Source organism: Musca domestica, unplaced genomic scaffold (genome assembly GCF_030504385.1).
Source record: "Musca domestica strain aabys unplaced genomic scaffold, Musca_domestica.polishedcontigs.V.1.1 1, whole genome shotgun sequence".
Lineage (NCBI taxonomy): Eukaryota > Metazoa > Arthropoda > Insecta > Diptera > Muscidae > Musca > Musca domestica.
In genome coordinates this window covers 41421812-41493900 of record NW_026712114.1, presented here as the reverse complement: position 1 = coordinate 41493900, position 72089 = coordinate 41421812, and the positions used below count along the sequence as shown (strand labels likewise).

The window sequence follows — 72089 nt, the reverse complement described above, 5'->3', positions numbered from 1 at the left end:
CTCGTGAGCTGAACATGTCTCAATATTCCATTCGGCAAATATTGAAAAACGAGCTAGGGGTAAAGCCAATGAAATTCCAAAAAGTGTAAGAACTTATACCGCAACAGAAAGAAAATAGACTCAAAAGAGCTAAAGAGTTGCTTCGCTTGCCCGAAAGTGGTGAACTGCCGAATTTGGTTTTCTCCGATGAGAAAACATTCGTTGTCCAGCAGTTTGTTAATAAAGAAAATTATCGTATTTACGTGCCAAAAAGGTCAACTGAAATGTGCACCTTCGGTTGGCCACCAAAACTCAAGCGTCGACCATGGTGATGGTGTGGGCCGCCTCAAGTAAGCGCTTCGCCGGGAATGAGCCAAAATACCGCAAAGCAACATTTGGGCAGCGTGTGCCGGTTTCGTGCCAAAGGTGACCAATTCGAACAAATCTAAACTTATTCTAAAATGTGATGCTATTTCTGACATTGTTTGGCTTCATTTAATAAAATTTAAAAAAAAATGTAAAAATTATGGCGTTTGACTTTGTTGCAGTTTTTTATCTCACCCTGTATATACCTTCATCAAATATTAGATCCCTCTGATTACAATAATATCTACCCTAATATCATAATACACATAAAAAATAGATGGTATATCACATCACATAAATTCCAAATATACACATTTATGTTACGGGTAGCTTTACTAAATTTACATAGTGGAGTAAGAGTGGAGTAAGGTTGTCCCAATTAGAATGTAATGTTTAAAGTTTAAATAAAACAATATAATAAACCAGTAAAGAAAGTCTTAAAGTTGGGCGGGGCCGACTTTATGATACCCTACACCACTTTGCTAATTTAGTAGAGCTCGACATAACAATCAAAAGTTTTTAAGCACAATTAATTTGGAATCGGATAAAGATATATATGGGAGCTATATCCAAATCTGAGCCGATCTCGATAAAATTTGGCAAAGATATTTCTGAGCTGTATTTGATATATTTCCCTGAATATCGTTGTTACAGAGTGCATATTACGGCCGTGGGTAAGAAATCGGATAAACAATATATATGGGAGCTATAGCTATATCTGAACCGATCTTCACCAAATTTGACATACTAGCTTCTAGACTCAATTTGGTCATAAGTGAGAAATCCCATCCCATTTGGAGAAATATTAGACATTTGGTGCACAATAAAAGGTAAATCGGACGAAATTATATGTGGGAGCTATATCCAAATCGGAACCGATCTCGATAAAATTTAGCAAAGGTATTTCTGAGGTGTATTTGATATATTTCCCCAAATATTGTTGTTACAGAGTATGTATATGGGAGCTATAGCTATATCTGAACCGATTTCGATAAAATTTGGCATACTTATTTGCAGGCCTAATTTGGTTGGATATGCAAAATTCCATACTATTCACACTGATATTACACGTTTGGTGCACACTAAAAGGCAAATCGGGATATGGGACCTATATCTAAATTTTTAACGATTATCTCCAATTTCAATAGGGTTCGTCCTTGGGCCAAACAAATCATTTGTGCAAAATTTCATCTAGATCGGGTAATAAATGCGAACTGAACTTTGTTTACAAAAATACATGGACAGACGGACGGACAGACAGACAGACGGACGTAGGTTTTGTATACAATCTAAAGGAGTTAAAACGCGCCATCTAGCCGTTCATTTCTGGCCTCCAAAGCGCTCCAATAACAACCAGTAAAGAAAGTCTTAAAGTCGGGCGGGCCGACTTTATGATACCCTACACCACTTTGCTAATTTAGTAGAGCTCCACATAACAATTAAAAGTTTTTATGGGGGAATTCAATCATACACGCTATAATTATCACTATAATTTAAAGTTCAAAGGACTACACATGCCGAAGCATTTGTATCTTTTAAATTCGGACTTGTATTGACCATTTGGTGCACAATTAATTTGAAATCGGATAATGGAGCTATATCCAAATCTGAACCGATCTCGATAAAATTTTGCAAAGATATTTCTGAGCTGTATTTGATATATTTCCCTGAATATCGTTGTTACGGAGTGCATATTACGGTTGTGGGTAACAAATATAACAAATCGGATGAATAATATATATGGAAGCTATAGCTATATCTAAACCGATCTTCACCAAATTTGACATACTAGCTTCTAGATTCAATTCGGTCGTATGTGCCAAATTCCATTCCATTTGGACAAATATTAAACGTTTGGTGCACAATAAATGGTAAATCGGACGAAGTTATATATGGGAGCTATATCCAAATCTGAACCGATCTCGATAAAATTTAGCAAAGGTATTTCTGAGCTGCATTTGATATATTTCCCCAAATATAGTTGTTGCAGAGTGCATATTACGGCGGCGGTGGACAAAAATAACAAATCGGATGAACAATATATATGAGAGCTATAGCTATATCTGAACCGATTTCGATCAAATTTGGCATACATATTTTCAGGCCTAATTTGGTTGTATGTGCAAAATTCCATACAATTCGGGCTGATATTACACGTTTGGTGGCCAATAAAAGGCAAATCGGCGAAGATATATATGGGAGCTATATCTAAATTTTGACCGATCATCTCCAATTTCAATAGGGTTCGTCCTTGGGCCAAACAAATGATCTGTGCAAAATTTCATCTGGATCGGGCAATAAATGCGACCTGTACTTTGTTTACAAAAATACATGGACAGACGGACAGACGGACGGACGGACATGCATAAATCGACTCAGAATGTGATTCTATGCAGATCATCAAAAGGAACTATGGGTCTATCTCGTTTCCTTTTGCCTGTTACAAACAAATGCACAAAGACATAATACCCTGACCACCTTGTGGTGTAGGGTATAACTATCCAAATGTCAAACAATGACACTTCGAATGGAGCCAAATTTAACAAGTTAAAAAGCAGTAAGTTCGGCCGGGCCGAACTTTGAATACCCTCCACTTTTTGCAACGAATTTAAAAATTTTCAAAAAATAAAATTCTTAAAAAATTCTGTTAAAATTTTAAAAACACCAAATATAGCCGTCTATTGGGGTCTATACTACGTGGACCTACATAGGCATTGTTTGTCATAAGCCATTACCATATTCAAACTCGAAACTTGAAATAAACAGTGAATAATGTACCTAAAATCGTCAAAATACCGAATATAGGAAGGTACTGATATATGGGGCCTATACGAATACCTGGACCTACATAGACAATTTTCTGTCACAGATTGTAGTTCTCATAACGAACTCCAAATACGTAATTTGAAACAACCCTGGTGAATAATGACGCTAAAATCATCAAAATACCGAATATAGGGAGGTACCGTTATATGGGGGCTATACGAAGACGTGGACCTGCACAGACATTTTTCTGTCTTAGGGTGTAGTATCCATTTCGAACTTCAAATACCAAATTTGAAACAATTCCGGTGAATAATGTCGCTAAAATCATCAAAATAGCGAATATCGGGAGGTACCGTCATATGGGGGCTATATGAAAACGTGGACCTACATGGCCCATTTACGAACTTAACCTGCCTACTGGAAAAATAAACATGTGTGGAAAATTTTAGCCCTCTATCTCAATTCATTCGAAAGATAGCGTGATTACAACAGACAGACGGACAGACAGACAGACGGAAATCGCTAAATCGACTTAAAATTTGACGCTGATCAAGAATATATATACTTTGTTGGGTCTGACATGAGTATTTCGAGGAGTTACAAACGGAATGACAAAGTTAATATACCCTCCATAGTATGGTGGAGGGTATAAAAATTGCTTTCTAGGTGGTACCCTATTGTAAATTTTCTTCGATTTAAATTTACTTTCCGATTATTGCTATTGTATAATTATTATTGAAGCACATTCCGTCTACATAAATATGAAAAACATCTTATTCATGTCACATATGTAAGCCACCCTAATATAAAGTTCCTATACGATTCCCAATAAAATAGAGCACATTTTTATCAGTGTAGATTTAAAAAAAAATGTCATTGACTTTTTCGGAAATCGTAATTGTTTTTGTAATTTTGCCATAAACAAAAGTCCAAAAAACATCAATGCCGGAAGAACAATTAAAAAAGAAACAGCTATCATTTGACAAAAAACCATCTCGTCATCCCGGCCATCAAGTGTAATTAACCAGAAAATAATTATATATTTTATACATATGATTTTTTAATCATATGAATCTCGAAAGTGACTTCTTTTTTTTTTAGAAAAAAATTCAAATTGAAAAAATTCCCCCCAAAACATTAAAGCTTCCAGCAACACTGCTTGTGGAACGTCACAAAAAGATTATACGCCAATTATCGCGGCATAGACGACTTTAATTAATTAATATGTGGATATTCCCCCTGTTCGCTAGCAAATGATGAATTGTTGAATGAATCGGAATCGCAAATAAAGAAATTACAATTCTCACGTGTATTTCTGTGTGTATGTGAAAGCGGAATGGTTTTTTTTCGCTTTAATTATCACCGTGCAATTGAACCTTTCAACGCGAGTCACAAGCCATTGAGCCACAAACGCTGTTCCCTTTTGCCAACCCAAAGCTAAACAAATCAGACATCATCCCCATTGTTGCGATTTCATTATTTTCCCTCAACTCAACTTGAACGAGTGTCAGTAACATTCACCGGTCGATTCAAACACAAACACATCGCGCATCGAAATTTACTTGCCGTTTTAGAATTTGCATCATCCACGGAATAAATGGAATTGATTTTTTCTTTGAAATCAGATTAATCCGTTTCCTTTTTCGTCGGATCATTGGCCGTTTTATGTCAACTATTCTCGTTACCTAAGAAACCAAGGATTATAATCATTATTCCATTGCAGCAGAACTACAATTTCCTGAAATCAACATCGATCATTTACGATTAAAGGATTACTTGGAATTTGGAAGAAGCAAAGCAAATTAAACGTGAATGTTAAACCATATTATTGGGTAAGCTGCAGAATAATATACCAGTTTCTGAGGAATATGTATGTCGGGCAGGTTGTAGTGGATTTCTAACGTCACGCACAGCTAGATTTTGGCGGAGAAGAAGGAAATAATTTTCGATGAGATGTGACATTTTGAGATCTTAGCAGATCAAATCACTCATTGTAAATAAATACAATATATGTACGTCCCTAAATTGCTATGGGCCTTACATAACAGTACTTCCTCATTTTCGACATTTTTAAGATATCGGCCACAGTTTTCTCCAAAATGGATACAATGTTGCATTTTAAGATCTCAGAGAATTAAGATAATTTTTGAAACGGTTTAGCCATGCTAATGGGAATTACTGCAGTTTAATATTATCTACATTTTTTATACCTTCAGCCTTATGGCTATTGGGGGTATTTATAATTTAATGTGTCGCGAATATATGTCTCTCTGTCAGTGCACTTGATAATTCTCGAAAGGATCATACGATTTGGTTCAAACTTGGTTCATCGTAATATTTTCGTAAAACTTAGATCGATTTTTGAAATGGGTCGGTATTACCAGAAGGAGTGGATGCCTTCTGGTACCTCAATTACAAAAGTTCAAAATGTAGTGAAACAAGTTAAAAAGTACCGGTCGGTATTGCCGGCAGATCTATCAGCCAATGTTCGATTATTTAAATATATTTTGACCTCTGTTATGATTATTAAAAGCGTTAAACCTCTATGGAGTAGGTTCCGAAGGAATGGCCCAATATTGTCCATTTCGTATCGGTCCTAACTAAATAAGATATAAATATTGCGACGTGACAGGTTTAGACTATATGATTAATTCCTTCACTTTATGAGAGATATGTGATGAGGTTCCAGATATAGTCGACCGAAGTATTCCATTTGCATGCTTCATCTAATACAGATAAAAAGTAATGGTATGGGCAAAATTACAAAAAAAAAAACGAACATTTACATCCAATTTCTTGCGAAATAATAAATTCCATTTCAGATTTCTGGTTGAAAGAAATATTTAGAAATAGCAAGTTGTATAGAATCGCTCACTTGTTTCTTAAGTTATGACAGGTAAAAGTATTCAAAATTGTGTGTGTGAAATTTAAAGAGAGTTTACTTCGATTTCTATAATCATTTGTTTTTTTTTTTTCAAATTTTGACCCTTTGTGGGGGAGGTACCAGAAGGAGTGGACTGATATATCCCATCTTCACAAAAGAAATAATGGGATGTTTAAAATACAGGGTTGCCCATATTCGACGGACCCATGTTTTTTTTTCAATAGACGAGGCTTGTCCGCAGGCAACATTCTTTGCGTCAATTGAATTTTGTACGGGAACAAATGTAAGTCAATGCAAATAATCCGTTGTAAAGTGGACCGAGCCATGCCCAACTGCTGAGAACGGCGTTTTTGGGATGTTCTTGGGGGCCTCTCAACACTGGCTCGTACAGCAGCGATATTCTCGACCGATGGCCTTGGTCGACTTTTATATGGCCTCTTCGGATTAGAAAGAGTCTTCTCAATTCTCACATTTTTTAATGTTTTAAAAGCACGTTGAGTTTTCACAATTGACTTCTTCTGTTGAATGTAAATTTCAACTATTTCAAAGAGCTCGCGTGGCGTGTATTGGTTTATGGTAGAAATCTGCTTGGATTGACGCTTCAAACGCGGTATGTCATTAAGCGATGTGACATCTCTGTCAAAAGTTATGGCGTTGCCAGATGGGTCCGTCGAATATGGGCAACCCTGTATGAAAAGAACCGTACACTTTTTTCGGATTTTATAATCATTTCAGTTATTCAACCTGACCTAGGACTGATGCAGATATTTGGTTTTGCAAAGTTGGAGAAAAATCTGATTATCATTTCTCCTTCTGTTCAGTAAAATATATACATATATATAAAATATGTATATGTATATATATGTGTATATATATATATATATATATATATATATATATATATATATATATATATATATATATATATATATATATATATATATATATATATATATATATATATATATATATATATATATATATTTCCTGTTTTTAATTTCGACCTTTTGTGGGGAGGTGTTGCAGTTTCCTCTGACATTCTTATGAATTACTAAAATTTTATATCAAAACCAGTAAGGGAAGGTCAAAAGTCGGGCGGGGCCGACTATATGGTACCCTGCACCATTATGCGTATTTAGTAGAGCTAACGTAACGAAAAAATTATATTGGGAATTTATGTGGAGTAGATCATACAAATTATGAATCTTATATGAATGCATATCGTTGCTTTAGAGTAGTCATAATTTGGGAACTATATCCAACTTTCAATCGATTTTCAACAAATTTGACGGAGGCTTTTGTACCTCTAGTACCAAACAACAAATAAGGATTCTATTATGCAGGGTGAGATAAAAAAACCAAACCAACTTTAGACTGCTGTCATTTCTAAGCCACTCGTCCGACAGCTGTTATAATAATTTTAATTTGGTGAGAATTCTGGTGGCCAGTTCACCACTTTCGGCCAAACGAAGCAACTCTATAGCTTTTTAGAGTCTATTTTCTTTCGGTTACGGTGTAAGTTCTTGTACTTTTTGGAATTTCAATGGCTTTACCCCGAGCTCATTTTTCAATATTTGCCGAATGGAATATTGCGATATGTTCAGCTCACTGCTCGGGCACTGCGACGCGGGTTTCGATCAAGTATCTTTACTTTTCGAACCATTTCTGCTGATGTTGCTGTTTTCCTCCGTTCACTTCCTCGAGATTGGGCTACGCTACCAGTATCACGGTAACGAGCGATGGTACGAGATACAAAAGATTTATTCACAATTATATGCTGGGGTGCTCTAACGATAGCCACTTGTGGTTTTCCAGCCAAATATAAAGAAATCACACTATTACGCTTGAATTCCATCACGAATAACTCTTTTTCCGGAAAATTCTCACCAAAATGCTTTTATACGCTTGTAAACATTATAATTAGCTGTCGCTGGAATAATTTAACAGCTGTCGGACGAGTGGCTTAGAAATGACAGCAGTCTGAAGTTGGTTGTAGTTTTTTCATCTCACCCTGTATGGGAGCTATATCTAAATCTGAACCGATCTTGACAAAATTTTAGGTACAAAGACCATTAAACCCCAAATCGAATGAAACATATGGAGGTATTTCTGGACCGCTGTTCACCAAATTCGATGTACTTGCTTCTAGGCTGAATTCTGTCGGGTGTGTCAATCGAAATCGGATGAAGATATATATGGGAGCTATATTTAAATTTGAGCCGATTCTCGCCGATTTCACTGGGGTTCGTTCTTGGGCCAAACAAATATTGTATGGAAAATTTCATCTCAATCTGATAATAAATTTTCTTCACAAAAATTCATGGAGAAACAGACGGCCGGACTAACATGCATAAATCGACTCAGCAAGTGATTCTATGAAGATCCTCAATAGTGACTATGGGTCTATCTGGCTTCCTTCTCACTCCCATGTTACGAGCGAATGCACAAAGACATAATGCCGTTACCACTAGTAGGGTATAAATAGTATTTAATACCCCTATATTTGATTCTCCATGCCTGGTATGAGCTAGGTAGTATTCAATCTGCGTATACGGTATATTAAGCAAATGATACACATACGCACCACCGTCCTGAGTAGACGGGTCAAAACGAGTTAAAATAAGAAGCTAAAATTTTGGCCTGCAAGAGAATTATCTATATAGGGACGGGATATCGTATAGCTCCCATTATTATTTTAGCCACATTTTCCAAAGGAATTATTTAAAATTCCATACAAGGAGTTCATTGTGAGTACTTTACCCCCTTGAAGAGAATTATCTATTTAGGTCCACGATATCGTATAGCCCCCATATAACGGTACCTCCCTATATTCGATATTTCAATTATTTAAGCCACATTTTTCAACGGAATTGTTTGAAATTCTGCACAAGGTGTTCTTTGTGAGTACTTTACCCCCTGAAATAGATTTGTCTATATAGGTCCACAATATCGTATATCCCCCATATATCGGCGCCTTCCGATATTCGGTTTTTGTAAGATTTTCACAGAATGGATTTTATTTTTTTTGAAAATTTCCTAATTCGTTCCAAATGGTGGAGGATATTCAAAGTTCGGCCCGGCCGAAATTACTGCTTTTTTAGTATTTGACATTTATACATTTTTACTGATTAAATAGATTATAGAGAAAAAAGTAATACCTTTTTTGGATTTTAGAGATCAATTTCTTTCTACAAGGTAGAATATAGTTAGATCCATATCACTAAAGAACCTGCCTTCTTCATTCAAATCTACACATTACTTACGGCGTCATTGCATTCAAGTATAGAATTACTGCCTTAATTCATTCAAACAATTTATTTCGTTACGTATTCCACACTTCGCAATAATTCATTAACATACGTCATGTATATATTTCAAAACCCTTATCACAATCGATGGCCAGAGGCCTGGCCCCTTTTGTTAATAGTTTATATTGTTATTATAAATCGTTTTCGATTTGCTTACTAATTAATTACAATACAAATTTAATTGGAAAGCAACAAAAAAATGTTTAGATTAAAAAAAAAACACTTTTGATCTTAACAACATCGACAACAACAAACATTTAGTGGGAAATTCTAATAATCATACAGAAAAGTAAACAAACAACCATCCAGTAATACTGCTACTGCGTATAAATCAATTAAAATGCAGATAAGGGGTAAAAGTTAGCAGAGAAAGCAACTCAACATCTCTGCATCCCCGAACAAGCAAGGCGGCAAACTGTGGTACTCTCTCTCTCCCGCTCTCTCCCACTGTAGTTCCACTCAAGTTGACGACTAACTGACTGCCTGAATTCAAATTAGTCTCATATAAATTGTTTTTCGTGTCACTGCCACTTGAATTGGATGACCACTTTGTCTGTCCAACCGGGCATTTCATCCTACATTGAGCAGATAGATGTTATAAATGTGATGACATGCGGCCCACATACGTCGCAACAAAACAAAACTCAGGTTTAAGAGTTTTACAGATCTGAAGAATTATTTTCCTTTAAGGGCCTTTGAAATTGAAACATTTGTTTGCGACTATATTTTTATTAGAAATATTAAGTGACAACGGATTTTTGGAATATATATTTCGCCGACCCATCTGAATTATAACCAAGATTTTTATATGTCAAATGTGTAAGGTATTTTTTCAAGATTTATTATGAATTTTTAAGATTAATTTTAAACAATAATCCGTAGCTATTAATAACATGTATGAGAACGCATCCCTGGATTATTTAAATATTGGAATTGTGAAATTTTAAAATATTAAAATCGAGAATATTTTAATAAGTGGATTTTTTTAAAAATTCTAATAGGCTTTTATAATGATTTTTTAAAAATATTTGTAACCTATTATTTTTAATTTATTTTGAGGACCTTAGTGGGGAGTTTTAGTTTAAGAACCTTAATATGGCTTGTAAAACATTTTTGTGTCATATGTTTGACAATACGGAAATACATATTGAGAATACAGGATGAGATAAAAAACTGCAACAAAGTCAAACGCCATAATTTTTACATTTTTTTTAATTTTATTGAATGAAAGCAAAAAATGTCGGAAATAGCATCAAATTTTAGATTAAGTTTAGATATGTTCGAATTGGTCACTTTGGCAGGAATTATGGCCTTCAAATGGCCAATGAAACCGTCACACGCTGCCCCAAGCGCATGTATTTTTAGAGCCCCCCCTTGATCTCCAAAATACTCCAGAACCCCAATAGTCCAACGGATTGGTATCCAGAGATTTTGGAGGCCATTGGGCGCTGGAAATGAAGCGAACCATTCTTGGGTGGCGCGTGCTGAGTCTTGTTGGAATGTACAAGATCTGCGGCCAAAATGTTTGCGTGCCCAAGGCTTTAATACACCCTCCAGAATATTTTCGCGATAATATTCGGCATTTATTCTGATGCCACCATCGCGAATAAATTCATTGATTTTTTTTATTCCCCCACCATAGTATGGAGGGTAAGTTTGTCATTCCGTTTGTAACACGTCGAAATATACATTTTAGACCCCGCATACATTTTAGTCCGTCTATCCGTCTGTAGAAATCACTCTAGGTTCCGAACGAAATGAAGTAGGTTGATAAAATTTTACTCAAAGGTATATTATGTCAGCAGGACTTCTGGTATTGAAAATGGGCCATGTAGGTCCACGTTTTGGTATAGCCATCCATATTTTCGGTATTTCGGTATTTTGGTGATTTAAACGACCTTATTCACCGGAAATGTTTCAAATTTGGTATTTGAAGTTCGTAATGGAGACTACAGCCTAAGACAGAAAATTGTCTATTCAGGTCCATGTCTTCGTTCAACCCCCATATAATCGTACCTTCCGATATTCGGTATTTTGATGATTTTAGCTACATTATTCATCTATTTTTTTAAGCTTCGCATTTGAATATTGTAATGGCTTATGACAAAAGTTGCCTATGTCCACGTCGTCGTGGTGGATTTTAACAGAATTTTTAAGGGATTTTATTTTTTTGAAAAATGCCAAATTAGTATAATTTTTTCAATATCTGTTCTCGAGGCCTTTCCATATATTTTTATACCTTCAACCATTTTAGGTATGATTCCGTTTGTAACACCTCGAAAAACTCATGTTAGGCCCTACAAAGTATATATATTCTGCATCAGCGTAAAATTCTAATTCGATTTAGCGATATCCGAATGTTTGTGCTTCTGTTTGTTGAAATCGCGCTATCTGTCGAACGAATTATTATAGAAGGATAAAATTCTTCACACGTGTGTATTTTGCCAGTAGTCATGTTACGTTTTACCAGGAGGCATCTTACGGTCCACATTTTCGTGTAGCCCCCGGTACCTTCCGATATTGGGTATTTAGATGATTTTAGCTATTTTATTCTTCGAGCTTGTTTGAAATTTCGTATTTGAAGGATGACAAAAAAATTGGGTATGTATGTTCAAGTCTCCATATAACGATACCTCCCGATATTCGGTGCTTTGATGATTTTAGCAAAAATTATCACTTCAAACTTCGTATTTGAAGTTTGGAATCGATACTACAGCATATGGCAGAAAATTACTTATGTAAATTCACATCTTCGTATAACTTCCATGTAACGATTTTATTTTTGCGGTATTTTTCGGCGGATTTTTTTTTTTTTTTTGAAATTTGCAAGTTCTTTCCAACAGCTTTTTTACTTGCTTAGAATAGTTTTGGATATTTTTAGACCTTAATTGAGAATTATTAATAATTTATTAAGGGGACTTAACAATATTTTTTTGTAGATTTTTTAGAATGAATGAATGACGAATATAGGAAAATTTTTGAAGGTCCATCTGAGGATATTTATGTATGTATATAGCTTTTCTTCAAGAACCCCACCTAAAATTTTCTGAGAAACATTTTTATAGAGAATTTAATGCTTATCTTTCGGCTCAAAAAAAATGAACAACATAGGAATAATCCTCATTCGAGTTGACCAATGAAATGTAATCACATCATAAGGTACACAACTTGAAAACATATATATAAGGCGATTGCACGGTGCACTTCGACGTCACAATCACAAACTTAATTACACCATATCTAAGAAGTTCAACCTACTGCGTCCTGTCCTTTGCTCAAAAAAACTTTCATCGCCATACGAAATTTTGAAGCGATCGGAAGAACAGATATTTTGTGAACATTTCTTTTCAATCGGATAAAACATTTTCCTTTTCAATACTATTTTCTTTACAGGAATGTTTAGACAGACGGACGAACAGGCATACATCGACTTAGAATGTAATTTTATGAAGGTTATTTCAGAAGCAATTAGTGGTCTATGTCGTTTTCTTCTGCGTTTTACAAACAAAAGCTCAAAGACATAATACCCTGTATAACAAAAGAAGATTTTATAAGCTCTCCCTGCAGAAAATGCTCCATTTTGGTATTACTTCCAATGTTACTATTGCATTTCCAGCCGAAATAGTAAAATATATTCTTTATTTAACGCTTTTTTCACTTGTTCAACTATGTATTGTCGAAGACCTTGCATCACTTTCACAAGGCCTCTGTTAAATATGTCATGGCCTAGCATTTCGCACATGCATTTGATTCTATTTTATTTAAATTTAATCTTTCAACCAAAAACAACAGCAATGAACCTGTGCTTGTAATAATGTCAGTGATCATCACCATCAGCATCAACGGCAGCGGCGACATTGTTATTGCCATCATTTCAGTTTCTACACAAAAATTGTCATCACCGCCGCCATCACATTGCTATGCACGAGCGGCACAGACAGTATCACGACATGAAAACAAAAAAAAAACACAACAATGACAACAAATAAATAAATATCAACAATAAAATAAATTTCCCTTATCCGCCATAGAAATAAAATCAGAATCGGAATAATTTGATTGATGAATAATTTATTCTCTTTCCCATAGAAACCAGTAATTCAAAACGGGGAGCCCATCTTCGGAATCGTGGGGGTATTTAGCGTGTAATATATAGTAATACAGGTGCAGGAAAAAATTGGATCTGAGAATGTGAAATTTATTTTTGTAATGGATAACATTTTTAGATTCGTGGAAAACTTCAATATGGGTCCAAGGCCAATTGTAAGAAGGATCCTTACAATGTTGTGGCAGCAACTACGTGTTGGCTTTCTATTGTAAATATCTTGGACAATTGGTTGCAAAAAAAGTGTCACTATATGCCCACCTTTTAAGAAAGGCTTCTTATAACAATAAAGTCACATTTTCCGTATTTTCATTGTTGATTTTCTAGTATAATATCACAACTCGACCCACCTTAGTTTCCTTGGATGTATGGTACTATCTTTTTTATGTTGCGAATTGTTTTTATTGCCTGGGAACTTTTTTTGCTGGCTGTATGTAAATACTCGTTCGATGCCTTGCTTGATTTATTTATTTTTATATTTTTGTCTTTCTCTGCTCGTCCCGCATTTGTTGTTGTTGTTTTTTCTTCAATTGCGTCTATAACCTTAAACTATTTACATAATTGAATTATGACCGAAATTGATTTTGATTTCAATTTGTATTTGCCTTTTTGTTGTTTTTGCGGCATTGGTGGATTTTTGCGATGTTTTTTTTTTTTTTTTTTTTTTTTTTTTGTTAAAAAAAACCTGGTATGGGTTAAATTTAAAGTATAAACTTGCTAAAATTATGAGGATATCTTTAGAAGCTAAAAATAGTAACTGGGAAATTTAGCGTTAATTCAAATGACAATTGTGAATAATGGTAGAGGGATCACTGGGAATGCGTATAGTTTAGATATAGTATTAGTATAGTTTAGATAAGGAGGTTGATTTGGAAATTCGTATTCTAAACTTTAGAAAAAGTAATAAGTGTTATGAACAGGGTGAGATAAAAACCAGTAATCAAAGTCGGGCGGGGCCGACTATTTGATACCCTACACCATTATGCTCTCGTAAAAGAAAGGTTTATATTGGGCATTTCTAAGCTCTGTGAGATATCTGGTACAAAATATGATTAAGGTAGAGGGCATATTCCGAAAGTTGGAGATTTAAGCACCAAATCGGATGAAACATATATATGGAGCTAGATCTATATCTGAACCGATATTCACCAAGTTTTAAATGTTAACTTCTAGATTGAATTCGCTCGGAAGTGCTACTTTTCATTCATTTTGGGTTGAAATTAGTCATTTGGTGCACAAGAAACCTAAAATCGGACGAAGATATGTAGGGAAGCTATATCCAAATCTGATCCGGTCTTGGTAAAATTTGAATCATGTATTGCTAAGCTGAATCTAATACCTGGTAACAAATATCATTTTTATGGGGTGTATATTACGAACGTAAGGGACTTAAACACCAAAATCGGATGAAACATATATATGGGAGCTAAAGCTATATCTGAAGCGATTTTCACCAAATTTTGTCATGTATTGCTGGGGTGAATCTAATATCTGGTACTAAATATAATTTTTTCTGGGGTGTATATTATGAATGAGAGGGACATAAACACCAAAATCAGGTGAAACGTATATATGGGAGCTATAGCTATATCTGAACCCATTTTCACCTAATTTGGAGCACATGCTTGTAGGCTGAATTCGGTCGGATGTAGCAAAATTCACACCATTTGGACTGATATTATCCATTTGGTGCACAAGAAACCTAAAATCGGATGAAGATATATATGGGAGCTATATCTAAATTTGGATTGATATTCACCAATTTCAATAGAGTTCGTCCTTGAGACAAACAAATGTTATTTAGAACATTTCATCTCAATCGAATAATAAATGCAGGTCGCATTTTTTTACAAAAATACGTGGACAGACGGATGGACATGCATAAATCGACTCAAAATGTGATTCTATGCTGATCACCAAAAGGAACTATGGGTCTATCTCGTTTTCTTCTCCATGTTACAAACAAATGCACAAAGACATAATACCCTTACCACTATGTGGTGTAGGGTATAAAAACTGCAACAAAGTCAAGCGCCATAATTTTTACATTTTTTTTATTTTTTTTTTTTTAAATTTCATTGAATGAAAGCAAAAAATGTCGGAAATAGCAACAAATTTAAGAATACATTTAGATTTGTTCGAATTGGTCACCTTTGTCACGAATTATGGCCTCCAAACAACCAATGAAACCGTCACACGCTGCCCGAGTGTTGCTCTGCGGTATTTTGGCCCATTCACGGCGAAGCGCTTGCTTGAGGTAATCGACACTTTGGTATTTTTTAATGCCAACCTTGCTTTCCAAAATACACCCGACACCATGGTCCAACGGATTGGTATCCGGAGATTTTGGTGGCCATTGTGCACTGGAAATGAAGCGAAGAAGCTCATTTTGTAAGCATTCTTGGGTGGCGCGTGCTGAGTCCTGTTGGAATGTCCAAGGTCTGCGGCCAAAATGATTGCGTGCCCAAAGCTTTAATACACCCTCCAGAATATTTTCGCGATAATGTTCGGCATTTATTCTGATGCCATGGTCGATTAATATGAGTGGAAAGCGAGCATCGGCTGTTATGGCGGCCCACACCGTCACCATGTTCGGCGCTTGAGTTCTGGTGGCCAACCGAAGATGTACATTTTCAGCTGACATCTGACCTACAAACTGCTGGACAACAAATGTTTTCTCATCGGAGAAAACCAAATTCGAAAGTTCACCACTTTCGGCCAAGCGAAGGAACTGATTAGCTCTTTTGAGTCTTTTTTCTTTCTGTTGCGGTGTAAGTTCTTGCACTTTTTGGAATTTTAATGACTTTACCCCGAGCTCATTTTTCAATATTTGCCGAATGGAATTTTGCAATATGTTAAACTCACGAGCCATTTTTCGACCACTGCGACGCAGGTTTCCATCCAGTCGTTTCTTTACTTTTCGAACTATTTCTGCTTGACGTCGGGCTACGCTACCAGTATCACGGTAACGAGCGATGGTACGAGACACAAAAGATTTATTCACATTTAAATACTGGAGTGCTCTAACGATAGCCACTTGAGATTTTCCAGCCAAATATAAAGAAATCACGCTTGAATTCCATCACGAATAACTTTTTTCCGGGAAATTCTCACTAAAATCCTTTTGTACGCTTGTAAATAATATAATAAGTTGTCTCTGGAATAATTTTACAGTAGTCTGAAGTTGGTTGCAGTTTTTTCATCTCACCCTGTATATTTATTTTTAAACTAACGTATGTGGGGGTAGTACCAGAAAGGAATATTAAGGCTTATAGATTTAGAAAAAGATCGATGACTATTTCCACGTTTTATTACAGTTCGTATTATACTAAACAAATTAGGGGTATTATAAGTTTGATTGGGCAAAAAATTACGTAACACCTCGAAATATTGGTTTCCCACATAGGAAAGTATATACCTCACCGAGCTGAGTCAATCTAGCTATATATGTCCGTCCGTCCGTCTGTCCATGTTAATTTGTAATCAACCTACAGGTCGCAATTATAGCCCGATCATCACCATTCAACGCGGAAATTTACATAGAGATAGAGTTTAAGACTGAGCAGAAGCCTATAATCGGACAATACTAAGCGGGTAAAATAGACCCTAACCTTTATAAGAAAAAGAAAATTTCCATTTAACCGCGAATATTTTTAATCCCTGCCAAATCACAAATGCATTGAAAGGTCACTTCTGACCATTACAGTGATGCTTATAGCCCAGAAATCGGATATATAGCAGAATAGGTACAATATATATGTAAAAGAAGAGATCTTATTTATTCTGCTTATAAGCCAAGAACCGCTGGGCCGATTTTCACAATCCTCATCAATTCAGAATGGTCTCTTTACAGAAAAGGATAAAATCTAAGAAAATCGCGGAAAAATATAGCAATAAAAAAGTGATTTTTTTTTTGTTTCTGACTCCGGACAAATTGTAGTGTTGTAGGGTATTACATGGTCGCCCCCGCACGACTATAGCCTTTGCTTACTTGTTTAAACTTGACCTTAGTCTGATGGAAATTGCACTATGTTTTTGGAAATATTAATGTGTCACGTTAAGAGGAAAGTTGAGACTTTTTCAAATTTTAAGTCTTTGTGAAGTTAATGCTTCGAGGAGCTTACCTATGCTTTCCATTTCCACAATTCGCATACAAATTCGCATACAAATTACGGATGATCTCTTCTCTTCGTAGTGGGCCAATAATCGGACATTAATAAATATTCGAGAGTGGGCCCTCTATTGGCTGTATTCTGTAGAATGATTTGAATAAATTTCTCTCCCGAAAAGTCTTGCTTCAAAATATAATAAATCAAGACGTTTAGATTATGCCACAATTTTATCTCTCTTTTTCTCTGAGAGCATCACTCCAATTTCATAAAGAGATCAGAGACCATCACCTCTTTGAGCATCATTTCAATTTCATAAAGAGAATTTATTGTCCCATCCGACTCATCTACTTTTGTCTGCTCTGCCGTTCAAAGAGTGTGCGTGTGTGTGCGCCAAGCTACAATCAACGCTTTTCATTTTTAATTAAAAAATGAGAAGATTTTCATTTCAGACCATCACCGAAATTCGCAGACACAGTCTGTAAAATGTCACTCGAGCTCAAGTCAGTCAGTTAGTGAACGTGAGGCAATTCAAACGGTCGTCCAGCCGCTTGCAAACTGAACGGCCAGCCCCATTAAATTTCGGTTCTGATCAAAATTATTCCAACTCGCTGGGTTATCCCTGTTTTCTGCTTCTTCGTTTGTTGTGATTCAATTCTGGCATTAATTGGTTTCATTGTTACAATTAATTAGACTTGCACACAAGGCAGCCAGCTAGCTAGCTACGTACGTACGACGTAGCCTGAGCGTGTTGACGTAAAGCCAGTTTCAAAGTCATAATTTGCTAAATGGTCAAATCTCGTAGTCATTCAAATTTAATTGGCCTTAATAAAAACGGCGAGTTACAATTTCATTTGTGTGTGCAAAAAGAAAGCAGAAAGTGAGAAAAAGAGAAAGAGAAAATCATAATCACTGATACGACAAATTAAAAAAAAAAACAGTAGAATACAAAAAAAGTAACATGCCCCATCATGAAAGTTTGACAAGTGGCGAAATGACACAAAAACGTGACTTTCATGGCGTTGCATTACCCCAGGTCCATAGTCAGTCGTTGAGCTATGGCAGTCGTACATTTTCCACAACATCGGGTTCGCAAAGTTTCGGTTCGAAACCAAAACTGGGTTTGGGTGTCAACGCCCAGACCGGACGTCTTCAATGGTGTCCTGGATTTACATGTTGCAAACTTTTAATTATTATTCCAGTGATAATGCTGCCCATTACCTTGGTCCTGATTCTGCTGATGCGCATGGATGGCATGCTAATGGCCTTGCAGATGCATCAACATCATCGTCATGTTCATGGCAGGGGAGGATATCAGGATCAGGAACCGCCACTCTATTTGGAGGACTATGAGGGTGGTATGGACAACGATCCGTATCAGGATATGATCAGTGAACAGTTGTTAATACCGAGAGACAAAAAGGTGCGCCTCAGCGAGGAGGAACGAATAAAACGTTGCATATCCTTTCGTTTTGGTCTAAGTGAGGCCTTGGATTGGGAGGATAGAGACTTGATGAAGGATGCCCGAACCTCATTCTTACCCAGGGATACCACTGTTATACCGCGAGAATGTTTGGATAATTTCAACATCAATTCACACATAAATTACAATGATTTCGATTTGAATGCCCTGCTGGAGTCGTATGGACGTCGTAGAATACGCCGCGATAATTCCGAGCAAGATTATGAAGCACCCGCGGTGGAGGAGGAAAAAGAGCTGGAACCATTGATACCCGGTCCTGAATCTATTTCAGTTTTGAAATCCTTCTGGAATGACCAGACCACCAAGGAGAGCATGCGTGAGGTCCAGGCCAGGACTATGAAACTATATATGAATACCTCGGTGGATCCCTGTGATGATTTCTACCAATACGTATGTGGTAATTGGGAAAAACATCATCCGATTCCAAAGGATAAAGCCGGTTTCGACACGTTTGAAATGTTGAGAGAAAATCTGGATATTGTTCTCAAAGAGTTATTGGAATCCAAAGATTATGATGAAACTACACCCAAGAAAGTGGAACACATCGTGGCCAATACCTATGAACAGCTGCCGAATACCCAAGCAGATATTGTGAAACCGGTACAATCACAACATGCGGAAGAAACAGAAAAGGAGAAATTGGTACAGCGTTTGGTAGAGGAGCGCCACACGCTTGGTCAGCTACTCGAGCGTTACAAACGTGATTCAAGGATATTTACAAATACCAAGCGAAAGCGATTTACCTCCCATCAGAATATCTCCGAATCATTGTTTGCGTATTCCTCGTATAGACAAAAAACAGGTTTTACAGCTCCCCCATCCTTGGTGACATTCCAGCCCACCTCGATGCCTGAACACAGTAGCTCACATGATGCCCACATGAAAGCCAGGCAGCTGTATCAATCATGTACCAACATTAAACTGCTTGAAGAACGGGGAGTGCAACCTCTACTAGATCTGGTACAGAGCCTTGGAGGCTGGCCGGTATTGGATCCAAACTGGAGCCCGGATAATTTCGATTGGCTCAATCTCACTGCCCATTTGCGTCGCTATAACAATGACATCCTCATTGTCCAATGGGTCGGTCCTGATATCAAGAATTCCGATGAGAACATCATACAGTTTGATCAAACAAACCTGGGTCTGCCCACCCGGGACTATTATCTGCAAGATGTTAATGCCAAATATTTAAATGCATATCAACGTTTCATGGCGGATGTCATGAATAAATTGGGCGCCGATAAGGAAGAGGCCACAAAGACCGCTGCAGATTTAATAAGTTTCGAAACCCAATTGGCCTCTATTACAGCTCCAGCCGAAAAGCGGCTAAATGTTACCAAACTCTACAAACGTATGACACTCAGTGATCTGCACGCCCTTATACCCCAGATTGATTGGTTGCGGTACCTAACCATACTGCAACAGCGTAATGTTCAAGACTCCGAGGAGGTTGTCATCTATGCCACGGAATATATGCAGGATCTGGTCAACCTTCTGGATCGCACAGATCCCCATATAATTGCCAATTATTTGCTTTGGCGTTTTGTCCGACACCGCATCAATAATGTCGATGATCGCTTCGATGATACCAAACAAACTTTCTATCACACGCTTTTCGGGCGGGAAGAGACTCCCTCACGCTGGAAGGTATGCATCTCACAGGTGAACACCAACATGGGCATGGCACTGGGTTCCATGTTTGTACGCAAATACTTCGATGAAAACAGCAAAAAGGATACCCTCAAAATGACTCATGAACTGCAGCAGGCTTTCCGTGAAATACTCAAAACCACGGATTGGCTGGATCCCCAAACCAAACTATTGGCCGAACAGAAAGTCAATGCCATGTCCCTAAAAATTGGCTACCCTGACTTCATACTCAACACCGTGGAGCTGAATGAAAAATATGCCGGCATTGAAATCGATCCGAGTAAATACTTTGAAAACACACTAAATGTCCTGCTGCACACAACGCGAACCGAGCAGAATAAACTCCATGAGCCGGTTAACAAAACCACCTGGCAAACGGCACCGGCCATTGTCAATGCCTATTATAGCCGTAATAAAAATCAAATTATGTTTCCCGCCGGTATTTTACAACCGCCATTTTATCATCGCCACTTTCCCAGATCATTAAACTTTGGCGGCATTGGAGTGGTCATCGGCCACGAACTGACACATGGTTTTGATGACAAGGGACGGCTGTTCGACCGCAACGGCAGTATTCACAAATGGTGGACAGATTTGTCGATTAAAGGGTTCGATGAACGTGCTCGCTGTATTATATCGCAGTATGGCAACTATACCGTCAATGAAGTTGGCATTGCATTGAATGGAGAAAGTACACAAGGTAAGTGAAAAACTCCACTTAGTCTCAATTTAAAACAACAGATGGTTGGGATAACAATCTCTAGGAGAGAAGTTGATACGGCCAAGGACTCCTACGGCATTTAGACTCCTTACCTCGTTTTATTCGGCCGGACTTAATTTTTATATCCTAAACCACATAGTTGTAAGGGTGTTATGTCTTGGTGCATTTGTGTGTAACATGGCGAAGGAATAGTTACTTCTGATAATATTCATAGAATCACTGTCTGAGTCGATTTATGCATGTCTGTCCGTATGTCTGCCTGTCCAGGTATTTTTGTAAACAGGTCGAATTTATTATCCGATTGAGATGAAATTTTCGTTTTGTTTGGCCAAAGAACGAACCCTATTGAAGTTGGTGAGAATCGGTTCAAATTTAGATCTAGCTCCCATATATATCTTCAACCGATTTCCGGTTAATTGGATTATAGCTCTCATATATATATTTCATCCTTCCATATAAATATTCATTCGATTTTACGGTTATTGTCCACCACACAGGGTGAGATGAAAAAACTGCTGTCATTCCTATGCCACTCGTCCTACAGCTGTTGAAATTAGTCCAGTGACAGCTCATTATATTGTATACAAGCGTACAAAAAGCATTTTGGTAAGAATTTTCCAAAAGTTGCTTCGCTTGGCCGAAAATGGTGAACTGCCAGATTTGGGTTTCTCCGATGAGAAAACATTCGTTGTCCAGCAGTTTGTAAACAAACAAAATGATCGTGTTTACTTGTCAAAGAAGTCAGCTGAATATGTGCACCTGTTGGCCACCAGAACACAAGCGCTTGCCATGGTGATGGAGTGGGCCGCTTACATTCTTGCTTACATTCAATTAAATTAAAAAAAAAAATATTTCGTTTGACTTTGTTGCATTTTTTTTTTCATCTCACCCTGTATAATTATAGCTTGTATGATTTAATTCTTACAAATTCCCCATAAGAACTTTTATTATACCCTCCACCTTGGAAAGGAGGGTATATTAACTTTGTCATTCCGTTTGTAACATCCTTAAATATTCGTCTTAGACCCCATAAAGTATATATATTCATAATCAGCATAAAATTCTAAGTCGATTTAACGATGTCCGTCTGTCTGTCCGTCTGTCTATCTGTCTGTTGACATTGTGTCTAGGATGGTTGGTATTGAAAATGAGATATATCGGTCCACGTTCTGAGACAGTCCCCATATAACGGTACCTCCCGATATTCTGTATTTTGATGGTTTTTGCCACATTTTTCACTGATTTGTCTAAAAATTGGTATTTGTGGGTCATAATGGGTCCTAGTTCGTGTCGCGAAACATTGTAATTATAGGTCCATGTTTTGGTGTAGCCCCCATATAACGGTACCTCCCGATATTCGGCATTTTAATGGTTTGTGCCACATTTCTTCTAATGTTTCTTTTACCCTAAGGTGGAGGGTATTAAAAGTTTGGCCCGGCCGAACTTACTGTTTTTTACTTGTTTTTTATTTGAAGCTCTACTAAATATGCAAATTCTTATCCGTCTGTGGAAATCACTCTAGCTTCCGAACGAAATGAAGTAGGTTGATAAAATTTTACTAAAATGTATATTATGTCGGCAGGACTTTTGGTATACAAAATGGGTCATGTAGGTCCACGTTTTGGTATAGCCCCCATACCTCCCGATATTCGGTATTTTGATGATTTTAGCAACATTATTCACCGGAATGGCTTCAAATTTGGTATTTGAAGTTCGTAATGGATACTACAGCCTATGACAGAAAATGGTCCGTGCAGGTCCACGTTTTCGTATAGCCCACATATAACGGTACACCCCGATATTCGGTACGTTTATGATTTTAGCGACATTTTTCTCCGAAATTGCTATAAATTTGCTATTTGAAGTTCGTAATAAATACTAAAGCCTATGACTGAGAATTGTCTGTGCATATGCCCCCATATAGCGGTACCTCCCGATATTCGGTATTTTGACGATTTTAGCGACATTATTCATAGGAATTGTTTCAAATTTGGTATTTGAAGTTCGTAATGCATACTACAGCCTATGACAGAAAATTGTTTGTGCAGGTTGACGTCTTCGTATAGCGCCCATATAACGGTACCTCCGATATTCGGTATTTTAACGATTTTAGCGACATTATTCACCGTAAATGTTTCAAATGTGGTATTTGAAGTTCGTAATTGATACTACAGCCTATGACAGAAACTTGTATGTGCAGGTCCATGTTTTAGTACAGCCCCCATATAATAGTACCTCCTTATATTCGGTTTGATGATTTTAGCTACATTATTCACCGATTTTTTTTCAAGTTTTGCATTTGAATATTGTAATAGTTTATGATAAAAGTTGCCTGTGCAGATCCACGTCGTCGTATAGACCCTAATATAACAGCTACATTCGATGTTTTTAATATTTTATCATAATTTTTAACGGATCTTATTTTTTTTGAAATTTGTCAAATTCGTTCCATATGGTGGAGAGTGTTCAAAGTTCGGCCCGGTCGAACTTACAGGTTTTTTACTTTTTGTACCCTCATTTATTCGGTAAATGAAATAGTTCGCCAAAGTTACCATATTTCAAGTAACTAACATAGGTCCTCTATTTAGACGTAAACCCGGAATTTGACACTGTTTAATTTTCAGATTTGTAATCATATTTTTTCTTTCTTCCAGGTGAAAATATAGCCGACAATGGTGGCATCCGCCAGGCATTCCATGCCTACAAAAAATGGCTGCACGACAATCCGAAAGAAGCTAAAGATGAATATTTACCCGGCATTGATATGACGGGAGAGCAATTGTTTTTCCTGAATTTCGGTCAAGTATGGTGTGGTGCCATGCGACCAGAAGCTGTGCGCAATAAACTCAATACAGCCATCCATAGTCCTGGTAGATTTAGAGTAATAGGAACATTATCCAATTCCAAAGATTTTGCCAAAGAGTTCAACTGTCCGTTGGGTTCACCGATGAATCCGCTCAACAAATGTAGTGTGTGGTAGAGAGGAGATAAAATACAAAAAGCACAATTTCGAAGTCATCCATCAGGTAAGAATGGAAATGTCTAGTAACTAACACACATACACAGCAAATGAAAACTGTTTTCCTAAAGCATTTGAAGCATCTATCAAAAACTCAAAACCAAAGACGAGGAGGAGTGTCCATCCGAACGAATATTTCAACTAGCCTTTAAATTTAAAACAAACCCCATTTTGTTCTGCATCTCGGCATCATATCCACTTACAACACAATACGAGCTCTAATTGTCATAGGACTTCAGTTGTTGCTGCTGTTCTGAGTGGAAATTGAAGTGTTTGGCTCATGTTGTTGGACTGCCGAGGTTGAATTTTCATTTAAATTGTCAATTTAAATTGGTTGCTGTCTACTGCCTTTGCTGCTGATGCTTGACGAGGAGGCAGCAACGATGATGGCGATGATGACAGCAATGCTGTTGATGTCTACTAAGTTCTCATTCGACCGCATACAGAAATGGAAAAAAATAAATCTCAATATGTAAGTATGCGTGTATAGGTGTCATCCATACGAGGGGTGTATGATAATTATGTAACTGTAAATGTGATGTTTCTGTATTAAGAGCAACACTCCCATTTATTGTAAGACTCATATTTTAATATAGTTTGCTGCTTGCAGTGACAACTTTTTGTACTCTATGGTCAGGCATCCATAACCATCATTAATAAACCGAATTGTATGGTGACCCCTTTTCTGCATTGTCGCTCCATGCCTAACCCATTAATGTAATGGAGTTGCGTTTCTTATTAATCTATTCATTCATCAATTAAGTCCCCCCTATCTGCAGTGACTCTCAATTAGACTGCGTTCTGTTGGTGCGTGCTATCATTTGTCACTGTTTTAAGACTCTTGAATCCGTAACAAGTTACCATGAGAGCATTTCAATTTCAATAACATGCATGAGGATGTTCTCTAATACACTAAAGATTCAACTACAGAAATTGTCTCGAATCCCAAAGTAATGACTGAAATCAAAAAAATAAGGAAATATTAAGAAAGACTAATAAATAACAAAATTAAATAAAAAACAAGTAAGCAAAGGCTACAGTCGAGCGGGGCCGACCGTTGAATACCCTACAACACTATAATAAACGATACAGTTTATATAGGCGAGATACTCGAAAGAATTCCACAAGATATTGTGACAAATAATAAAAGAAAACCATCAGGTTTCGTTCTCTAATGTTCAAATAATAGCAACTTAAATTAATTTGCTCATTTCCAATTTATTGGTAGATGTTGCACTTAAATGGTCTTCCTAGATCTGGAACCAACACTTCCCAAAGACCTATAATCCCTCAGACGTGGCAAAAGATTAACATTTATTATTGGTTTTTGGCTGAAACGCAACGAAATCAGCGTTAACGAAATAGTCAGAAGTGCGTCTTTCCTGTATTTATTTGTGAATTCTCCAAAAAGTCACCGGAATGGACATTTTCGTATTTTGTCTACAAAAGTTGGCAAACTATTTCACACATTGAATATTTTTGGGATGACCATCCAAAACTGCTTGGCTTTTGCAATGTCCGGTAACCCCCATCCAAATGTGCGTGAGGATCGGGCAATAATTACGACCTGTTGACAAATTTTGCAGTTTTTTGGTCCATTTCAACCCCTAAATATATGGCGATCATCTCCAAAAAGAGTAGGCTTCTATTCTGACCCTCATCTTATCCCCATGCAAAATTTCGTAAGGATCGGGCCATAAATGCGATCTGTATATGATATCCTGATATCCTAACTACTTAGTTTTGTTAGCTGTAGAAATATTACCAAATGTTTAATTCAAAATGAAAATATGCCAAAAATATGACAAAATTGAAAAAATATGAGAAAATTTTACAGAATCAATTTTTCATCTATAGAGAGATATTTTTATGAGATTTTTTTATACGTTTTTTCTTTCCTGCCAAGAGGCCATTCTGAATTAATGAGAACTGTCGAAATCAATTCAGCCGTTCTCGACATATAAGAGATCTTTCAAGCATATCCTCTTTGATAGACATATATATCGCACATATTTTGCTATATATCCGATTTGTTGGATGTTAACATCAATGTAAAGATCAGAAGTAGCCTTGTCATGGCTTTGTGATATAGCCGGGATTTCAAATATTCGCGGTTTAATGAAAAATTTTGAATTCTTTCAACACAAAAGATATGGTCTATTTTACCCTCTAAATATTATCCGATGACCACCCAAATTTGTAGGTTTCTTCCCCGCCCTAAACTCTAGCTACATGCGAAATTCCGCGTCGATTGGTCTATAATTGCGACCTGTATAGCTACTGCAAAATCCGACATTTTTTCAGTATTTGGTCCATTTCAACCCCAAAACATTTGGCGATCATCTCCAAAAGAAATAGGGTTCTATTCTGACCTCAACCTCACCTACATTCTAAATTTCGTGAAGATCGGGCCATAATTGCGACCTGTAGAGTGATTACAAATTAACATGGACAGACGGACAGACGTACGGACGGACATACATAGCTAGATCGACTCAGCTCGGCGAGCTAGGAAGATCCATATATACTTTCCTATGTGGGAAACCAATATTTCGAGGTGTTACATAATTTTTGGCCCAATCAAACTTATAATACCCCCAACACATAGTGTTGTAGGGTATAACAAAATAAATAATCGCTCAACCAACAACATATCGTATATTACACTGTGCGACAGAATTCACTTTTTCAGTAATTACAGAAAAAAAACAGTAAATTATAAAAGAAGAGCTAAAAATAAAAGCTACGTGTATCGGCGTTTGAAAGATTATAAAGCAGTAATTAAATAAGTGACTGACTGAGAATCAAAGCCCAAACGAAACGGCTGAAGCTAGAATCTTAAAAGTCGTGGTGCGTATGTGTTTGATAAGTCTGCGGTTTTCTTGGGGAAATTCATACTAAAAGGATACGAAAAGTACTAAAATATAGTAAAAAGAAGAAAACAGCAACATCATCAGAAATGGTTTGAAAAGTAAAGAAACGACTTGATGGAAACCCACGTCGCAGTGGCCGAAAAATGGCTCGTGAACTGAACTTATCGCAATATTACATTCGGCAAATATTGAAAAATGAGTTCGAGGTAAAGCCATTGAATTTCCAAAAATTGCAAGAGCTTACACCGTAACAGAAAGAAAATAGACTCAAAAGAGCTAAAGAGTTGCTTCGCTTGGCCGAAAAAGGTGAACTGGGTTTCTCCGATGAGAAAACATTAGCTGTCCCGCAGTTTGTAAACAAACAAAATGATCGTGTTTACTTACCAAAGAGGTCAGCTGAAAATGTGCTCCAGTTGTTCGGTTGGCCACCAGAACTCAAGCGCCGTCCATGGTGATGGTGTGGGCCGCCATTGCAGCCGATGGTCGCTCTCCGCTCGTATTAATCGACCGTGGTATCAGAATAAATGCCGAATATTATCGCGAAAATATTCTGGAGGGTGAAGTCGAGGGGTTTTACATGATTATCGCCTTGACGGCTTCAACCATGATGCACCATTGCACAGGGGTCGCGATACGATGCGTCGGCCAGCGCCCCTTTGGAATTACCCAGAGTTCTCTTAGAGAGTGGTAGCCCTCCACGGAGTTCTAGGTCTATCCCGCAGGTAATATTCTGGAGGGTGTATTAAAGCCTTGGGCAAGCAAACATTTTGGCCGCAGACCTTGGACATTCCAACAGGACTCTGCAGCATCGCACTCAGCACCAGCCACCCAAGAATGGTTACAAAATGAGGTTCATCGCTTCATTTTCAAAATCTCCAGATACCAATCCGATGGACTATTGTGTCTGGAGTATTTTGGAATGCAAGGTTGGCACTTAAAAATACCAAAGTGTCGATCAGCTCAAGCAAGCGCTTCGCCGGGAATAGGCCAAAATACCACAGAGCAACATTCGGGCAGCGTGTGACGACCGTTTGAAGGCCATAATTCGTGCCAAAGGTGACCAATTCGAATTTATCTAAACTTATTCTAAAATTTGATGCTGTTTCCGACATTTTTTTGCTTTAATTCAATAAAATTAAAAAAAAAAAAACAAGTAAAAAAATTGTAAGTTGGGTCGGGCCGAATTTTGAAAATCCTCCGTACGAATTTGGCAATTTTCAAAAAATTAAAATCCATTAAAAAATCTGTTAAAATCTTAAAAATACCTAATGTAGCCATATATTAGGGTCAATGGTCTATGACGTGGACCTGCATACGCAACTGTTGTCATAAGCCTGCAGAGACAACTTCCTGGCATATGCTGTAGTATCCATTGCGAAATTCCGGTAATAATGTCGCTAAAATCATCAAAATACCGTATATCGGGGGTACCGTTATATGGGGGCTATACGAAGACGTGGATCTGCACGGACAATTTTCTGTCACAGGATGTAATATCCATTACGAACTTCAAAATACTAAATTTAAAATAGTTCCGGTAAATAATGTCGCTAAAATCATTGTGGACCTGCACAGACAATTTTCTGTCACAGGCTGTAGTATTCATTATGAACACAAATACTAAATTTGAAATAGTGCCGGTAAATAATATCGCTAAAATCATCAAAATACCGGAAAAAAATACCGCATATCGGGAGGTAACATTATATGGGGGCTATACGAAGATGACGGATAGACGGCCAGACGGACATACGGGCGGACTTTGTATATTTCGAGGTGTAACAAACGGAATGACAAACTTAATATACCCTCCATACTATGGTGGAGGGTATAAAAATGTAAAATTATGGCGTTTGACTTTTTTTTTATCTCGCCCTGTGTAAATATTAGTTCCACCCTATTTCAAAATTCAACAGATTTAAAATACGCATAACGACCATTTTCAATATAAAAGATAATTTTTATTGTAATTTTCTTGTAATGATTATTAAATATTAAATTGTCCCTTTTTCTTTCAGATTTTTCCAATAATTAAATAAAAAATTATATCAACATTACCTCTTCATAAATCTGAGTAATATGCATTTTTCGATGTTTCCCACGGACACTCTACCAATACAAAAACAAACCAGTAAAATGTGCCACAAAATGTATTATACAAATACAAATCTAGTTTTAATACAAATATTAGTTCATATTTAATTTCCCTACCTTAGAATAATTCTGAATACAAAAACAACAATATTGATATCTTGTAATTTAGGAAATTTTTACATTGAAATACATGTTATGTATGTAATATTCAAGTATTTTACACAATAAATATACATAAAATACATATTTTATATTTTATAAGATTTAGATGTTAATTTTTTTATTGTGATAATTTTTAAATAAATGCCAAATATAAACAAAAAAACGTCGACGCCTTTTCAATAGGCTTTAACAAAACTTTCACATTTTGAGAAAAAAAGAAAAGCTTTTTTCTTCCTTAGGCACTGGAAAATTGGTCTTCTACTCAAAATTCATCTGTTGAGATCAGTCAATATCGAACTCTCCATTCATGCATTTCTGTGTGGAACGAACGCGAAACACGGAAAATTTTGTTTACGGCGAGCATTGCATGGGACGCGTTGACACGTTGTTGTGATATTTGTTTGTGTTTTCCCACTGTCGGCAAAGCTAAAAATAGTTTTTTTTTATTTAGAAAACATTTAAAAACGGAGACTGTGAAATGCTTTAAAAAACTAACACATATTTGTTGTTATTGTGGAAAAATGTTTCGGGAATTCGTGTTTTTAGTGTTATTAACAATTTTATTTGTTTTATATCCGATTAAAGGACAACGAGATAATTACAATTATGGTGGTGTAGCATTGCAGCCCGGTGGCCGTATACCCATTGGTAAGAATATTTGTATCTGTCAGGGAAGTGCTTATGTTATACTTAAAATGAACGAATCTACATGTATACTGACTTTTAAAATTAGCAAATTTTGTTTTGGCGATTTTGTTAAGAAGGCGATTAAAGAATATAGGAAAATGTAATTACAATTATCCCCCAGTCTTAAGACAACACAGGACATATAACATTTCATACTGCCAACTTGTGCCTCATGGCTTTTAGACCCTATGTTTCTTTGGACAAAACACATCTAAGGATGGAGTCGATCTAGCTATGTTCTTTCGGTCGTCTAGCTGGGTGGTGGTGACTCTTAAAGCGAGCCTCCGATTTGATTATTTTTAATGAAACTTAGATCGAATTCGAAGTAGGACAATATACTTCCACAGCTTCCACCATACCACACCCTTAAAAATATATATTTAATTATACCCTACACCACATAGTAGTAAGGCTATTATGTCTTTGTGCATTTGTTTGTAACATAGAGAAGGAAGCGAGATAGACCCATTATAACTTTTGAGGATCTTTATAGAATCACTTTTTGAGTGGATTTATGCATGCCAGTCCGTCCGTCAGTCTGTCCATGTATTTTTGTGAACAAAATGCAGGTCCATTTATTATCCGATTGAGATGGAATTTTCCGAATAATATTTGTTTGGCCCAAGGACAAAGACAAATGTTGAAAATCTGTTCTAATTTAGATATACAGGGTGAGATAAAAAACTTCCACAAAGTCAAACGCCATAATTTTTACATTTTTTTTTAAATCTTTTGAATAAAAGCAAAAAATGTCGGAAATAGCAGCAAATTTTAGAATAAGTATAGATTTGTTCGAATTGGTCACCTTTGGCTCGAATTATGGCATTCGAACGGCCAATGAAACCGTCACACGCTGCCCGTATGTTTCTCTGCGGTGATCGACACTTTGGTATTTTTTAGTGCCAACCTTGTTTTCCAAAATACTCCAGACGCAATAGTCCAACGGATTGCTATCCGGAGATTTAGCTGGAAATGATGCAAGGAACCTTATTTTGTAACCATAAGGTTCTGAGTGCGAAGGTGCTGAGTCCTGTTGGAATGTCCAAGGTCTGCGGCCAAAATGTTTGTGTGCCCAAGGCTTTAATACACCCTCCAGAATATTTTCGCGATAATATTCCGAATTTATTCAAATGCCACGGTCGATTAATATGAGCGGAGAGCTACCATCGGCTGTTATGGCGGCCCACACCATCACCATGGCCGGCGCTTGAGTTCTGGTGGCCAACCGAAGGTGCACATTTTAAGCTGACCTATCTGGCAAGTAAACACGATCATTTCGTTTGTCTACAAACTGCTGGACAACGAATGTTTAGCTCTTTGAGTCCATTTTCTTTCTGTTGCGTTGAAAGTTCTTGCACTTTTTGGAATTTCAATGGCTTTATCCCGAGCTCATTTTTCAATATTGGGCGAATGGAATATTGCAATATGTTCAGCTCACGAGCTCACAGCTCGGCCACTGCGACGCGGGTCTTCTTTACTTTTCGAACCATTACTGCTGATGTTGCTGTTTTCCTCCGTTCACTTCCTCGAGATTGGGCTACGCTAACAGTATCACGGTAAAGAGCGATAGTACGAGACACAAAAAATTTGTTCACATTTAAATGCTGGAGTGCTCTAACGATAGCCGCTTGTGGTTTTCCAGCCAAATATCAAAATCACACTATCGCGCTTGGATTCCATCACGAATAACTTTTTTTCTGGAAAATTCTCACCAAAATGCTTTTGTAAGCTTGTAAACAATATAATGAGCTGTCACTGGAATAATTTTAACATATGTCGGACCAGTGGCTTAGAAATGACAGCAGTCTAAAGTTGGTTGTAGTTTTTTCATCTCACACAGGTTTTCGTATAGCCCTACTTGTCATTCACTATTAAAAATTTAGCTGCTTCACTGTCATTGATTGGATTTTTACCTCATTCTTCATCAGATCGGCGCCCTGTGTTCGCCTTACTACCTCTTCAAATCTTCACAGTAAACAAAAAAATTACAAAGGTTTTTTATAAACGAAAAGGTATGATATTTTTATGGACTTAGTATTTGGCATAAAAACACATTTAATTTTTTCAGAATCTCTCGAAATATTTGATTCAGATTTGTTTCCTATGAGAAATATTTTAAATATTATTATTAATTTATTATTTGCTCTACATAAAAAAATCGCAATCACGTTTTGGCTAGGGCTCCACTTCATTTTAGGTATTTTAAAGACTCCTTCCAAGTATATGTAGTTTTAAGGAGGTTTTATTTACAATTGCTATTTCGACTCCTCCATACATATTTAACATCACAGCATAATGTGTTCGATACAGTTCCGTTCAGGTCACTTCATATTGAACACCTTCTATTACCAATATGTTCTTTTCGACTTCTCAAAGAATATTCAACAGTATAGCTAAAACTATTCCATACAGGTCTAGATACGTTAAAACCACCATAATACTGTGCCAAAAGACAACAAATTTAGACCCGACCGAACATAATTCCTTTTTACAATTTTTTGTATGGAAACACCATTTTTCCGACTTACCTCTTTCCATTATTAAGGTCTCATTACGGATCTCAATTCGGAAGTATTACGTTACACCTTTGAGAATGCCACAAATATTATCAATGCCGAGTTGACAACACAATTGGAAGTTCGCCATGCCGAAATAAATTATGGTAATTCAATGCAAGGTGTTGATCGTCTGTGTCGTATGATGGAGGTAAGTTAGACCTCTTTTTAAACTCATCAGGGACTAATATGAAAATGGGCATATTTTATAGGGTGGCATTGGTGGTGTGTTTGGTCCTTCGGCCCTATCAACTGGTTTGCATTTAATGAACGTGTGTGACAGCAAAGATGTTCCCTACATCCTATCGCATATGAGTGAGGCAAATGAAGGTTTCAATCTACATCCACATCCGGCGGATATTGCCCAAGCTTTACATGCTGTCATATCGGCATTTGAGTGGAGTCGTTATATTTTTCTCTATGAGAACGGTGAGAGACTTTAGTAAAAAGTGAGAGTTAAACATTTCTTAATATTCTCTTATGTCAGCTGCCTACCTCAGCATTTTAAATGCCCTAATGGAAATCTATGGCAGCAATGGTCCGGTTATATCGGTTCTGCGTTACGATTTAAATTTAAATGGTAATTATAAATCGGTTTTGAGACGAGTACGAAAATCTGTGGACAGTCGCTTGGTGGTGGTGGGTTCCTCCCAATCGGTGGCAGAGGTTTTAAAACAGGTAAAATTAGAACTTCGAAGTATTTTTTTTTTTTTTAATTTATATTCACTTAACTTGTTCTAGGCCCAACAAGTTGGTATCATGAATGAAGACTATACCTATATTATTGGTAACCTGGATTTTCACACCTTCGATTTGGAAGAATACAAATACAGTGATGCAAATATAACGGGATTTCGTATGTTTTCGGCCGAAAAGCCTGAAGTTCAAAATCTAATGCGTGAAATGGGCTATTTACAAAAGATGTCAGACGATGAACGTTACAATGAGATCGATCGAATCGAGTCGACAGAAATTGATCCAGATGATATAGAATTGCAAGATCGTATTCGTCTCAGGGAAATTGATAATGAAATAATAAGAAATGGTAAGGAAATCGTTAGCGGATGAAGATTTTAAATTGGAAAGTTTTGTTAAAATTTAGGTTCCTGTCCCATAACCCTGGAAATGGCATTACTTTATGATGCTGTTATTGCCTTTGCTGAGACCACCAAAAATATGCAATATATTCCCCAGCCACTTGATTGTAAACTGGAAGCGGATAATGTACAGGAGGATGGTTCAACATTCAAAAATTACATGCGATCGGTAAGACGTAGAATCTAAACATTGAGAAATCCCCTCACCAATATTTCAAGATCCAAGAATTATGAATGCAGACTTTGCTTTGCAGAATTTGGCCATTTTTATTACCCCAATGGGGCAACTTCCATACATCCTTTCATTTTGGGCCCTTTCAAACTAAAAATGGCCCTCGTCCCATGTTTTAGATTTCTAATTCGACTCCTTAACTTAAGTTCTTTAGTCCCAAAAATCAAGCTTTTTGAGATCGGTCTTATTTTCTTTTTTATATTTTAGCTGGATTTTGAGAGAAACACCCTTACGGGACGAATATTCTTTGATGGTTTCCGAAGAAAGGGCTATAAATTGGATGTTATAGAACTGCAACCAACCGGCCTGGTAAAGGTGGGCGTTTGGGAAGAAAATAAAAATTTCACTTTCGAAAGACCGCCACAACAAAGACAGACCATTTTGCTTGATGATAACTCGATGGTGAATAAAACCTATGTGGTTTTGATATCAGTACCGGTAAGTTGCAATATTGCAAATTTTAATGATTCGTCCCAACTTGATATTTAAAATTCAATAGAATCCTCCCTACGCCAGCTTGGTGGAATCACACAAAAAGTTAAATGGCAACAACATGTATCAGGGATATGGCGTGGATTTAATCAAGGAATTGGCAGAGATTTTAGGTTTTAATTTCACGCTGAGAAATGGTGGTTCGGACTATGGCTCATTTAATAAGACCACAAATACAACAACGGGAATGTTGAAACAAATTATCGATGGGGTAAGAGAGCAATTAAAATGGAAATATTTTCGGAATTTATACACGCATACATATTTTTTGTTTACAGGAAGCTGATTTGGCCATTACTGATTTGACAATTACATCTGAGCGGGAAGAGGTTGTCGATTTTACAATACCATTTATGAATACTGGTAATTTTTTTTTAAATATTTTATATTTTTAATTAAGTTTGATTAGTCCAAGAAGTTTGTAGCACCTCGAAGTCCCACCATGCTATGTATCGATCTTCCCCTCTCGCTCGGTCAGGGTCAGGTTAGAATTAGGTTAGGGACAGAATAGAAGTCTATTTTTGGAGATGTTGGCAGAATGTTAAATGGTTGAAATAGACCAAAATTTTTTCTTGATATTACAGTTACGCCATACAGGATGCGTTAAAATAAACTGCAACAAGATCAGTCGCCATAAAATTTACATTTTTTTTTTAAATTTTATCGAATGAAAGCAAAAAAATTATGGCTTTCAAACGGCCAATGAAACCGTCACAAGCCTATTCCCGGCGAAGCGCTTGCTTGAGGTGATCGACACTTTGGTATTTTTTTGGGGCAAACCTTGCTTGCCAAAATACTCCAGACACAATAGTTCAACGGATTGGTATCCGGAGATTTTGGGGGTCATTGTGCGCTGGAAACGAAGCGAGGAACCTCATTTTGTAACCAATCTTAGGTCTGCTTATAAAATGTTTGCGTGCCCAAGGCTTTAATACACCCTCCAGAATATTTTCGCGATACTAGCGGAGAGCGACCATCGGCTGTTATGGCGGCGCACACCATCACCATGGCTGGCGCTTGAATTTTGGTGGCCAACCGTAGTACATTTTCAGCTGACCTCTTTGGCAACTAAACACGATAATTTCATTTGTTTACAAACTGCTGGACAACGAATGTTTTCTCATCGAAGAAAACCAAATTCGGCAGTTCACCACCTTCGGCCAAGCGAAACAACTCTCTAGCTCTTTTGAGTCTATTTTATTTCTGTTGCGGTGTAAGTTCTTGGACTTTTTGGAATTTCAATGACTTTACCCCGAGCTAATATTTCAATATTTCCCGAATGGAATATAGCGATATGTTAACGGTACCTCCCGATACTCGGTATTTTGATGATTTTTTCCACATTTTTTCATGGATTTGTCTAAAAATTTGTATTTGCAGTTCGTAATGGGTTCTAGCTCCGATGGTGGAACATAGTATATATAGGTCTACGCTTTGGTATAGCCCCCACACAACGGTATACCTCCCGATATTCGGTTGTCTAACAATTGGTATTTGTAGTTCATAATGGGTTCTACCTCCGGTAGCAGAACATTGAATTGTTAGGTCCACGCTTTCCTATAGCGGACGTACAACGTATTTATTTTTTTGATAATCCTAATCACATTTACCCACGAAATTTTTTGTGTCAAATTTGGTATTTAAGAAGATTTGGTAGATGGCAATCCTTGAGGTATAAACTTGTCTACAGAGGTTCCGGGTCTGATGTGGACCCCATATAACGGCCTCACTCACTTTATGGTTTTTTGAATCCAAACTGGAGGAAGTTATTAAAAGTTCGGCCCGGTCGAACTTAATGTTTTTTACTTGTGTCTCTATCAATTTGTTTTCATATTCTGATATTTGTCTTGTTTTCATTAACAGGCATTGCAATTTTATATTTAAAACCCCAGAAAAGCGAACCGACCACCTTCTCTTTCATGGACCCCTTTTCAAAACAAGTTTGGAAATATTTGGGCATATCATTCCTATCGGTTTCCCTGTGTTTCTTTATATTGGGTCGCCTCTCACCCACAGAGTGGGATAATCCTTATCCGTGCATAGAAGAACCCGAAGAATTGGAAAATCAATTTACCATCAACAGTGCTCTGTGGTTTACAACCGGTGCCTTTTTGCAGCAGGGCTCGGAAATCGCACCCAAGTGAGTTAATTACAAAAATCTTAATGCGTAAATATGAATTCGTTCTTTTTTTCTGCAGAGCTCTCTCCACCCGTACCGTAGCTGCTATCTGGTGTTTCTTTACCCTTATTATCGTATCTTCATACACGGCTAATTTAGCCGCTTTCTTGACCATTGAAAACCCAACTACCGTTTTGGAAAATGTCAAAGATTTGGCTGAGAATAAGGGCGGTGTGCAGTATGGTGCCAAAAAGAATGGTGCAACACGGAATTTCTTTGCGGTGAGTTTAAAGGAGCATGCGAATATTTATTGATGCTGTGTATAGCTATATATTAAGATAAATGACTTTATGCCTACTAAAAACTGTACATACCAAATATATTTGTCAATTCGACAGGAAAATGTAAAAAAAAATTTGAAAAATCGACGCTGAAATTCTTTCCAATTTTTTTTTTTTTTTTTTTTTTTTGATTTTTACTAAAAAAATTGTTTCCAATGAAGTAGGTTGATTATGTTTTATTCAGATGTGTGTTAGGTGTGAAGGAATTCCGGTATTGAAAATTGGATAGATCCATGTTTTAGTATAGCCCCCATACACAGGGTGAGATAAAAAAACTGCAACCAACTTTTCAGACTGCTGTCATTTCTAAGCCACTCGTCCGACAGCTGTTAAAATTTTTTCCAGTGACAGCCCATTATATTTTGGTAAGAATTTTCCAGAATAAAGTTATTGCGTGAGAGTTTGATTTCTTTATATTTGGCTGGAAAACCATAAGTGGATATCGTTAGAGCACTCCAGCATTTAAATGTGCAAAAATCTTTTGTGTCTCGTACCATCGCTCGTTACCGTGATACTGGTAGCGTAGCCCGACGTGAAGGAAGTGGACGGAAGAAAACAACAACAGAAATGGTTTGAAAAGTAATGAAGCGACTTGATCGAAACACGAACATATCGCGATATTCCATTCGTCAAAATGGGCTCGGGGTAAAGCCATTGAAATTCCAAAAAGTGCAAGAACTTACACCGCATCAGAAATAAAATTGATTCAAAAGAGCCAAAGAATTGCTTCGCTTGGCCGAAAGTGGTGAACTGCCGAATTTGGTTTTCTCCGAAGAGAAAACATTCGTTGTCCAGCAGTTTGTAAACAAACAAAATGATCGTGTTTACTTGCCAAAGAGGTCAGCAGAAAATGCGCACCGGTTGTTCGGTTGACCACCAGAACTCAAGCGCCAGCCATGGTGATGGTGTGGGCCACCATAACAGCCGATGGTCGCACTTCGCTCGGATTAGTCGACAATGGCATCAGAATAAATACCGAATATTGTAGCGAAAATATTCTGGAGGGTGTATTAAAGCCTTGAGAACTCAAACATTTTGGCCGCAGATCTTGGACATTCCAACAGGACCCAGTACAATCGCACTCAGCACGCGCCACCCAAGAATAGTTAGAAAATGAGGTTCCTCGCTTCATTTCCAGCGCACAATGGCCACCAAAATCTTCGGATACCAATCCGTTGGACTATTGTGTCTGGAGCATTTTGGAAAGCAAGGTTGGCACTAAAAATACCAAAGGAATGGATTAAAATACCCCAAAGCAACATTTGGGCAGCGTGTGATGGTTTCATTGGCCGTTTGAAGGCCATAATTCGTGCGAAAAAATCTAAACTTATTCTAAAATTTGATGCTATTTCCGAAATCTTTTGCTTTCATTGAATAAAAGTAAAAAAATGTAAAAATTATGGCTTTTGACTTTGTTGGAGTTTTTTTTTTTTATTTCACCCTGTATTGGGGCTATACCAAAAAAAGACCCAAATGACCCATGATTACTGCTTTTACCCTCAAATTGAGATCTATTATTCATAAATTCTGGTATTTGGGCGAGACTTAGAGTTTTGATGTACTATGAGACCTTGAGTAAAATTTTGTGAGACAAATAATTTTGTAAGATATTTTGACTTTTAACTTTTTTTGAAGGACCAAAAACATCATTTTCCGAATATTTCAAAAAATGTGGATGATGGAGAACATTATTTGGGTTACTTTGCTATAAAAACTCCGATACACTGCTGCTGTATTTATCGTGAAACAATTTTTGGGTTTTATTATCTTTATTTATTTGATTATCTCAATTTCGAATTTCAGACCTCATCGGAACCCACCTACATGAAAATGCATGAATATATGTCGGCCAATCCAGACTTGTTGACAATGAGTAATCAAGAAGGTGTCGACAAAGTAACGGCTAGTGATGTTAAAAGTGGAACCACCTATGCATTTCTAATGGAATCTACGTCTATTGAATATAACACTGTGAGAAATTGCAAACTACAAAAAGTGGGTGAACCACTGGATGAAAAGGGCTATGGAATTGCCATGAAGAAAAGTAGGTATCGCATTTAATCAAAAATTAAATCTACTTCACGTGCATTCATCTATTTTTGACTTTAGATTGGCCCTATCGTGATAAGTTCAACAACGCCCTATTGGAATTGCAAGAGCAGGGGGTTTTGGCCAAACTCAAGAAGAAATGGTGGAATGAAATGGGAGCCAGTGTGTGTACGGTAAGTGTTCATATAATATGCTCATATATTTTCAAATAATTCCTTTTATTCCAGTCCAAATCAGATAGCGGTTCCGCAAATCCATTGGCCGTCAACAATTTGGAAGGTATTTACTATGTATTGATTGTTGGTTCCGGCATTTCCATAGTTTATGGCATTGTTTGTTGGCTCTGCCATGTCTGGAGAATGGCTCGTACCTACGATGTAAGTTGGAAAATAAAAAATATTTTTATTTTTTTGTTTTCGTATAAATGTAAAATAAATTACTTTTAAGGTCCCCTATCGCTATGCGTTTTGGGAAGAATTAAAGACTGTCGTTGATGTCCGAAACAACGAGCGGGCATTGAAGGGTGCTGCATCGGTGTATTCGCGTAGTCGTAATTCATCATTGGAATCAATTGAATCATTTACCACCGATTCCGATGAGGATGGTAGTGGTAGCAGCATGAGCGAAGGTGAGGAGGAAGGAAGTGCGGAGTAATGTTGACTTCATTTTCACGGAAATATAATTGGAAAAAGTGTTTTGTAAAATAAATAAATTATTAATTTTTAAAAATTTTAAGGAAGTTGTTGCATATCAGAATCAACCTCCTTACTTTTATTTCGCCATGAAGTTTCTCTTTGGAAATTATTTTCAAAAATCCACGATTCTTAGAAATCCTTGCGAAATATTGTTAAAAAATCCACAATTTTTGGAAGACCTTGGAAAATATTTGTAAAAAATTAACGGTTCCAGGAAGTCCTTAAAAAATTTTTAAAAAATCCACGACTTTTAGAAGTTCTTGGAAAATATTTGTAAAAAATCTTTAATTCTTGGAAGTTCTTGGGCAATATTTAAAATAAGTCCACGATTCTTGGAAGTCCTTAGAAATTTTTTTGTAAAAAATTCATGATTCTTGGAAGTTTTGGGAAAATATTTTTAAAAAATGCACAATTGTTAGAAGTTATTGATTTTTTTTAAAACCTCGATGATGGAAGTCCTTGGATAGAATTTTAAAAAATGCACGATTCTTGGAAGTCCTTGGGAAACATTTGTAAAAAAATCCATGATTCTTAGAAGTCTTTGAGAAATATTTGTAAAAAATTCACAATTCTTCGAAGTCCTTGGAAAATATGTGTAAAAAAATCCACGATTCTTAAAAGTCTTTGGAATATATTTTTGGAAAATATTTTTAAAATAAAGCACAATTCTTGGTTACACTTGGAAAATATGAAAAAAAAAACAATAATTCTTAGAAGTTCTTGGATTTTTTAAGAATCCGCTATTCTTGGAAGTCCTTGCAAAATATTTTTAAAAAATCCATGATTTTTGGTAGTTCTTGGAAAAATGTTGTATACCATCCACCTTGGAAAGGAGGGTATATTAACTTTGCCATTCTGTTTGTAACATCCCTAAATATTCGTCGTGGACCGCATATAGTAGGTCAGGCTTTATCCCTTTATTGTTTTTATAAAAACAACGTTTGTTATTAGTGGAGAACGATGGTAATGTTTACCAGGGGGTAAAGAATTTTAGTTTTATATATAAAGCCTGACTATTTTGCAACAACAAAATACTACTGTATCCCGAACAAACAAGCCAACACTGTTCTATTCATAATCAGCATAAAATTTTAAGTCGATTTTACGATGTCTGTCTGTCTGTCCGCCTGTCTGTCTGTTGAAATCACTATACACATTTTTTTACGTAAAGCTTTAAAATTTAGCAGAACAATTTGTATTGCGTCTAGGATGGTTGGTTTGAAAATGAGATAATGGTACCTCCCGATATTCGCTATTTAAATATATTTTAAAAAAAATCCAGGATTTTGGCAAAGTGCTTGAAAATATTTTTACAAACATACTTGAAAATTATTAAAAAATTCAAGAAAATTATTAAAAAAAATATTTTACCTTTTTTAATATACAGGGTGAGATAAAAAAACTGCAACAAAGTCGAACGCCATAATTTTTACACTTCTTTTTAATTTTATTGAATGTAATCAAAAAATGTCGGAAATAACATCAAATTTTAGAATATGTTTAGATTTGTTCGAATTGGTCACCTTGGCACGAATTATGGCCTCATTTTGTAACCATTCTTGGGTGGCGCGTGCTGAGTGCGATGGTGCTGAGTCCTGTTTGAATGTCCAAGGTCTGCGGCCAAAATGTTTGCGTGTCCAAGGCTTTAGTACACCCTCCAGAATATTTTCGCGATAATATTCGGCATGGTCGATGGCCGACGCTTGAATTCTGGTGCCCAACCGAAGGTGCACATTTTCAGCTGACCTCTGTGGCAAGTAAACACGATCATTTTGTTTGTTTACAAACTGGACAACGAATGTTTTCTCGTCGGAGAAAACCAAACTCGGCAGTTCACCACTTTTGGCCAAGCGAAGCAGCTCTTTAGAGTCTATTTTCTTTCTGTTGCGGTGTAAGTTCTTTACTTTTTGGAATTTCAATGGCTTTACCCCGAGCTCATTTTTAATATTTGCCGAATGAAATATTGCGATATATTCAGCTCACGAGCCATTTTTCGGCCATTGCGACGCGGGTTTCGATCAAGTCTCTTCTTTACTTTTCGAACCATTTCTGCTGATGTTGTTGTTTTCCTCCGTTCACTTCCTCGAGATCGGCCTACGCTACGAGCAATGGTACGAGACACAAAAGATTTATTCTCATTTAAATGCTGGAGTGCTCTAACGATAGTCACTTGTAGTTTCCAGCCAATTATAAAGAGTTCACACTATCACGCTTGAATTCCATAACTTTTTTCTGGAAAATTCTCACCAAAATGCTTTTGTACGCTTGTAAACAATATAATGAGCTATCACTGGAATAATTTTAACAGCTGTCGGACGAATGGCTTAGAAATGACAGTATAGCCTAGAAGTTCTTGAAAAAATACGTGTACAAAAAGAAAAAATCATTGACGATTACCTAAAAATTACAATATTCTTGGCCTGAAAGCAGACGAAAAAATTGCAAAATTTGAATTTTTGGTTTGGAAAGGAGTGGTTCTACATTTTTTAACTTCACACTTTATCTAATATTTGCAGAATTTTTGAAATGTGCGAAGTTTCTAAAAAACTGAGATTCATTTCGCATCTTAGGAGAGTTATAATTAATTACCCTTTGTGTGTAAAATAGATCAATATATGTTTAAAGTAAACTAAAAGTCATTCCAAGTGAATTTTGTGGCGCTATGCACGAAAAGCTTTTTCCCACAAAGCTTGGAAATTTCATCTGTCTTCAAAAATAATTTTTCCAAAAATATTGAAAAAAAAACCTTTCCAATGAGAAAATGGAAATATTCTCTACACTCACGCAGCTTTCGATCAGTGTATCTTTACTCTCGCAAAAGAAAACATCGGCGGAAGGTGACAAAGAAAAAGTGTTTCCATTTTCCAAAAATATGTAATTAAAAATTGTTTCTAATAAAAAAAAACACCGTATGAAAATACATTAAAACAAAAACATATATATCCCAATACCAACAAAAAAGATCTAAAGAAATAATGTTTTCTAATACGATTTTCTGGTTCATTGGCCCAATTTTGGTTTTTTCGACAACAATAAATGCCCAGTATGGATACAATCTCCGCTATGGGGATGTTGTCGATGACAGTGGGAACAGCAACAACATGATGTACTCGTCAAATAAAATAAGCCTAGGTAAGTCAAGTGAATGAAGATGAATTGTGGGTGGTAATGCTGGCCTGAGTGACATAAATATTTTTGTTTCGTCTTCTTTGGATCGCGAGTGTGTACAAAGGAAACGGGCGAGAACCTGTCTGCGACATGTCTGCAGAAAAAGAACTTTAATATCATCTATTTATAAACAAACGTGGGCACATACACACAAAGGATTTTGTTTGCTTGTCGAAAGTTCTGAATAAACAATTCGAACGTTTATTGATATTAGACGCTGAAAGATTTATTTGGAAATTTAAGTAGACAGTGTTTAGAACATATTGTGTGTTTTTTATGTTTTTGTTTGTTGTTGTTTTTTTTAATGGAGGCAAAAAAAAAGTGAATTAATTCATGTTTTCTTATGGTAAATTGAAATGACGGCATTTATTTTGAGAGTCTCCATTGAAAGAAGGTGCTAAAGTAATATAGTTGGTGTCCGTGCATTTTAGACATATACTGTATCCGTTTTTATACCCTACACCAGAAGTTGGTCAGAGTATTATGTCTTTGTGCATTTGTTGTTACTGGCAAAATGAAACGAGATAGACCCGTAGTTCCTTTTGATAATCTGCATAGAATCACATTCTCAATCGATTTATGCATGTGCGTCGATCCGACCGTCTATCCATGTATTTTTGTAGACAAAGTACATGTCAGATTTATTGCCCGATCCAAATGAAATTTTGCACAAATAATTCGTTCGACCCAAGGTCGAACACTATTGAAATTGGACATAGTCGGTCAAAATTTAGATATAGCTCCTACATATATATTCATCTCTTTGCTTTTTATTGTGCACCAAACGTGTAATACCAGCCCAAATAGTATGGAATTTTGCCCATAATACCAAATTAGACCTGAAAAAGAGTATGTCAAATTTGATCGAAATCGGTTCAGATATAGCTATAGCACCCATATATATTGTTCATACGATTTGTTATTTTTGTCCTCCGCAGCCGTAATATGCACTCTGTAACAACGATATTTAGGGAAATATATCAAACACAGCTCAGCAATACCATCGCCAAATTTTAACGAGATCAGTTCAGATTTGGATATAGCTCCCTAACTTCGTCCGATTTGCCCTTTTTGTGCACCAAACGTGTAATATTTACCCAGTCTAGAAGCATGTATGTAAAAGTTGATGAAAATCGGTACAGATATAGCTATAGCTGCCATATATATTGTTCATCCGATTTGATGAATTGTCCTACACAGCCGTAATATGCACTCTGAAATAACGATTTTCGGGGAAATATACAAATACAGCTCAGAAATACGGCAAAAATCTCAGCAAAATCTTGAATATTACGGCCTATATAACACAGGGTGAGATAAAAAAACTGCAACAAAGAAATTTTGGTGACCATTGTGCGCTGGAAATGAAGCGAGGAACCTCATTTTGTAACCATTCTTGGGTGACGTGTGTCCAAGGTCTGGGGCCAAAATATTTACGTGCCCAAGGCTTAAATACACCCTCCAGAATATTTTCGCAATAATATACGGCATTTATTCTGATGCCATGGTCGATTAATACGAGCATCGACTGTTATGTCGGCCCACTCCATCACCATTGCCGGCGCTTGAGTCCTCGTGGCCTACCGAAGGTGCACATTTTCAGCTGACCTCTTTGGCAAGTAAACACGATCATTTTGATTGTTTACAAACTGCTGGACAACGAATGTCTTCTCATCGGAGAAAACCAAATTCGGCAGTTCACCACTTTCGGCCAAGCGAAGCAACTCTTTAGCTCTTTTGAGTCTATTTTCTTTCTGTTGCTGTGTAAGTTCTTACACTTTTTGGAATTTCAATGACTTTACCTCAGGCTCATTTCTCAATTGTTCTGAATGGAATATTGCGATATGTTCAGCTCACGAGTCATTTTTCGGCCACTGCGACGCGGGTTGCAGATGCAGCCCACATTATTTTACGTACAGCTTAAAAATTTGGCAGAACAATTTGTACTGTATCTAGGATGGTTAGTACTGAAAATGAGATATACCACGTTTTTGTACAGCCCCCATATAACGGTCCCGATATTTGGTATTTTGATGATTTTTGCCGCATTTTTCCATGTCTTTGTCTAAAAATTGGTATTTGTTGGTAATAATGGTTTCTAGCTCCGGTGGCAAAACATTGTATGTAAAGGTCAACGTTTTTGTATAGCCCCCGATATTCGGTATTTTGACGATTTTTGCCACATTTTTCCACTGATTTGTCTAAAAATTTATATTTGTAGTTCATAATGGGTTCAAGCTCCGGCGGTAGAACATTAAAAAATTAGGTCCATGTTTTCTTACAGCGCATATATAACGATACCCACCGATATTCGTTCCCGTTTTGGTATGGCTTCTATACAATGGACTCACCCACTTTATGGTTTTTGGAAAAGTTTCACAGCATTATCCAAACGGTCTTATTGGTATTTGTAGTTTAATGTGAAACAATTTTGTATTCAGATACATTTATATAAAAATGTTTTCTTTACCCAAAGGTGGAGGGTATTAAAAGTTCGAACCTGCCGAACTTTACGATTTTCCTGCTTTTTTTGCCACGTCTGTTCCAAAGGGTTTTCATAGCCTTCAGCATGGTCAACTGGCAGGAACACTCGCTCATCATCACCAACAATTGTAAAAATGGGCGGAGTTTCCCCATCCTATTTGGTTACCCCCAGCTTATATCATTAACAATACTTACATAATCTTTTTCGGTTTCCTGTAGATTTGAAAAAAAAAACTAATTTTAGTCTCAATTTTAACCGAATTGCTTAATATTTTTGATATTTAGATATGACAGAAAACTAGCTTAACGGCCAGATTTCTTAATATGATCTTTGAAATCGGTATTTCAAGTTCGTTGTTATTATAGACATATTTTGAAAAATTCTTATATTCAAAATGGTGGAGGGTATGCTACTACGATGCATTCCATGTCCATTGGTCGCTGGAATCTAGCTCCAGCAAGATAGACCCGTATTGAACATTATGATGTTTTAAGAACGCTTATCCACACCACCATGCTTATTCCTCATCTACCTGCACGGCTGCTGCGAATCTTCCTCAAAACATTGCAACGCTAACAACGTTGCCGACTTCAATTATCATTGAGCTTGGTTTCCTGCACCGCTGTGACCAAAATGTTCGCCCAATTCACAAAATCCACTTTCCCATTCATATTACTTTTTCGGTCCGTCAATATTCAAAAAGAAAAAGTGAAGCACAATTAATCTAGTGGTACTGAGTATAATTTTCATTTAATGGGATACAAATCTTAGATTTACTTGGATAAGAATCGGGACTCCATTTTATTTTCCCGCAGTCGCTTACCCTGGAAGTATTTAAAAAATTGTAAATTTCGTAGAGCCGAACGTGAGGCACAAACACACTATCCTGAGATTAAGAGTCTAAAATTATCCTAGGCACAATGTCCATATTGTCTTGAGTGAAATGTTCATTTGATAGGATACTAATCTTTAATAACACTTATCTTTTAACAGAAAACCTCAGATTATCTCGCCTCAGTCGCATACCCTGGAAATATAAAAAATTAAAGTATTTTTTTTATATTTATACACCGCCTAATGCGCCGATCTGATGGTACATAACAACATGGCGCCCAACGTGAACGGGAATGTACAATTGAAATTCTTGAAATTTAGTATTTTCAAATAAAAACGATTTGAAGCCATCTTGTAAAGATAATATTTTTACTGATTCTCGTATATCGCCCAGACAATGAAAACCTCTAATCTTACTCATTTTAAGAGTCAGCCGACTTGGCTTAATTAATTTTTTATATTTGGGTAAATTTTAATTTTGTTCTAATAACAATCTAAACAATCAAATTAATTAAACAACAGGTCTACTAACCGATCGGGAACCCGAAAAAATGGGCTTAGTTGTCGATGTTGCAATTGAAAATGCCAATGCTGTGTATGGAACTCAGCTTGAGGTGACAACGGATACCATACCCTTCGGAAACTCGTTTTTGGGCTATAACACCTTGTGTGGAATGATGGAGGTATGTACGTAAATTGCGAAAAAAAAAATCACAATTTTATAACTCCATTATACTACAGAATGGCATTGGTGCTGTTATCGGACCCTCATCTCGACATACCGCCTTCCATCTAATGTCCATTTGTGATGCCAAAGATATACCCTATTTCTATTCCTTTATGGGCGATGCTGCTGAAGCTTTCAATTTATACCCCAGCTCCGAGGATATTGGCAAAGCCATATATGCTTTGGTGACAGCTTTCGAATGGAATAATTTTATATTTCTCTATGAATCATCAGAATATTTGAATATTTTGAATGCTCTTATGGCTGAATTTGTACCAAGTGAAGCACCCATTATAACGGTGCTACGTTACGATATCGGTTACGATGGCAATTATAAGGATGTTTTGAGGAGAATTCGAAAATCACCCGATAAGCAAATTGTTGTAGTTGGTTCAACCGAAACAATGCCGGAATTTCTAAAACAGGTTTGGTTTGAAAAAAAATAATAATTTTGGATTTATTTTCTTAATTTTTGATTTGTTTTTGTTTTTTTTTTAAGGCACAACAAGTTGGCATCATCAATGAGGATTTCAAATATATTATTGGTAATTTGGATTTTCATTCATTCGATTTGGAAGAGTTCAAATACAGTGAATCGAATATAACCAGTCTGCGCATGTTTTCACCCGACAATGCAATTGTTCAGCAAATCATGGCAAAATTGGAATATCCAACAATAAAGGATGGATTTCAAAATGGTAGGAAATCTCATTCTTATTCTTTTCTTCAGAAAAGTTTCAAAAAAATTTGATTTTTCTTTTAATTTTTTCGTAATGAAAAAGACTGAAAATCTTCCAATGAAAATATGTAAATCCTTGAAAACTGTGATGTTTTTAGTTTTTTTTTTCTATCATCAGTTATTGTGGATTTTTCGTTCTCTAATTTCAGATATAGAGAAAAAATCGAAAATTAAGTTCCCAAGGACATTTTTCAACAAAGTCAATAAATATAGTTCTTTAGAATATCTTTTTTAGCGAAAGAATCAAAAAATCTCAGATCCTTAAAATACAGATGAGATGAAAAAACTGCAGCCAACTTCAGACTGCTGTCATTTCTGAGCAACTCGTCCGACAGCTGTTAAAATTATTCCAGTGACAGCTCATTATATTGTTTACAAGCGAACAAAAGCATTTTGGTGAAAATTTTCCAGAAAAAAATGTTATTCGTGATGGAATTCAAGAAAACAACAACATCATCAGAAATGGTTCGAAAAGAAAAGAAGCGACTTGATCGGAACCCGCGTCGCAGTGGCCGAAAAATGGCTCGTGAGCAGAACATATCACTATATTCCATTTGGCAAATATTGAAATATGAGTTCGGGGTAAAGCCATTGAAATTCCAAAAAGTGCAAGAACTTACACCGCAACGAAAAGAAAATAGACTCAAAAGAGCTAAAGAGTTGCGTCGAGGTCAGCGGAAAATGTGCACCTTCGGTTGACCGCTACAACAGCCGATGGTCGCTCTCCGCTCGTATTAATCGACCGTGGCATCAGAATAACTGCAGAATATTATCGCAAAAATATTCTGAAGGATGCATTAAAGCCTTGGGCACGCAAACATTTTGGCCGCAGACCTTGGACAATCCAACAGGACTCAGCACCATCACTCCCAGCACGTGGCACCAAAGAATGGTTACAAAATGAGGTTCCTCGCTTCATTTCCAGCGCACAATGGTCATCAAAATCCCCGGACACCAATCCGTTGGACTATTGTGTCTGGAGTATTTTGAAAAGCAATGTTGGTACTAAAAAATACCAAAGTTTCGATCACCTCAAGCAAGCGCTTCGCCGGGAATGGGTCAAAATACCGTAGAGCAACATTCGGACAGCGTGTGACGGTCTCATTGGCCGTTTTAAGGCCATAATTCGTGCCAAAGGTGACCAATTCGAACAAATCTGAAGCTACTTCCGACATTTTTTGCTTTCATTCAAATTAAAAAAAAACAAGTAAAAAAGCAGTAAGTTCGGCCGGGCCGAACTTTGAATACCCTCCACCATTTGGAACGAATTAGAAAATTTAAAAAAAAAAATCCAATAAAAATTCTTTTAAAATCTTTAAAATATCTAATATAGGAAGGTGCCGATATATGGGGGGATATACGATATTGTGGACCTATAAAGACAAATCTATGTATGCGTGTAAAGTACTCACAAGGAACTCCATGTGTGGATTTTCAGGCAATACGATTGGAAAATGTGGCTAAAATCATCAAAATACCGAATATCGCGGTGTACCGTTATATGGGAGCTATACGTTATCGTTAACCTATATAGAGAATTCTCTGTCGGTGGGTAAAGTGCTCACAAAGAACCCCTTGTGACCATTCCGTTGAAAAATATGGCTAAAAACATCAAAATACCGAATATCGGGGGTACCGTTATATGAGGGCTATACAATATCGTGGATCTATATAGATAATTCTCTGCCGAGGTATAAAGTACCCACAAGGAACTCCTTGTGTGGATTTTCAGACAATTCCGTTGAAAAATGTGGTAAAATCATCAAAATACCGAATATCGGGGGGTACCGTTACATGGGGGCTATACGATATTGTGGACCTATATAGATAATTCTCTGCCGAGGTATAAAGTACCCACAAGGAACACCTTGTGTGGATTTTCAGACAATTCCGTTCAAAAATGTGGGTAAAACATCACAATACCGAATATCGGGGGGTACCGTTATATGGGGGCTATACGATATTGTGGACCTTTATAGATAATTCTCTGCCGAGGTATAAAGTACCCACAAGGAACTCTTTGTGTGGATTTTCAGACAATTCCGTTGAAAAATGTGGGTAAAATCATCAAAATACCGAATATCGGGGGTACCGTTATATGGGGGCTATACGATATTGTGGACCTATATAGATAATTCTCCGCCGAGGTATAAAGTACCCACAAGGAACTCCTTGTTTGGATTTTCAGACAATTCCGTTGAAAAATGTGGGTAAAATCATCAAAATACCGAATATCGGGGGGTACCGTTACATGGGGGCTATACGATATTGTGGACCTATATAGATAATTCTCTGCCGAGGTATAAAGTACCCACAAGAAACACCTTGTGTGGATTTTCAGACAATTCCATTCAAAAATGTGGGTAAAACATCACAATACCGAATATCGGGGGGTACCGTTATATGGGGGCTATACGATATTGTGGACCTTTATAGATAATTCTCTGCCGAGGTATAAAGTACCCACAAGGAACTCTTTGTGTGGATTTTCAAAATGTGGGTAAAATCATCAAAATACCGAATATCGGGGGGTACCGTTATATGGGGGCTATACGATATTGTGGACCTATATAGATAATTCTCCGCCGAGGTATAAAGTACCCACAAGGAACTCCTTGTTTGGATTTTCAGACAATTCCGTTGAAAAATGTGGGTAAAATCATCAAAATACCGAATATCGGGGGGTACCGTTACATGGGGGCTATACGATATCGTGGACCTATATGGACAATTCTCTGCCGAGGTATAAAGTACCCACAAGGAACTCCTTGTGTGGATTTTCAGACAATTCCGTTGAAAAAATGTGGGTAAAATCATCAAAATACCGAATATCGGGGGGTACCGTTACATGGGGGCTATACGATATTGTCGACCTATATAGATAATTCTCTGCCGAGGTATAAAGTACCCACAAGGAACTCCTTGTGTGGATTTTCAGACAATTCCGTTGAAAAATGTGGGTAAAATCATCAAAATACCGAATATCGGGGGGTACCGTTACATGGGGGCTATACGATATCGTGAACCTATATGGACAATTCTCTGCCGAGTTATAAAGTACCCATATGGAACTCCTTGTGTGGATTTTCAGACAATTCCGTTGAAAAATGTGGGTAAAATCATCAAAATACCGAATATCGGGGGGTACCGTTACATGGGGGCTATACGATATTGTGGACCTATATAGATAATTCTCTGCCGAGGCATAAAGTACCCACAAGGAACTCCTTGTGTGGATTTTCAGACAATTCCGTTGAAAAATGTGGGTAAAATCATCAAAATACCGAATATCGGGGGGTACCGTTACATGGGGGCTATACGATATCGTGGACCTATATGGACAATTCTCTGCCGAGTTATAAAGTACCCGTAAGGAACTCCTTGTGTGGATTTTCAGACAATTCCGTTGAAAAATGTGGGTAAAATCATCAAAATACCGAATATCGGGGGGTACCGTTACATGGGGGCTATACGATATTGTGGACCTATATAGATAATTCTCTGCCGAGGTATAAAGTACCCACAAGGAACTCCTTGTGTGGATTTTCAGACAATTCCGTTGAAAAATGTGGGTAAAATCATCAAAATACCGAATATCGGGGGGTACCGTTATATGGGGGCTATACGATATCGTTGACCGATATAGCCCATCTTCGAACTTGACCTGCCTGCAGACAAAAGAGAGATCTGTGCAAAATTTTAGCTTCCTATCTTAATTCGTTTAGACTGTAGCGTGATTACAACAGACGGACAGACGGACGGACAGTGCTAAATCGTCTTAGAATTTTACGCTGATCAAGAATATATATACTTTGTTGGGTCTAAAATGATTATTTCGATGAGTTACAAACGGAATGACAAAGTTAATATACCCTCCATACCTTTTTTGGTGGAGGGTATAAAAACGTGAAATTATGGTGTTTGACTTTGTAGCAGTTTTTTATCTCACCCTGTATTTTTTCTATGCCAAAAAAATTTTCAAAATTTAAAATCATATTACTGAGTGCAGTTCCTAATATTATGTTTTCTAAAATGATATATTTTATACACATATATTTCAACTTCTTTAGGTTCCTGTCCCATAACCATGGAAATGGCTTTGACCTATGATGCCATACAATTATTTGCCGAGACCACAAGACACATTCCTCTCAATCCGGAGCCGGTTAAGTGTTCCGAACATAGTGATAGTGTAGCAACGGATGGTTCTACATTTAAGAATTTTATGAGATCTGTAGGTTAAGGATGATAATGGTTTACGCTTCTAGTACCAATTGGACATTTTTCTTCCAATAGATGAAAATGGATGCAAATACCATAACCGGAGAAATATATTTCGATGGCAATGTTCGTAAAGGCTTCACCTTCGATGTTGTCGAACTGCAACCATCGGGCGTCGTGAAGGTGGGAACATGGAACGAAGATGATGGTTACAGTAGTCAACGTCTGGCGCCGACAACAGCACTCTACGATTCAAATGACAACTCTTTGGCGAATAAAACATTTTTGATTTTGTTGTCCGTGCCGGTAGGCATTCTTTCATTTTTACCGATGTTTTTTTACGTGTTTTTACCTCAATACTTACAGAATAAACCATATGCCAGTATTGTTGAGTCCCACAAGAAATTGGTGGGCAATAATCAGTACGAAGGATATGCAGTCGATTTGATTAAATTCCTCTCAGCAAAACTGGGTTTCAATTACACTTTCATACCCAGTGGCAATGATTATGGTACCTATATAAAGGAAACTAATACCTCCACCGGTATGCTGAAGGAAATCATGGAGGGTGTGAGTATTTGAGATATTTTGAACTGATTTAAAGATGTAAAAGAATACTGTTTTTTCAGCGAGCCGATTTGGCAATATCAGATTTGACCATTACCTCAGAAAGACAGGAGGCCATTGATTTCACGACACCATTTATGAATTTAGGTAAGAGAAATAATTGAAAGGATTTGTTTTAATAAAATTTGTTACATTTGTCTTGTTTTAGGAATTTCAATTCTCTTCACCAAACCCCAAAAGGATACCTCATCCATATTCTCTTTTATGGACCCCTTTAACAATGATGTTTGGCAAGCTTTGGGTTTATCCTTTATTGGTGTCTCTCTGTCGTTCTTCATATTAGGCCGTTTGGCTCCATCCGAATGGGACAACCCCTGCCCATGCATAGAAGAGCCCACGGAATTGGAAAATCAATTTACTTTAAGTAATTCAATATGGTTTACAACCGGCGCCCTGTTGCAGCAAGGCTCGGATATTGCACCAAAGTAATAAGAGAAGTTTTTTTTGTTTTCATCGCAAAAGAATTCTCATTCCAGTTCCATATTTTTCTAGGGCTCTATCTGTTAGAACTGTGGCATCCATATGGTGGTTTTTTACACTGATTATGGTCTCATCATACACCGCCAATTTGGCTGCTTTCTTGACTGTGGAAACACCAAAGGTCCTAATTGAAAATGTTAAAGATTTGGCGGCAAACAAAGAAGGTGTGGTTTATGGGGCAAAGCGCACAGGATCTACAAGGAACTTCTTTTCGGTAGAGAATTTATTTGCAAATAGTAATTTTAAATTTTTCAAAACAAATTCAGTATTTTATTTCGTCAGACCTCCACCGATCCAACGTATAAGATTATGAACGATTTCTTAACGAAAAATCCCCATCTGCTGACGGAAACCAATCAGGAAGGTGTCGAAAATGTTAAAAAGAATAATCGTTATGCCTTTCTAATGGAATCCACATCAATTGAATATAACACAATGCGGGAGTGTAATCTTGCCAAGGTGGGCCAGACATTGGATGAAAAAGGCTATGGCATAGCTATGAGAAAGAGTGAGCAGAATTCGAAATAGTAACAAAAAGAAAATAATTAATTAAAACATAATGTCACTTTGCTTGCAGACTGGGCCTATAGAGATAATTTCAACCATGCCCTCTTAGAGCTACAGGAACAAGGTGAACTGGAAAAGCTCAAGAGAAAGTGGTGGAGGGAAATGGGAGCCAACTTATGTTCGGTAAGTAATGTTGAGAATGTTGTGTACTGGGTTGCTAAACAGGAATTCTTCGTGCTCACATAGCCTTAAATACCCTCAGCATTCATTCATATGCTCCTGCCACACCAACAGACCTCTAATCTTGTAATTTTACGACTCATAGTTTAAATTTGCCCTCCAAATTTCAATAAAACAGAACTAATAAAAATAATGCCTTATCAAAAGCGGAAATTAAATTGCAGGTCTATACAGGTTGGGATGAAAAAACTGCAACCAACTTCAAGTTGCTGTCATTTCTAAGACACTCGTCCGACAGCTGTTAAAATTATACCAGTGACAGCTCATTATATTGTTTACAAGCGTACGAAGGCATTTTGGTGAGAATTTTACCAGAAAAAAAGTTATTCGTTATGGAATTCAAGCGTGATAAAGTGATTTCTTTATATTTGGCTGGAAAACCACAAGTAGCTATCTTTAGAGCACTCCAGCATTTAAATGTGAATAAATCTTTTGTGTCTCGTTCCGTCGCTCGTTACCGTGATACCGACGCCAAGGAAGTGGACGGAAGAAAACAGCAACATCAGCAGAAATGGTTCCAAAAGTAAAGAAGTGACTTGATCGTCGCAGTGGCCGAAAAATGAGTCGTGAGCTGAAAATACCGCAATATTCCATTCAGTAAATATTGAAAAATTTCTAAGAAGTGCAAGAACTTACACCGCAACAAAAAGAAAAGAGACTCAAAAGAGCTAAAGAGTTGCTTCGCTTAGTCGAAAGTGGTGAACTGCCGAATTTGGTTTTCTCCGATGAGAAAACATTCGTTGTCCAGCAGTTTGTGCACCAACAGAATGATCGTGATTACTTGCCAAAGAGGTCAGCTGAAAATGTGCACCTTCGGTTGGCCACCAGAACTCAAGCGCCGGCCATGGTGATGGTGTGGGCCGTCACAACAGCCGATGTTCGCTCTCCGCTCGTATCTATCGACCGTGGCATCAGAAAAAAAGCCGAATATTATCGCGAAAATATTCTGGAGGGTGTATTAAATAAAGCCTTGGGCACGCAAACATTTTGGCCGCAGACCTTGTATATTCCAACAGGACTCAGCACCATCGCACTCAGCACGCGCCACCCACGAATGGTTACAAAATGTGATTCCTCGCTTCATTTCCAGCGCACAATGGTCACCAAAATCTCCGGATATCAATTCGTTGGACTATTGTATCTGGTGTATCTTGGAAAGCAAGGTTGGCACTAAAAAATACCTCAAGCAAGCGCTTCGCCGTGAATAGGCCAAAATACCGCAGAGCAACATTCGGGCAGCGTGTGACGGTCTCATTGGCCGTTTAAAGGCCATAATTCGTGCCAAAAGTAACAAATCTAAACTTATTCTAAAATTTGATGCTATTTCCGACATTTTTTGCTTTCATTCAATTAAAGAAAATGTAAAAATTATGGCGTTTGACTTTTTTACAGTTTTTTATCTCACCCTGTACACTCATTCACAGATGTTAATCAAGCTCATTGTCGGTTAATTTAGTTTACTTTCAAAATTTCAATCCAAACATTAAAGTTGTGATGAGTATTACCATATTTCCCCGCATAAAAATAAATTTGACCATCCTAAAAAAAGAGGATAAAATGTTTCATTTTTATTTCAGACCAAACAAGAACAAGCGGATGCAGCCCCGTTGAATATGGAAAATTTGGGTGGCATTTATATTGTTCTCATTGTGGGCAGTGTTATGGCAATGATACATGGCATAATAAGTTGGATACTCTTTGTGGTACGCAAAGCACGAAGTCATAAGGTAAATTAAAAAAAAAAAAAACATTTACTAAAAATATCATTCATAATAAATTGCCAAATTGCAGGTGCCCTTAAAAGCTGCCTTTATAGAAGAATTCAAATTTGTTTTGTCATTCACCACATATACACGTGACTTGAAATCATCCAATTCCATTTATTCACCAAGTCGTAATTCATCCTGTACCATCGAATCGCTGGAAGGTGATAATTCAATTGAAATGAATTAAACGAGTACACATTTACTTTCATATGAGAGATTATAAGCTGGAAAAATGTATTTTTTATTTCTTTTTTGTTTAAAAACGTGTCGAAAATTTGGAATGTTAACAATTTTAGTTGTTGTTTTTTTTTATAATGCACAAAAATACAATAAGTTGAAATGCTTAAAAATATATATAATATTCGAATAAAAAATAAATAATACTGCTGAAATGAGATTGCAATAAATAACAATTTTGAAGAAAAATAACTATTAAAATAAATTGTATACATTAATGGTGAAAACGTTTTAAACATTATCCCATAATAAAACATTTAGATAATTTTTGAAATGTTGAAAGAAATATTTTTGTATGGCAATAGCGCTATGGAAAGAAAAAAGAAAAGTTGAATACACTTTGAAATTGTTCGATACCAATTTATCTGCCATTTGTTACAAGCACTATTGTTCCTTGAAATAACCGAACAAAAAATTTATTAGAATTTTAGTAATGCTCGAATACCCACAAAAGTTGTAGTTTTCTCGATCACAATGCTTTTTATAATTTAATAGTTGTATACAAATATTTTTGATTTTTTTAAAGGGAATGTTTACAAATGAAATTCGTTTAAAATTAAAAGCCATTAACCATATATTTATGCTAATGAGTATCAGAAGAAGTAAAATGATAGCAATTAAATGAATAAAATTAATAATGTTCGGAAACACAATAAATACACTTAGAAAATAAATATATTTTAAAAATTGTATACGTTTATAAAATTAACACCACAACAGTTATGCTCTCCATCAATCCTACGTCCAATCTTTAGCTTTCCATAAGAGTACATGAATGTTACTGTCGATATCCTGTAGCTGATTCGCTTTGTATTGATTTTTTAAATGATCAAAGTGCGTTGGTGTGGATACAGTTTTCGTCGTACTCTCTGGTGAATCCATGTAGCGAGATATCAGTGAACGATATCGTCTACCAATGGTCGCAATTAAGGGAACATTGGGATTTGGAACAGCTATAATTGTTTTGATCTACAAAGACGAAAAAAATGAATGAGAAAATTAATTCATTAATAAAATGCATTTTAAATTGTTGCACATTTCACATTTGTTCTTGTTCTACGTATGATGGAATGTATTTTGATTATAAAAATATTAAGATATATCTGTCAATATTTTCTTAAAACCATTATATTTTCAAATATTAAAATATGTTAGCAGAATCCCATTGGACAGGTCTTGATAATTATTCCGTAACTTAAATTAAATATACAGGGTGAGATGAAAAAACTGCAACCAACTTCAGACTGCTGTCATTTCTAAGCCACTCGTCCGACTGCTGTTCAAATTATTCCAGTGACAGCTCATTATATTGTTTACAAGCGTACAAAAGCATTTTGGCAAAATGGCTCGTAAGCAAAACATATCGCTACATTCCATTCGGCAAATATTAAAAAATGACTCGAGGTAAAACCATTGAAATTCCAAAAATTGCAACAGAAAGAAAATAGACTCAAAACATTCGTTGTCCAGCAGTTTGTAAACAAACAAAATGATCGAGTTTACTTGCCAAACAGGTCAGCTGAAAATGTGCACCTTCGGTTGGTCACCAGAACTCAAGCGCCAGCCATCTCCGCTTTTATTAATCGATTGTGGCATCAGAATAAATGCCGAATACTACCGCGAAAATATTCTGGAGGGTTTATTAAAGCCTTGGGCACGCAAACATTTTGGCCGCAGGCCTTGGACATTCCAACAGGACTCAGCACCATCGCACGCAGTACGCGCTACCCACAAATGGTTACAAAATGTGGTTCCTCGCTTCATTTCCAGTGCACAATGGCCACCAAAATCTCCGGATACCAATCCTTTGGACTATTGTGTCTGGAGTATTTTGGAAAGCAAGGTTAGCACTAACAAGTAAAAAAGCTGTAAGTTCGGCCGGGCCGAACTTTTAATACCCTCCACCATTTGGTACAATTTTAGCAATTTCCAAAAAATAAAACCCGTTAAAAATTCTGTTAAAATCTTAAAAATACCGAATGCTTATACGACGACGAGGGCCTGCATAGACAACTTTTGTCATAAATTATTACAATATTTAAATGAGAAACTTCAAGAAAAATCTGTTTATAATGTAGCTAAAATCGTCAAAATACCGAATATGGGGGTACCGTTATATGGGGGCTATACGAAGACGTGGACCTGCACAGACAATTTTCTGGCATGGGCTGAAGTATCCATTACGAACTTCACATGCGAAATTTAAACCATTCCTGTAAATAATGTCGCTAAAATCATCAAAATACCGAATATCGGGGGGTACCGTTATATGGGGGCTATATGAAGACGTGGGCCTACATTGCTCATTTTTCGACTTTGGATGTAGTATCTATTACGAACTTCAAATACCAAATTTGAAACGATTCCGGTAAACAATGTCGCTAAAATCATCAAAATACCGAATATCGGGGGGTACCGTTATATGGGGGCTACACGATGACGTGGACCTGCACAGATAATTTTCTGTCTTAGGCTGTAGTATCCATTACGAACTTCAAATGCCAAATTTAAAATAATTCTGGTGAATAATGTCGCTAAAATCATCAAAATACCGAATATCGGGAGGTACCGTTATATGGGGACTATATGATAACTTGGACCTACATGGCCCATTTACGAACTTAACCTGCCTACTGGGAAAATATACATTTGTGCAAAGTTTTAGCCTTCTATCTCAATTTGTTCGAAAGATAGCGTGATTACAACAGACAGACAGACAGACGGACAGACAGACAGACACAAAGACAGACAGACGGACATGGCTAAATCGTCTTAGAATTTTACGCTGATCAAGAATATATATACTTTGTTGGGTCTGACATGAGTATTTCGAGGAGTTACAAACGGAATGACAAAATTAATATACCCTCCATAGTATGGTGGAGGGCATAAAAAATACCAAAGTGTCGATCGCCTCAAGAAAGCGCTTCGCCGGGAATGGGCCAAAATATCGCAGAGAAACATTCGGGCTGCGTGTGACGGTTTCAATGGCCGTTTGAAGGCTATAATTCGTGCCAAAGGTGACCAATTCGAACAAATCTAAACTTATTCTAAAATTTCATGCTATTTCCGAATTTTTTTCCTTTCATTCAATAAAATTTAAAAAAAAAATGTAAAAATTATGACGTTTGACTTTGTTGCAGTTTTTTTATCTCACCCTGTACATTTAATTAGGTATACTCACTTCATTTTCATATGGACGAAATACAGCAATTGGCCGCAGAGTATTCACTTCGGCAATTATCAGACAACCCCAGGTTGTACCAATATACAACTCTTGACCGTGGGCACACAGAGCAGAAATCTGACATTTGATAAGACTCAAATGTTCATCGATTGCAATGCTCTTCAATGACTCGGAGCATGGTAGCAGTTTGGAACAATCCAATTTATTTTCAATTGTTTTATTTTCAGCATGCCATTGATAGACCATAAAACCAGGATAGAGGCAGGTAAAAACATAACTATTGTTACCACACATTCGAGCAACACGTAAATCTTCTATAGCGTTCGGTTCATCACTGTGACACAAGGCTTGGTGGCCACAAACACCCGTCTTGCTCAAGGGGAATACATTGAGTTTTCCAGCCATTTCGCCGCACCATAGTTCATAGATTCTGAAATATACAATAAGGGATTGTAACAATGTTAACATATCTATTATTTCTCTTATTTTTACCCATCAACCATAACCGCACATGCACAATGCAATATTAAACCAGAGCATATTTCAGTCAAAACAAATGAACCCTCAGCAAAAGCACAATTCGAGGGTATACGTGAACTGTCGACTAAAAATACACGACCGTTGTGCAGACCAACGGCAACCCTTTCAATATCCTTTAAATATACCAGACTTATCAATGGCGATTTAATGGCCGGATCCAGCATATAGGAAAATATATGCGTATAATCTGACAGACTATAGGAATGTAATGTTCCCGAAGCATCACCAATCCATATTGATTGTTCAATGATACAGCAGCATAGCATATTTATGCGTGGCAAACGTGTAGCTGACGATGTGCGCGATGAAGAACCCGAAGATGCCTGCAGCGATGATGGTGTGTTCAGCGGCGAGGATGACTGAGATTTGAGACTAACTTCTTCAACACGTGGTGACTTGGGGTCCGTAGATAAAAATTTATTTGTGCATTTAATTGTACTCGATTGTATAAATTGACCATGCATAGTCGTTTCCAACACATCAATATGCGAATTGTAACCGGGAAGCCACAACTCCAAGCTAGAGAAGTCATCTAAAAGAGAAAATAGACGTGTTTTGTTGATTTAATGCCAAATATGAAATTGTTTATCATACACACCTTCAATTGGACTATTGGAATTGCTTATACTAAAGCCACCGCAAACAACTTTATCGCCATGCGGCAAGGCTACAACATCCAGTAGATGTATGAATTCTGGTGCACTTAGTATGGAAACAATTTGACTAGCTGTAGGCCTCTTTTTGGGCAATTCATCCCAACATAATACCATTAAATCCAAACAATAGGTTGGAAACTGTGTTTCTCTTTGAGTCAATGCGGGGCGGTTGCCTTCCAGAATACACTCCTTGATAGATTCATGTCCTTCGAAGGGTTGTCGTAGACTTATGTTCTCATATATAAACATACCGAAGGAGAAACAATCAACCTGTAAAGAAATAATACAAAATAAAAGCCATTTATAAAGTAGGCATTATTTCAGCTATAAAGAGCCTATCAGATTCAGAGCCTGTTTGCAACAAAAAAATTATAAAGAAAATGTCACTAGCATCGCCTTATCTGAATACGTTTTACATCCTACAATTTCTCAATCTAAATATGCGAAAATATATCATGCTTTTCAATGGAAATAAATGGACAAGTATCAACAACGTATTCCCTCATTATAGACTTACCTTTTCCGTATACTCCTCCTCACCGTTGTAACGTATTATCTCGGGGGCCATAAATCCTTCGGTGCCACCAAAGCCCTTTGAACCACTTGGAGCCGTCTGACGACTTATGCCATAGTCTGCAATTTTTATGTGAATCGTATTTCTTGGGCTATCCTCTCTGAAAATATTAAACAAAAATTATTAGCATTCCTTCATTAAGTTCTCTTCTCTCGAATCGAATCACTTACGCATGTGGCTGGGGAAAATCCCAAACGAGAACATTTTCAGATTTTAAATCACGATATATGATTCGGCGTCGATGTAAATATTCAATGGCTCGCGCTGCTTGTAGTACCAATATTTGAAATGTATGTGGACCAATGTGAGCACCACTACGTCGATGTTGACGCAATATAGAGTCCAATCCACCCATTGGAGCTAATTCTAAAACTAATGCCAGTGGTTTGATACAAATACCCACCAAAGGAACAATATTGGGATGTTTCAAAGTCAACAATACAGCCAGTTCTTGTCTAGCAGTACAATAGGCTTTACAGGCATGTTGTAAAGGATCTCGATCCCATTTTCCCAGAGCGACTTTATAAGCCATTAAAGCACTTTCTTTAGCTCTCGGTCCGGGTGGAACTGGCTGTAGCATTTTCATGGCAACAGCGCGGAAGTTCCGTGATCCTTTCAGCTTACACGTGGCCTTGAAAACAAAACCAAACGCACCGCGACCCAGCAATGATCCTTTTATAATTGTCTCCGAATTGATGGTATATTTATCGGGTATATCAGCAAATACAACATCTGGAGCCAATTTCAACATAGGCACCTCCAAATGAACTGGACAAGAGATTTTTGTTTGATTATACACTGACAGTATGCATTCTTCAATCATCCAGGTATAGCATACATTCGATATATCAGGAATATTATACAATGGATGGCCATCGACTGAGGTATTGCGGGAGGAGCCAGCTGAATCGGGACCAACTCCAGAATCGGCATCAGAACAAAGCGAGTCCTAGAAAAATTCAAATTTGTTACATTATTCAAACAACAATTTTATCCAAACTCACACCTACAAAATTTGCCGTAAAGAAAAATAAGTATTTAGAAGTCAGCACCGAAGAAAATGTGGCAGCTACCTTTTTCAACTCCCATCTTTCCATTTTTCTTTGCAGCAAACTTTACACGTGTGACATAGGAAATTAAAAGTAAACACTTTCCAAACTTTAACAAATTAGACAAACAAATGTATTGGCAAGTTTGAATATACATTTCGATTTAATAGAGAACATGATATTTACCTCAGATCTACGCTCCCTTCTTGCTGTGGCATTCAAATAAGCTGAAAAAACATTCAACTGGGCATCATCACCATTATCGCTCTGGAAGTAAATAGGACGTTTGGCTCGCACTCTATTTGTATAGCCAATAGCAGCACCAAGACCCACAGCACCATCAGAGACATCTGCTGACCCATTACCACCACCACCACCGCCGCCTGCACCATTATTATCGGAAGATTCTGATTTCTTATTATTCATAGCTAACTTTTTCAAACAACGTGGACACATAACCAGACGCGTTATCAAAAATCTACCCTCTGAGGTATGGACAAATCTTGTTCCCAGTGAAGGATACCAATCTTCTAAAAGCAAATCAATATGATCTACTGTTAAAGCCAGTAACTTGGCAATAATTGGCATGTTAGGTTCAATTTGTGCCAGATGTTGGCGTGTCCCATCTTCCACCTCTTGTTGTACATTGACGTGTGTAAGAGGAAATGAAATTTCCAATATACTAGAATTACATAAGTTAATGTCACTCCAAATGCCATCCAGTTTAAGCTTAAAACGATTACTAGCGCTGCGCAAAGGTTGGGTATTTGCTGCCAATTGAAATGGTAGCTCCCATATTTTGAAAACTAAAATTGGACCATAGTAAAGCGAGACTCCTGTTTGCCACAAATTCCATTGCGTATCATGTTCCAAAGAGGTGCGCAAATCGAATTCAAGAGATTGCTAGAAATCATAAAATGTAATGATATATTTAAAAATTCATAACAAAAAACAGTATTGCACCTACATCATTAGCTGCAATATAGACCGATTTAATTGCTTCTGTAATATGTTCATCGGCCAGGAGGCGTGTGATTAAACGAGACCAAAAACCCGATGGAAAGTAGGTCATAAGCAAAATACGTTTAAGACCCATTTCTAGTATATTGGGATCGTTGTTTGAGTTGGGTGCGCTTTGCTCAACTGGCTCATAAACCAAATTATTTAAATTAATTTCATTTGAGACTGAGCAACCCAAATTTAAATTACGACCCCTTGTGCGCTGCGATATCTGAAACGGCAAACAACATATTAAGTTTCCCCCAAATTAGTATTTTATTTTAAAATATTTACCTTTACAATTGTTCCCGTATTGGGTGTCTCGTTTTCATTTTGTGGCAACAGTGAAGGTATCAAAAGTGTTCGGGAGTCCCAAGTCAAGGCCACTTCGAATTTATTCAAAAGACTCACAATATAAGAACGATTCGAATTGTTGCTACCACTTGAATTGCGAAACAATAAATTCAAATCATCCAATTTCATAATACCAGTCCGAGCAAAGGGATTTATTTCACGAACAGTCACCACATGTGCCAACATATCACACAACCACTGGGGATCCAGGAAATAATAGTCCCTCAAAGTGGCATCATCGTAATGCAATAGTACACCATTATCATGCAAAAACATGGTGGCCTGATTGAGTTCCGCCGTGTCACGAAAACTTTTATAATTATGCAAACGCATTTCCTCCGTCACAAGTTTACGATAATTTTCAGCATCGAGAACAGGATCTAAGCCGGCTGCTTTTAAGTTACACGATATTACATTGACAATATCTTCCAATGCAATATAACTGGCTGGAATCTTTTGTAATAGCATGGGTTCTTTGGAACCGGGGGATTTTAGCATAAATGCCGTATCATATATAATGTTTATCAACAGTCGTATATTGTGCATTGTTTTGCAACTTATTTCTATTGAATCAATGACACGAGGTAAACCAATTTTTTCAGCATCCGGTATGGCTATGAATTTTTCGCGTATTATTTGTTGCAACTCCTCCGCTTTCTCCGGTGAAAAGGTGTCGCCCACAGCATCGAAATGTGTACCAACAATTATAACCGGAGAATTCGGCGCCCGGGCTTGGATATTTCCCAGCCACTGAAGAATTTCAGCAAGACCCTTATGGCCATCGGTAATTTTCCACAATACCAGATAAAGACTACGTTTCGAAAGGAAATACTGGTGGGTAGCATAATATCTGCAATAAAGCCAACATTTTTTCATTACAATACATGCAACACATATGATTTTTTACTCACTCTTTCTGGCCCCCAAAATCCCATGTGCGAAACACTACCGGCCCATGTGAGCCAGGTGCCTTCTTACGTTTCTCAGAAATCCACGTGCCAATATCCACACCCACCGTAGATATATTAGAGCCTCGTTGGGATTTCGAAAGATTACGAGTATGTCCCATACGTTTGGCCCAGTGATTTTCCGAGGCCTTAGGTTTCTGTGAGCCCACTCCCTGACGTAGCAAATCCAGCAACGTGGTTTTGCCTATACCTTGAACACCCACCACCATTAGTTTCATGCGGGCATAGGGCTGAGCATCTTCATAGATCGATTTTAAATAGCCAATTATATCCATAGTTTTGTACTTTTTACTTTCTATCATTGACTTTAAGGGATCCTGCAGTAGACAGCCTCGGGTATTTAAATTCCACAAACGTGTAAGCAATCCCAAATGTGGTGGAAGATCAGTTACATTCACATTGCCACTGATGTTGAGAACGCTAAGACTGGTCAACTCATGCAACGATGTGGGTATTTCCTTGAGACAATTGTTGCTAATATCCAGCATAGATAAATTAGGAAATATCAATTTGGATTTGGTCACCCCAACAACACTCCAATCTGAGTCATCGGATTCATTAAAAAGTGTTGTAACATCATCCGTGGACAATTGTATACGTGTCAACAGGTTATCAGCCAAAATTAGGGTCCTTAAGGACTCCAATCTCAAATGTCTTCTATGGCGACAGACACTTTTCAGTACCGTCGAACGAAATGAAGAAGCTTTCGAGTTGTTGGGATTGTGTTTGGCAAACGATGGTATATCGTCATTCTCTCCTCCCTGATTTTGCGCCACATAACTATAACACAACAGGTGAGGATCCGATTCTGTGATGCGTGGCAGACTGGGCCAACAGGATATTTCATTATGACTTAAATCTAATTGTTTCAATGTTGCAGGATAACTAGTAACATGACCCATGGATCTTAAACTATTATAGGACATATTAAGTCTTGTTAAATTCACTGCCAAACAAGGCAAGGCCGCTGGAATGCTAGTGAACAAATTGTTGGCTATATTTAGGCTGTTTAGTTGCGAGACACCTTCTTCCTTTTTCGATTCATTCCACTTTACGTCGTTATCGGTTATCTCTAAGCTATTCGACCATATGTTGCGATGAACCAATGGTTGTAGGGTTAATGTTCTTGCCTTACTTCGGCTCTCCGAACCATATGCATCAAACTTTGAAAATGGTTCCAAATCCAATTTATCCAAACTTAGTTGTGACGACGATGTTTGCATTGGCGGTACTGGAAGATCTTTTAACAAATTAAAAGCGATATTTAATTCGCGCAACTTTGGCGCTTTCCACATATCAAAAGGCATTTCTTGCAGTTTGTTGTTGGAAATATCTAATATGGTGAGTGCAGGCAAATGAAATATTTGCGCCGGAATTGCTATCAATTGGTTGTCTTGTATATAGATTTCTTCAAGAACAGGTGATGAGTAGGCAGATCTACCGCTGGGTGTTGTAACTGATGGCAGGGGCAGTTGGGTGATTTTATTTTGAGCCACATTCAAGTATCTGAAAATTGAAATGTTTTTAATGTTAATTATGCTAGTGAAGAAATGCAGTGCAATGTAGATCTCATATCGTCCAAAAGGGGAGGAAATCCGACAAGCGTTTGGCTTGCTTTGACAAGATGGAGAAGACACGTAAACGATGAAACACTTGATATGCCACCGTCTATACAGATAATGGAAGAGCAAAGGATTTTAACTCTTACGTAAACTTTTCAATCTATGCGATATTTTAAAATGTACTTTAAAGTCGTTTTGAAAAATTTTTCTTTTCTATTGGTTACATTATAGTTATGGTTTTGGATGAGTAAAGAACTTAAATACATTCTGTACTTCCCTAGTGAAGAAAATTATCGTTCGTTCGTCTGTCTGATTTAAAACTATTTCATACTCACTTTAGTGATACTAAATTAAAAATTTCAATGGGTAAACTTGTCAGATGATTGTGAGAGAAATCAATGCGTGTTATAGCTGTTAATGCAACTTCGGTAATTTTCGGATGGCTTTGTAGTTTGGGATTTAATTGTAAAACACCGTTTACCATCCAATCGACTCTGAAAAAAAAGAAAATATTAATTCAATTCTGCTATTTATTTCAAATGTATAAATATTGTTATATTGTTTACTTACCTAATAAATGGTAATTGAACATTTGTGTTATTATGCCAGTCAATGATGACCGGAGTATTGGGAAACATTGTACTATATGAAATATTTGTAGCTGATGGCAAGAAAACTTTAACTTCTACGGGTGTTGGCAAGCCTTTCTTGTTGATTTTATAATCGGAATCGGGATGAACACGTTTGGCGAGCAAACGATTTAAAATTGACTCATCCTCAGAGGCGACAGCGACACTTAGGGCTGAACCATTGTCATCACGAGCACCATATCTAAAAAGAATTAATATTAACATATTTGCAATGTATTGTTAAATTGAAAAACTTACTTTAATAACAACTCCACCATTGGCAGTGATTTTTGCTTGCATGCCTCTGCAATGGGCACATTGCTAAGACCATAAATTTCTTCACTACACTTCGGATCGTTGTGATCCTCAACCGGTTTGGCTATTATATTGGGATTTGCACCATTCTGCAATAGGACCGTGACAACATCCAAAAATGATCCTCTTACTGCTGCCAGCAATGATGTTTCTCTTGCCGCACCGCATAATAAATTTATATTTATTGGACACCGTTCACATTCTAGAGACTCTTCCTTTATTAATTGTTCGCCTTCTCCCGATATGTTGAGCTTTGACATTATAGCTTGTATACCAAATGAAATGCGTTTACGTGTTGGTGTAATCGGTGCACTCTGTGGACTTTGGGCGCATGTCTTACGGGCACGTACTTTCCATTTAAGTAAAATATTCACTAGTGACTTATTGCCTAATATACTGGCTATATAGAGGCTGGTTTGTCCGGTGACATCTTGAGCATTCGGATCGAATGGCAGACTCCATTCCCAGATGCCCTCCTCGTCACGATATGTTGAATAGAGATATTCCGGATAGTTGTAATTGATAAGTAATTCTAGGAGATTAACATGACCATTTATGCATGCTGCGTGTATAGGTAGCCACTTTTCCACTGTTGGTTGCTGTAGTACATTAAGCAATCATTTTATATTAAAAGGTTTTTGTTGTCGCATATGTAGGCAAAAATATATATCAATATATGTCAATAATAAGATTTTGTCATTGGTTGTCATTGATGTAAATGTAATTTACCACACCCAGATCCAGTTTTATGTCACGGTTTGAACATTGATATTGTGATGCTACAATGTTCAATACATTTCTAGGTTTTTGAAAAATAATGCTTTAAATCACATTTTCCACGTCTAAAGACATTTGTTGGGACTCGGGTATTAACAAATTGTTTATAAAATCCGAGGTTTCTATCACATTTTCTTAGGTAGATAATTCATACCGAAACTTCTGAATTTCTTTGGTAATATAACTTTTACAATCTCCATCCGGAAACAATATTATTAACTAGACCCGAAATAAAACAAATGGAGCTATCTCAACGCTCATATTTGAGCATTCAATTATTATCCTGCATTTTTTTATCTACAATTTTTCATATGAAATCTTGCAGGAATATAGCTATTAATAGTTCGAATTTTATGTTGTTTGTTTATATTAATCTATGTTTATTTTCTTATACACAATACATTGATAAGGGATTTCAACATGTCATTAGCTTATATCTCTTACCTGTATCAAGTCTGGAAACTTTTCCAACATTTTCTTTGCAATATTATAATGGCCATGATGTACAGCAGCATATAAGGGTGAATATTTAGTCACGGTATGTGAACGACCATCTGAACCAGCATCCAATAAACGATTTGTTATACTTTCATAACCAGACTGGGAAGCCCTTAAAAATAAATAAAGCCAGAAACAAATTCATATCAAACGTTGCAACATTAAAAACAAGAACATATGCATATATGTATGTATGTACGTATGGATTGTACACAATTTGCATATACATACTTACAGGAACAATAATGTGTTTGCACCAGCCGGAGCCATATTGACTATAATTTGCCGCTCACTACCCAATGCTTCCAAAAGGACACGTACCGTGCGTTCATCTCCAGAGGTTACTGCGTGTCGCAATTCACGATGTTTGATGAGGCGAACCTGTTCACGAGCATCTAGTCACACAAAGGGGAAAAAACAAGTAATACAATTTTAAGGAGTTATACACACATTACATAAAGTTAAATTAACCAAAAAGAAAAGAAAACGTATGTTCAGATATATGTATATGTGATTCACCTAAAGTTTTTGTTATTTCTATGACCTCATCTAGAAAATAATCGCAAGCCTCCAGAGCGGTTTCGGTGCCTGACTTTGGTTTTTCAACAAAACTCCAATCCATATTGTTTTTTTTTAACTATATGAGACCCGCTTCTATTCAATCCATCAAATCCAATTGGAACTAATTAATATTCATATTAATTTTTCTTGTTAAAAGCGATTCTCTTGTCCATCTTCCGATGCCTAACAACACCCTAAGCAGCACAGACTAGCAATGGCAACTAAAATTTATGCAAAGGAATATTTTTGGCTTCGTTTTCAGCTATCAACGTCAGTTTTTGGTTAAAAATCAATTGACTGCTCTAAAATATCACACACCAAACTTGGCAAATTCATTCATAAAACCGGCCGAAGAGCGGCAAAGAGGTAGAGAACCACAACTTTAGTGGTTGTATTTTTCCAAACAACCACCACAACCACCCATAATATGTTGAGCTCACTTTGTGAGCTAGAGAGTCGGCCAATGCGCAAGACACGCATTTCTTAACGTTCAACATACCAGTCCGACCAACTGTTACACGTGGCTGTATCTTTTTGTGTAATACAAGTCCCATTTTCAGGGAAATCTTATAACAACAAAAACAATTGCAACAAGTCTTCAAGTAGCATCAAAGATTAGATTACAACCAATGGTTAGAAGACACTAAGTCTCATTAGCTCTGACGCTCAGAGGATAGATGACGATTGTGTTATTGTACAAGGAGAACTGGCGGTAAATGATATGTGTCACTTATTATGCACATAATCCAGCGACCATATGCCGACTACGACGACGTTATGAAGATTTCTTTTTATCGAATAAATTATATGCAAAACTGTGGTTGATATTTCGAATGTGGGAATGCATGCAAGCGTTTATTGAGTAGTATTTGCTTATTACTCAGTTATGGTACGTACATCGTATAACTGATAAAACCATACCGAGTGAAGACCTATAACTTAATGTATAAATCGACAATAAATGAGAAAGGGATAAAAAGAAAAGGTTTGCAAATCGAAAGGAATGGCAAAGAAAAACTTTTAGATATATTCTGTAGTTAGAAACCTTACCAAAACCAAAAGTTTGCACAAGACAAGTTTGAAAAAGGCCTTCACCACATAGTCAAGCAACATGGACTCGGTTATCTTAACTTCCGGAATCTTAAGAATAATTAACAGTTCTTTACGCCTTCTTCCAAATGGGATATTCCCGGAGTGCTTCATCATGCGATGAATTTGTTTCTCGTTTCTTCTTTATTCGCCGACAAATTAACACTAACATTTTAGTTAAATAATGTTGCAATGTTCTGATTCTGAAAAATTGTGGCAGTTGTCTTGCAACTGCTGCCAAACTAGAATGTTGTCAAAAGTTCCGATCATTAACATCGGCTCCATTAGCAAAATAGTACGCATTCCGCTACATTTTCACCCGGATATGTGAAGATTCTACCAGAGCAGACGTGCCATAATTGGTAACAATTGATCTATCAAAAGCATTCCATTCATTACGACATACTGTTTCAGCTGATGAAAATATTTACAAATGCAACAAATCGGATGAACAATATATATGGGAGGTATAGCTATATCTGAACCGATCTTCACCAAATTAGGCATACTACCTTCTAGACTCAATTGATCGTATGTGCCAAATTCCATCCCATTTGGGAAAATATTAGACGTTTGGTGCACAATAAAAGGTAAATTATATATGGGAGCTATATGCAAATCTCAACCGATCTCGATAAAATTTAGCAAAAGTATTTCTGAGCTGCATTTAATATATTTCCCCAAATGTTGTTGTTACAGAGTGCATATTACGGCTGCGGAGGACAAAAATAACAAATCGTATGAGCAATATATATGTGAGCTATAGCTATATCTGAACCGATTTCGAATTCCATACTATTCGGGCTGATATTACACGTTTGGTACACAATAAAAGGCAAATCGGACGAAGATATATATGGGAGCTGTATCTAATTTTTTACCGATTATCTCCAATTTCAATTAGGTCCGTCCTTGGGCCAAACAAATGTTGTATGAAAAATTTCATCTCAATCGGATAATAAATGAGACCTGCATTTTGTTCACAAGAATACATGGGCAGACGGACTGACATGCATAAATCAATTCAGAAAGTGATTCTATGCAGATCATCAAAAGGAACTATGGGTCTATCTCGTTTCCTTTTGCCTGTTACAAACAAATGCACAAAGACATAATACCCTGACCACCTTGTGGTGTAGGGTATAAAAACGTTAGGAAACGTTATATGGCAGATATATACCTAGATGTAGAGCCATATCCAATAAAAAATAACTAGGAGCAATATCAATTCATTGATAGAATACTATGTGCCAAGATCTTAAGTAAGTTATATTCTGACCACAAATATATTTACTTTGTGGGGTACTCAAGATATATTTTTGGAGATGTATCAAATTTTCTTTCGCTTAAATGTAACTGAATTACTAATTGAAGATATAAATGAAACCTGGCAACTCTACTGCATTTTCTTTAACATTCTTACAAACTATAAACAACAATAAAAATTCGTTGTTTATATCCTCAAACATCAGTAAAAACATCAACAGCTTTCACTAAAACATATACCAAACTGAAACGTACACTCAATAAATCAATAATTTTTGATTTCGTCATTAGATGGCAACTGCAATTAAATATTAATTGCACAATGAAATTTTCCAAAACTCACCCTCATCGTCACTCATTTTTCCAACGCAAAATACGATTATACAGGCTTCTCTTAATTTTTTTCACTTAATGCAGTTATAAGGGTATTATTTTATACCGTTTCTTTTCAATTTTATTAGAATATAAAGAATTTAAATGTGCATAATATAGATTGTTTATTTTTTTCTTCACGAAAATCAACAACTTACGACTTTTTTGCACACAACAACAAATGACAACTGTTTATTTTCTCTGAATGTCATTTCATAGCACACAGCTTTTGATTGCCTGCGTGTATGCAACAACGTCGGTTAGTATACAGTTGTGTAAAAAATCTTTCTTCGGTCAAAATATATACACTAGAGCCCCGACTTGCGTCGTTAATGTGGACCGGAGAATCGCGACTCATATCGAATCACCTTTTTCTATACATGTACAAAATGGACCGAAATTTAATTTACTGGGAAAAATATTCAAAACAAAGCAAAAAATTGTATATCTTTGATAAAAAACAAGTATGAATACATTTATTCCACATATGTATGTACCATAAAGAAAAGGGAATTCCCCTTATTTCACGAAATTTGAAAATTTGTTAACGTACAGGTGACGATCAGTGTTGCCAGAAGTTGTAAAAATGCTAAACGACAGAAAAGATGCTAAAGCAGGCACTGCAAACGCAAAAAAAATAGTAATCCACAATGTAGCTCGGACCGACGTAACTTGAAACTGCAACGACGTAAATCGAATTTTCTGCTTTTTGAAAAGCGACGCAAATCGGGACGGCGCAAGTCGGGGCTCTAGTGTACACAGTTTTTGTGTGGACAAAATAATTTTGAGAACTTCCAAGACTTCGATGACGCCAAATATTCAAATTAAATGTTATTGTTTTTTTTTTTGGTCAATGTGTAACAAAGACATGAAACA

At 36.9% G+C, this 72089-nt stretch overlaps 3 protein-coding genes across 7 annotated transcripts; 2 read left to right on the top strand and 1 right to left on the bottom strand.

Annotated features, from left to right (window-relative positions):
- The first annotated feature begins 17722 nt into the window (after positions 1–17722).
- LOC101900775 (neprilysin-4) lies at positions 17723–29448 on the top strand. 4 transcript variants are annotated; one of them, XM_059123076.1, is made up of 4 exons: positions 17730–18397; positions 18720–21350; positions 24026–24397; positions 24462–24839. In XM_059123076.1, coding segments are annotated over exons 1-3 (2958 nt in total). In that variant the 5' UTR covers positions 17730–18396; the 3' UTR covers positions 24352–24397; positions 24462–24839. The 4 variants fall into 4 exon arrangements, with proteins under 4 accessions (XP_019890443.1, XP_058979055.1, XP_058979053.1 ...); XM_020034884.2 differs by lacking the exon at positions 24462–24839 and adding an exon at positions 29282–29448 and having other exon boundaries at positions 17723–21350; XM_059123072.1 differs by having other exon boundaries at positions 17723–21350; positions 24471–24839.
- Positions 29449–29584: 136 nt separating this feature from the next.
- LOC101887494 (uncharacterized) lies at positions 29585–56009 on the top strand. The gene is made up of 29 exons (XM_005177976.4): positions 29585–30167; positions 32752–32912; positions 32974–33190; positions 33249–33439; positions 33503–33806; positions 33864–34027; positions 34298–34528; positions 34590–34793; positions 34861–34945; positions 36446–36722; positions 36781–36982; positions 38846–39086; positions 39152–39264; positions 39319–39468; positions 39539–39741; positions 42707–42918; positions 46796–46956; positions 47015–47425; positions 47500–47698; positions 51810–51973; positions 52036–52266; positions 52327–52530; positions 52590–52674; positions 52736–53012; positions 53080–53281; positions 53350–53575; positions 53645–53757; positions 55392–55541; positions 55606–56009. Exons 1-29 carry the CDS (start codon positions 30041–30043, stop codon positions 55765–55767), a joined length of 5667 nt encoding a protein of 1888 aa, XP_005178033.2. The 5' UTR covers positions 29585–30040; the 3' UTR covers positions 55768–56009.
- A 136-nt stretch (positions 56010–56145) lies between these two features.
- Positions 56146–71394, bottom strand: LOC101900248 (leucine-rich repeat serine/threonine-protein kinase 1). 2 transcript variants are annotated; one of them, XM_005177965.4, is made up of 16 exons: positions 71185–71394; positions 68161–68320; positions 67872–68037; positions 66594–67249; positions 66277–66537; positions 66042–66200; positions 64088–65650; positions 63117–64026; positions 62791–63054; positions 62010–62726; positions 60945–61723; positions 60718–60874; positions 60143–60470; positions 59497–60076; positions 59002–59434; positions 56146–56786 (listed from the first exon to the last, which is right to left on the bottom strand). In XM_005177965.4, exons 1-16 carry the CDS (start codon positions 71198–71200, stop codon positions 56556–56558), a joined length of 7380 nt encoding a protein of 2459 aa, XP_005178022.1. In that variant the 5' UTR covers positions 71201–71394; the 3' UTR covers positions 56146–56555. The 2 variants fall into 2 exon arrangements, with proteins under 2 accessions (XP_005178022.1, XP_005178021.1); XM_005177964.4 differs by lacking the exon at positions 71185–71394 and adding an exon at positions 68445–68692.
- Positions 71395–72089: the final 695 nt, after the last annotated feature.

What these genes read in the sequence shown, in the direction of transcription:
- LOC101900775 (XM_020034884.2), top strand. Translation starts at nt 18,479, where the DNA reads ATGCCCCATCATGAAAGTTTGACAAGTGGCGAAATGACACAAAAACGT. An exon ending in GAATGGAGAAAGTACACAAG is followed by an intron (nt 21,351 to 24,025) that starts GTAAGTGAAAAA and finishes TCTTTCTTCCAG; the next exon opens with GTGAAAATATAGCCGACAAT.
- LOC101887494 (XM_005177976.4), top strand. Translation starts at nt 30,041, where the DNA reads ATGTTTCGGGAATTCGTGTTTTTAGTGTTATTAACAATTTTATTTGTT. An exon ending in CAACACGGAATTTCTTTGCG is followed by an intron (nt 36,983 to 38,845) that starts GTGAGTTTAAAG and finishes TTCGAATTTCAG; the next exon opens with ACCTCATCGGAACCCACCTA. An exon ending in TGGAATTGCCATGAAGAAAA is followed by an intron (nt 39,087 to 39,151) that starts GTAGGTATCGCA and finishes TTTTGACTTTAG; the next exon opens with ATTGGCCCTATCGTGATAAG.
- LOC101900248 (XM_005177964.4), bottom strand. Translation starts at nt 68,547, where the DNA reads ATGGATTGGAGTTTTGTTGAAAAACCAAAGTCAGGCACCGAAACCGCT. An exon ending in AGGAGGAGTATACGGAAAAG is followed by an intron (nt 60,471 to 60,717) that starts GTAAGTCTATAA and finishes ATTTCTTTACAG; the next exon opens with GTTGATTGTTTCTCCTTCGG. An exon ending in TTCGTCCATATGAAAATGAA is followed by an intron (nt 56,787 to 59,001) that starts GTGAGTATACCT and finishes TCGTCTTTGTAG; the next exon opens with ATCAAAACAATTATAGCTGT.